This window comes from Globicephala melas, chromosome X (genome assembly GCF_963455315.2).
Source record: "Globicephala melas chromosome X, mGloMel1.2, whole genome shotgun sequence".
Lineage (NCBI taxonomy): Eukaryota > Metazoa > Chordata > Mammalia > Artiodactyla > Delphinidae > Globicephala > Globicephala melas.
Genome location: NC_083335.1, coordinates 80,299,221 through 80,371,309, shown reverse-complemented (window position 1 = coordinate 80,371,309; position 72,089 = coordinate 80,299,221). Strand labels below are relative to the sequence as shown.

General features: G+C 40.2%; 1 protein-coding gene, 1 non-coding gene and 1 pseudogene across 2 annotated transcripts; all 3 read right to left on the bottom strand.

Moving 5' to 3' along the window:
• Window positions 1-16,870: 16,870 nt before the first annotated feature.
• Window positions 16,871-26,632, bottom strand: VCF2 (VCP nuclear cofactor family member 2). The gene is made up of 3 exons (XM_060292044.1): window positions 26,592-26,632; window positions 24,781-24,880; window positions 16,871-17,098 (listed from the first exon to the last, which is right to left on the bottom strand). Exons 1-3 carry the CDS (start codon window positions 26,630-26,632, stop codon window positions 16,871-16,873), a joined length of 369 nt encoding a protein of 122 aa, XP_060148027.1.
• Window positions 26,633-50,551: 23,919 nt separating this feature from the next.
• Window positions 50,552-51,582, bottom strand: LOC115849825 (probable G-protein coupled receptor 160; annotated as a pseudogene).
• Window positions 51,583-62,231: 10,649 nt separating this feature from the next.
• Window positions 62,232-62,422, bottom strand: LOC115849828 (U2 spliceosomal RNA). The gene has a single exon (XR_004038156.1). It is a non-coding gene; the product is annotated as a U2 spliceosomal RNA (small nuclear RNA).
• Window positions 62,423-72,089: the final 9,667 nt, after the last annotated feature.

Sequence of the window (72,089 nt, the reverse complement as noted above, 5' to 3'; positions counted from 1 at the left end):
CAACAAAAAAAAGTCCAGCACCAGATGGCTTCACAGGGGAATTCTACCAAATATTTAGAGAGGATTTAACATCCATACTTCTGAAAGTCTTCAAAAAAATTGCAGAGGGAGGAATACTTGGGCTCATTCTACAAGGCCACCATAACCATGATACCAAAATGAGACAAAGATATCACAAAAAAAGATAATTACAGGCCAATATCACTGATGAACATAGATGAAAAAATCCTCAACAAAATATTAGCAAACCAAGCCCAACAACACATTAAAAGGATCATAAAACATGAACAAGTAGGATTAATCCCAGGGATGAAAGGATTCCTCAATATATGCAAATCAATCAGTGTGGTACATTACATTAACAAACTGAAGAATAAAAACAATACAATCATTTCAGTATATGCAGAAATAACTTTGACAAAATTAAACCCCATTTAAGATAAAAATTCTCCAGAAAGTGGGCATAGAAGGAACATAACTCAACATAATAAAGGCCATATAAGACAAACCCACAGAAAATATCATTCTCAAAAGTGAAAAACTGAGAGCATTTCCTCTAAGATCAGAAAGAAGACAAGGCTGTCCACTCCCTCTCCACTTTTATTCAACATAGATTTGTAAGTTGTAGCCATGGCACTCAGAGAAGAAAAAGAAACAAAAGAATCCAAATTGCAAAAGAAGTAAAACTGTCACTGTTTGCACATGATATGATAGTATACATAGAATATCCTAAATATTCTACCAGAAAATTATTGGAGCTCACAAATGAATTTGGTAAAATTGCAGGAAAAATTGAAAAATTAATGCACAGAAATCTCTTGCATTCCTATACACTGAAATATCATAAAGAGAAATCAAGGAAACAATCCCATTTACCATTGCATCAAAAAGAACAAAATACCTAGGAACAAACCTACCTAAGTAGGAAAAGACCTGTACTCAGAAAAGTATAAGATACAGATGAAAGAAATCAAAGACGGAGGACCCGTCAGATGGCAGAGGAGTAAGATGTGGAGATCACCTTCCTCCCCACAAATACATCAAAAATACATGTACATGTGGAACAACTCCTACAGAACACCTACTAAACACTGACAGAAGACCTCAGACTTCAAAAAGGGCAAGAAACTATCCATGTACCTGACCGTGTGGCTGACAGATTCTTGGTATTCTGGCCGGGTGTCAAGACAGAGACTCTGAGGTGGGAGTGCCAAGTTCAGGACATTGGTCCACCAGACACCTCCTGGCTCCATGTACTATCAAACTGCAAACGCTCTCCTAGATATCTCCATCTCAATGCTAAGACCCAGCTTCACGCAACGACCAGCAAGATACAGTGCTGGACACCCTAGGCCAAACAACTACAAGACAGGAACAAAACCCCACCCATTAGTGGAGAGGCTGCCTAAAACCATAATAAGGCCACAGACACCCCAAAACACGCCACCGCACATGGTCCTGCATACCAGAAAGACAAGATCCAGCCTCATCCACCAGAACACAGACACTAGTCCCCTCCACCAGGAAGTCTACAAAACCGACTGAACAAACCTTAGCCACTGGGGACAGACACAAGAAAAAGTGGGAACTACAAACCTGCAGCATGTGAAACTCAGTAAGTTAAGCAAAATGAGAAGACAGAGAAACACACAGCAGATGAAGGACCAAGGTAAAAACCCACGAGGCCAAAAAAATGTAGAGGAAATGGGCAGTCTCCCTGAAAAAGAATTCAGGGTAACAATAGTAAAGATGACACAAAATATTGAAAATAGAAGGAAGAAAACACAAGAAACATTTAACAAGGACCTATAAGAAATAAAGAGCAAACAAACAATGATGAACAACAAAATAAATGAAATTAAAATATTTCTAGCAGGGACAGAGGAAGATGGCGGAAGAGTAAGACGCGGAGATCACCTTCCTCTCCACAGATACACCAGAAATACATCTACACGTGGAACAACTCCTACAGAACACCTACTGAAGGCTGGCAGAAGATCTCAGACCTCCCAAAAGGCAAGAAACTCCCCACGTAGCTGGGTAGGGCAAAAGGAAAAAAGAATAAACAGAGACAAAAGAATAGGGACGGCACCTGCACCAGTGGGAGGGAGCTGTGAAGGAGGAAAAGTTTCCACACACTAGGAAGCCCCTTCGCGGGTGGAGACTGCGGGAGGCGGAGGGGGGAGCTTCGAAGCCGCGGAGGAGTGCACAGCAACGGGTGCGGAGGGCAAAGCGGGGAGATTCCCGCACAGAGGATCGGTGCCGACCGGCACTCACCAGCCCAAGAGGCTTGTCTGCTCACCCGCCGGGACGGCGGGGCTGCGAGCTGAGGCTCTGAGGCTCGGGTTTCGGTTTCGGACGGAGCGCAGGGAGAGGACTGGGGTTGGCGGCTTGAACATAGCCTGAAGGGGTTAGTGCACCACAGCTAGCCGGGAGGGTGTCCGGGGAAAAGCCTGCACCTGCCGAAGAGGCAAGAGACTTTTTCTTCCCTCTTTGTTTCCTGGTGCGTGAGGAGAGGGGTTTAAGAACGCTGCTTAAAGGAACTCCAGAGACGGGCGCGAGCCGCGGCTAAAAGCGCAAACCCCAGAGACGGGCGCGAGCCGCGGCTGAAAGCGCGGACCCCAGAGACGGGCGCGAGCCGCGGCTGAAAGCGCGGACCCCAGAGACGGGCGCGAGCCGCGGCTGAAAGCGCAGACCCCAGAGACGGGCGCGAGCCGCTGCTGAGGGCGCGGACCCCAGAGACAGGCGCGAGCCGCGGCTGAGGGCGCTGACTCCAGAGACGGGCGCAAGCCGCGGCTGGAGGCGCGGACCCCAGAGGCGGGCGGGAGACGTTGGGGCTGCTGCTGCCGCCACCAAGGGGCCTGTGTGCGAGCGCAGGTCGCTCTCCACTCCCCTCTTCCGCGGAGCCTGTGCAGCCCGCCACTGCCGGGTTCCCGGGATCCGGGGACGACTTCCCCGGGAGAGCGCACGGCGGGCCTCGGGCTGGTGCAGGATCACGCCGGACTTTGCCGCCGCAGGCCCGCCCCGCATTCCGTGCCCCTCCCTCCCCGCCGGCCTCAGTACGCCAGAACCCCCGAATCAGCGGCTCCTTTAACCCTGTCCTGTCTGAGCAAAAAACAGACGCCCTCCAGCGACCTACACGCAGAGGCAGGGCCAAATCCAAAGCTGAGCCCCTGTGAGCTGTGAGAACAAAGAAGAGAAAGGGAAATCTCTCCCAGCAGCCTCAGAAGCAGCGGATTAAAGCTCCACAATCAACTTGATATACCCTGCGTCTGTGGAATACCTGAATAGACAACCAATCATCCCAAATTAAGGAAGTGGACTTATGAACAGACAGAAAATGAACAGAAAATGAACAGAAAATATGAACAGACCAATCACAAGCACTGAAATTGAAACTGTGATTAAAAATCTTCCAACCAACAAAAGCCCAGGACCAGATGGCTTCACAGGCGAATTCTATCAAACATTTAGAGAAGAGCTAACACCTATCCTTCTCAAACTCTTCCAAAATATAGCAGAGGGAGGAACACTCGCAAACTCATTCTACGAGGCCACCATCACCTTGACACCAAAACCAGGCAAGGATGTCACAAAGAAAGAAAACTACAGACCAATATCACTGATGAACATAGATGCAAAAATCCTCAACAAAATACTAGCAAACAGAATCCAACAGCACATTAAAAGGATCATACACCATGATCAAGTGGGGTTTATTCCAGGAATGCAAGGATTATTCAATATACGCAAATCTATCAATGTGATACACCATATTAACAAATTGAAGGAGAAAACCCATATGATCATCTCAATAGATGCAGAGAAAGCTTTTGACAAAATTCAACACCCATTTATGGTAAAAACCCTGCAGAAAGTAGGCATAGAGGAAACTTTCCTCAATATAATAAAGGCCATATACGACAAGCCCACAGCAAACATCATCCTGAATGGTGAAAAACTGAAAGCATTTCCACTAAGATCAGGAACAAGACAAGGGTGCCCACTCTCACCACTCTTATTCAACATAGTTTTGGAAGTTTTAGCCACAGCAATCAGAGAAGAGAAGGAAATAAACGGAATCCAAATCGGAAAAGAAGAAGTAAAGCTGTCACTGTTTGCAGATGACATGATCCTATACATAGAGAATCCTAAAGATGCTACCAGAAAACTACTAGAGCTAATCAATGAATTTGGTAAAGTAGCAGGATACAAAATTAATGCACAGAAATTTCTGGCATTCCTACACTAATGATGAAAAATCTGAAAGTGAAATCAAGAAAACACTCCCATTTACCATTGTAACAAAAAGAATAAAATATCTAGGAATAAACCTACCTAAGGAGACAAAAAACCTGTATGCAGAAAACTATAAGACACTGATGAAAGAAATTAAAGATGATACAAATAGATGGAGACATATACCATGTTCTTGGATTGGAAGAATCAACCTTCTGAAAATGACTCTACTACCCAAAGCAATCTATAGATTCAATGCAATCCCTATCAAACTACCACTGGCATTTTTCACAGAACTAGAACAAAAAATTTCGCAATTTGTATGGAAACACAAAAGACCCCGAATAGCCAAAGCAATCTTGAGAACAAAAAAAGGAACTGGAGGAATCAGGCTCCCTGACTTCAGACTATACTACAAAGCTACAGTTATCAAGACGGTATGGTACTGGCACAAAAACAGAAAGATAGATCAATGGAACAGGATAGAAAGCCCAGAGATAAACCCATGCACATATGGACACCTTATCTTTGATAAAGGAGGAAGGAATGTACAGTGGAGAAAGGACAGCCTCTTCAATAAGTGGTGCTGGGAAAACTGGACAGGTACATGTAAAAGAATGAAATTAGAACACTCCCTAACACCATACACAGAAATAAGCTCAAAATGGATTAAAGACCTAAATATAAGGCCAGAAACTATCAAACTATTAGAGGAAAACATAGGCAGAACACTCTATGACATAAATCACAGTAAGATTCTTTCTGACCCACCCCCTAGAGTAACGGAAATAAAAACAAAAATAAACAAATGGGACCTAATGAAACTTCAAAGCTTTTGCACAGCAAAGGAAACCATAAACAAGACCAAAAGACAAACCTCAGAATGGGAGAAAATATTTGCAAATGAAGCAACCGACAAAGGATTAATCTCCAAAATTTACAAGCAGCTCATGCAGCTCAACAACAAAAAAACAAAAAACCCAATCCAAAAATGGGCAGAAGACCTAAATAGACATTTCTCCAAAGAAGATATACAGACTGCCAACAAACACATGAAAGAATGGTCAACATCATTAATCATTAGAGAAATGCAAATCAAAACTACAATGAGATATCATCTCACACCAGTCAGAATGGTCATCATCAAAAAATCTAGAAACAATAAATGCTGGAGAGGGTGTGGAGAAAAGGGAACCCTCTTGCACTGCTGGTGGGAATGTGAATTGGTTCAGCCACTATGGAGAACAGTATGGAGGTTCCTTAAAAAACTACAAATAGAACTACCATATGACACAGCAATCCCACTACTGGGCATATACCCTGAGAAAACCGAAATTCAAAAAGAGTCATGTACCAAAATGTTCATTGCAGCTCTATTTACAATAGCCCGGAGATGGAAACAACCTAAGTGCCCATCATTGGATGAATGGATAAAGAAGATGTGGCGCATATATACAATGGAATATTACTCAGCCATAAAAAGAAATGAAACTGAGTTATTTGTAGTGAGGTGGATGGACCTAGAGTCTGTCATACAGAGTGAAGTAAGTCAGAAAGAGAAAGACAAATACCATATGCTAACACATATATATGGAATCTAAGAAAAAAAAAGTCATGAATAACCTAGGGGTAAGACATGAATAAAGACACAGACCTACTAGAGAGTGGACTTGAGGGTATGGGGAGGGGGAAGGGTAAGCTGTGACAAAGTGAGAGAGAAGCATGGACATATATACATTACCAAACATAAAATAGATAGCTAGTGGGAAGCAGCCGCATAGCACAGGGAGATCAACTCAGTGCTTTATGACCACCTAGTGGGGTGGGATAGGGTGGGTGGGAGGGAGGGAGGGAGATGCAAGAGGGAAGAGATATGGGAACATATGTATATGCAGAACTGATTCACTTTGTTATAAAGCAGAAATTAACACACCATTGTAAAGCAATTATACTCCAATAAAGATGTAAACAAACAAACAACAAAGTCCTACGGTACAGCACAGGGAACTATATTCAGTATCCTGTGATAAACATAATGGAAAAGAATATGAAAAAATATATGTATGCATAACTTAATCACTTTGCTGTACAGTAGAAATTAACACAACATTGTAAATCAACTATACTTCAATAAAATAAATTAAAAAAATGAAATAAAAAGATTGCTCAACCCAGCAAGGATCTCATTCATATTCACTGGACAAATTAAAATATTTAGAGAGAAGCAAAAGCTAAGAAAAATCAGCACCACTAAAGCGACTTCACAACAAATTCTAAAGGAACTTCTCTATGCAGGAAACACAAGAGAAGGAAAAGAGCTACAATAACAAACCCAAAACAATTAAGAAAATGGTATTAAGAACATACAAATTGATCACTATCTTAAATGTAAATGGATTAAATGCTCCAACCAAAAGACACAGACTGGCTGAACGAATAAAAAAACAGGACCCATATATATGCTGTCTACAAGAGACCCACTTCAGACCTAGGAACACATACAGACTGAAAGTGAGAGGATGGAAAAAAATATTCCATGCAGATGGAAATCAAAAGAAGGGTGGAGTATCAATTCTCATAACAGACAAAAGAGACTTTAAAATAAAGACTATTACAAGAGACAAAAAGGACACTACAAAATGATCAAGGGATCGATCCAAGAAGAAGATATAACAATTGTAAATATTTATGCACCCAACATAGGAGCACCTCAATACATAAGGCAAATGCTAAGAGCCATCAAAGGGGAAACTGACAGTAACACAATCATAATAGTGGACTTTAACACCCCACTTTCACCAATGGACAGATCATCTAAAATGAAAATAAATAAGGAAACACAAGCTTTAAATGATACATTAAAAAAGATGGACTTAATTGATATTTACAGGACATTCCATCCAAAAACAACAGAATACAATTTGTTCTCAAGTGCTCATGGAATATTTTCAAGGATAGATCATATATTGGGTCACAAAGCAAGCCTTGGTAAATTTAAGAATATTTAAATCATATGAAGTATCTTTTCCGACAACAACGCTATGAGAATAGATATCAATTACAGGAAAAGATCTGTAAAAAATACAAACAGATGGAGGCTAAACAATACACTGCTAAATAACCAATGGATCATTGAAGAAATCAAAGTGGAAATCAAAAATTACCGAGAAACAAATGACAAAGAAAATGCGACGACCCAAAACCTGTGGGATGCAGCAAAAGCAGTTCTAAGAGGGAAGCTTACAGCAATACAATTCTACCTCAAGAAACAAGAAACATCTCAAATAAACAACCTAACCATACACCTAAAGCAATTACAGAAAGAGGGACAAAGAAACCCCAAAGTTAGCAGGAGGAAACAACTCATAAAGATCAGATCAGAAATAAATGAAAAAGAAATGAAGGATATAGTAGCAAAGATCTATAAAACTAAAAGCTGGTTCTTTGAGAAAATAAACAAAATTGATAAACTATTAGCCAGACTCATCAAGAAAAAAAGGGAGAAGACTGAAATCAGCAAAATTAAAAATGAAAAAGGAGAAGTAACAACTGACACTGCAGAAATACAAAGGATCATCAGAGATTACTACAAGCAACTCTATGCCAATAAAATGGACAACCTGGAAGAAATGGACAAATTCTTAGAAATGCACAACATTTCGAGACTGAACGAGGAAGAAATAGAAAATATGAACAGACCAATCACAAGCACTGAAATTGAAACAGTGATTAAAAATCTTCCAACAAACAAAAGCCCAGGACCAGATGGCTTCACAGATGAATTCTATCAAACATTTAGAGAAGAGCTAACATGTATCCTTCTCAAACTCTTCCAAAATATAGCAGAGGGAGGAACACTCCCGATCTCATTCGATGAGGCCACCATCACCCTGATACCAAAAGCAGACAAAGATGTCACCACGAAAGAAAACTACAGGCCAATATCACTGCTGAACATAGATGCAATAATCCTCAACAAAATGCTAGCAAACAGAATCCAACAGCACATTAAAAGGAACATACACCATGATCAAGTGGGGTTCATCACAGGAATGCAAGGATTGTCCAATATATGCAAATCAATCAATGTGATACAGCATATTAACAAATTGAAAGAGAAAAACCATATGATAATCTCAATAGATGCAGAAAAAGTTTCAACAAAAATTCAACACCCATTTATCCTAAAAACCCTTGAGAGAGTAAGCATAGAGGGAACTTATCTCAACATAATAAAGGCCATATATGACAAACCCACAGCCAGTATCATTCTCAACAGTGAAAAATTGAAACAATTTCCTCTAAGATCAGCAACAAGATAAGGTTTTCCACACTCACCACTATTATTAAACATAGTTTTGGAAGTTTTAGCCTCAGCAATCAGAGAAGAAAAAGAAATAAAAGGAAACCAAATCAGAAAAGAAGATGTAACGCTCTCACTGTTTGCAGATGACATGATACTATACATAGAGAATTCTAAAGACTCTACAGAAAACGAATAGAGCTAATCAATGAATTTGGTAAAGTAGCAGGATACAAAATTAATGCACAGAAATCTCTTGCACTCCTATACAATAATGATGAAAAATCTGAAAGAGAAATTAAGGAAACACTCACATTTACCACTGCGACAAAAAAAATAAAATACTTAGGAATAAACTTACCTAATGAGACAAAAGACCTGTATGCAGAAAACTGTTAGACACTGATGAAAGGAATTAAAGATGGTACAAACATCTCCAATTAAAGATGGAGAGATATACCATATTCTTGGATTGGAAAACTCAACAATATGAAAATGACTATACTACCTAAAGCAATCTAGAGATTCAGTGCAATCCCTATCAAATTACCAATGGCATTTTTAACAGAACTGGAACAAAAAATTTCACAATTTGTATGGAAACCCTATAGACCCTGAATAGCCAAAGCAATCTTGAGAAAGAAAAAGAGAGCTGCAGGAATCAGGCTCCTGGACTTCAGACAATACTACAAAGCTACAGTAATCAAGACAGTATGGTACTGGCACAAAAACAGAAATATAGATCAATGGAATAGGACGGAAAGCTAGAGATAAACCCACACACATATTGTCACCTTATTTTTGATAAAGGAGGGAAGACTATACAATGGAGAAAAGACAGCCTCTTCAATAAGTGGTGCTGGGGAAACTGGACAGCTACATGTAAAAGAAAGAAATTAGAACACTCCCTAACACCATACACAAAAATAAGCTCAAAATGGATTAAAGACCTAAATGTAAGGCCAGACAGTATAGAAATGTTTTTTGAGAAAAACATAGGCAGAACACTCTAAGACATAAATCACAGCAAGATCCTTTTTGACCCACCCCCTTGAGAAATGGAAATAAAAACAAAAATAAACAAATGGGACCTAATGAAACTTCAAAGCTTTTGCACAGCAAAGGAAACCATAAACAAGACCAAAAGACAACCCTCAGAATGGGAGAAAATATTTGCAAATGAAGCAACCGACAAAGGATTAATCTCCAAAATTTATAAGCAGCTCAATAACAAAAAAACAAACAACCCAATCCAAAAATGGGCAGAAGACCTAAATAGACATTTCTCCAAAGAAGATATACAGACTGCCAACAAACACATGAAAGAATGGTCAACATCATTAATCATTAGAGAAATGCAAATCAAAACTACAATGAGATATCATCTCACACCGGTCAGAATGGCCATCATCAAAAAATCTAGAAACCATAGATGCTGGAGAGGGTGTGGAGAAAAGGGAACACTCTTGCACTGCTGGTGGGAATGTGAATTGGTACATCCACTATGGAGAACAGTATGGAGGTTCCTTAAAAAACTACAAATAGGGCTTCCCTGGTGGCGCAGTGGTTGAGAGTCTGCCTGCCGATGCAGGGGACACGGGTTCATGCCCCGGTCTGGGAAGATCCCACATGCCGCGGAGCTGCTGGGCCCGTGAGCCATGGCCGCTAGCCTGCGCGTCCAGAGCCTGTGCTCCGAAACGGGAGAGGCCACAATGGTGAGAGGCCCGCGTACCGCAAAAAAAAAAAAAAAAACTACAAATAGAACTACCATATGACCCAGCAATCCCGCTACTGGGCATATACCCTGAGAAAACCATAATTCAAAAAGAGTCATGTACCAAAATGTTCATAGCAGCTCTATTTACAATAGCCTGGAGATGGAAACAACCTAAGTGTCCATCATCGGATGAATGGATAAAGAAGATGTGGCACATATATATAATGGAATATTACTCAGCCATAAAAAGAAAGGAAGTTGAGCTATTTTTAATGAGGTGGATGGACCTGGAGTGTATCATACAGAGTGAAGTAAGTCAGAAAGAGAGAGACAGGTACCATATGCTAACACATACATATGGAATTTAAGAAAAAAATATGTCATGAAGAACCTAGGGGTAAGACAGGAATAGAGACACAGATCTACTAGAGAATGGACTTGAGGATATGGGGAGGGGGAAGGGTAAACTGTGACGAATTGAGAGAGTGGCATGGACATATATACACTACCAAGTGTAAGATAGATAGCTAGTGGGAGGCAGCCGCATAGCACAGGGAGATCAGCTCAGTGCTTTGTGACCACCTGGAGGGGTGGGATAGGGAGGGTGCGAGGGAGGGAGACGCAAGCGGGAGGAGATATGGGAACATATGTATATGTATAACTGATTCCCTTTGTTATAAAGCAGAAACTAACACACCATTGTTAAACAATTATACTCCAATAAAGATGTAAAAAAAATAAATAAACAAATGGGACCTAATGTAACTTAAAAGCTTTTGAAGAGCAACGGAAGCCATAAACAAGACAAAAGACAACCCTCAGAATGGGAGGAAATATTTGCAAATGAAGCAACTGACAAAGGATCCATCTCCAAAATTTACGTGCAGCTCATGCAGCTCAGTACCAAAAAAACAAACAACTGAATCCAAAAATGGGAACAAGACCTATATAGACATTTCTCCAAAGAAGATATATAGATTGCCAACAAACACATGAAAGAATCGTCAACATCACTAATCATTAGATAAATGTAAATCAAAACTAGAGAGCGTGGCTTCCCTGGTGGCGCAGTGGTTGAGAGTCTGCCTGCCGATGCAGGAGACACGGGTTCGTGCCCTGGTCCCGGAAGATCCCACATGCCGCGGAGCAGCTGGGCCTGTGAGCCGTGGCCACTGAGCCTGCGCTTCCGGAGCCTGTGCTCCGCAATGGGAGAGGCCACAACAGTGAGAGGCCCGCGTAACGCAAAAAAAAAAAAAAAAAAAAAAAAAAAAAAAAAACTAGAGTGCGGTATCACCTCACAGCAGTCAGAATGGCCATCATCAAAAGTCTACAAACAATAAATGCTGGAGAGGGTGTGGATAAAAGGGAACACTCTTGCACTGTTGGTGTGAACGTAAATTGATACAGCCACTATGGAGAACGGTATGGAGGTTCCTTGAAAAACTAAAACCCTCATACGACCCAGGAATCCCACTCCTTGTCATATACCCTGAGAAACCATAATTCAAAAAAAGTCATGTACCACAATGTTCATTGCAGCTCTATTTACAATATCCAGGACATGAAAGCAACCTAAGTGTCCATTGACAGATGAATGGATAAAGAAGATGTGTCACATATATATAGTGGAATATTTCTCAGCCATAAAAAGAAACGAAATTGAGTTATTTGTAGTGAGGTGGATGGACCTAATGTCTGTCATACCAAGTGAAGTAAGTCAGAAAGAGTAAAACAAATATCGTATATTAACGCATATGTGTGGAATCTAAAAAAACAAAACATGGTTCTGATGATCCTAGGGGCAGGACAGGAATAAAGATGCAGAGGTAGAGAATGGAGTTGAGGACACAGGGAGGGGGAAGGGTAAGCTGTGACGAAGTGAGAGAGTGGCATGGGCATACATACCCTACCAAATGTAAAAAAGATAGCTAGTGGGAAGCAGCTGCATAGCACAGGGAGATCAGCTCGGTGCTTTGTGACCACCTAGAGGGGTGGGATAGGGAGTTTGGGCGGGAGATGCAAGAGGGAGGGCATATGGGGATATATGTATACGTATAGCTGATTCACTTTGTTATACAGGAGAAACTAACACAACATTGTGAAGCAATTATACTCCAAAAAAGATGTTAAAAAAAAAGAAGAAAGTGGAGAAAAATGATGCCAGATAGAAAGGAGTAAGAGTTTAGGAAATCAAATTATTCAACATGTAGGCTCAGATGAATAGCTTATAGTAATCTTTGCTCCTGTCTAATGTGTGGCTAAGTAAATAGCAAACTCTTCCTTGTAGGAAATTACTTAATGATTATTTTATTCCATAGCAATAGCCATGTGGTGTTTAGGATGAACAAGGGTTCTGTGTTAATTAGGGAATAACACAGTTAATTGTCACTTGTCTAACGTGAAAACCACAAGGTAAAACCCAATGCCACCTGCTGGGGACCAAGGAGAGACTGAGGAGAAGCTTCACTTATCCAAGGTCTTGGCTTCTATTAATGGAAGAGGTTCACACTTTATTATCATCCAAGGGAGACTGAGTTGATACATCAATACCCAGGCATATAAGCCTTGTAAACTTAAACTCATCTGGATTTACCAAATGTCACTTATAGGGACAAGTTGCCAACTCAACAGTTTTTTGTTTTTTCAGCTGTCCTGATGCATACATTCCTTCCTGTTTGGCCTATGCCAGGAAATCAATCAGGTTCGAGGCCATGAATTGACAAAGGTGAGATTGCAGGAGGTGCTGAAAGGCTACATGTTCCATATATTAGCTGCCTATGAAAAACTTTCAGAAGAAAAACAGACTAAGGTTGGTGTTGAAACTTTTTCCATCAACACACATGCACACACACACCACCACCACCACATCACATACCACACAACAACACAACTGACTTTTTTCTGGGTTTCAGTGGTCCACTTCAAGAGTTCAAAGTGTTTGAGACAACTTAGCCCATATGTCAGAAGTCAGGCCCTGTAAAAATACCCAATTAGTAGTCATCTCTGACTCATGCTCTAATGGTCAACCTGGTCCTCACTACAAAAGCAGCTCAATAATAGAAGAAAGGTGGCCTGTGTGAAAGTGGGAAAGTTTTGGTTCTCAACCGTGGCACAGTTGTTTGCCCACTATGTGCCTTTCAGCAAATCATTAGCCCCTCTCAGTTTCTTCAGGACCAGAAGTGGTCATGAGGATAACTTGCTGCCAGCCTCCCTCTCTCTGCCTGTGAAATGGAGAACCCACACCACGCCTACCTCAAGGGTTATTGTGAGGAAACCACATAGTGTGTGGCACATAATGGGTTCTTATTTAAGGGCAGTTCCTCTCTCCCCAACCTCCATTCCCACCTCACCTTCTATGAAGCATTCTATTCTCACTTTCTATTCCCATTTCTGTAGTGACATTTCTAAGACAAGGTCCAGTCTCACCTCTTGAGTTAACCTGGCTCCCCTTCTTCAATCTACTAATTTTGGATAAAATCCAGAGAAGTCTCTTCTTTTTTCTGCTATTCTTTGAAAATTCTTCTCCTGCAGAGCAGAGATACCTAGTTTTGAAGGGCTGGGTTCCGTCCCTGCTATTAAGTATTGAGTTTTATTCTAAGACCAAGGGACAAAAAACTGACCTTTTGTTAAGTAGTTAAACTAGCCATATTATTCTACAAAGCCATTGCTTCTGAAACATTAACCTCTAAGTTGTCCAGAGTAGGAAGATGTTTATTATACCCTTTATAACAAGACACCCCTCATAATTAGTGGGGACAGAGAATTAAGTTCAGAAAGAAGGTGCATTTCCAATTATGCAGAATAAGGCTCTGCAACTACTTAATAAACTGCACTACCTCAATGTTGCTCTGACAATCTAGGGCAAAGAAAGTCAGTGAGGCACACAGGACTCCGACTGTCATAGCCTCATGTTCTACACTGTTATCCTAATGCAAGGAGTCCTCTGGTCCAGTAAGCCTTGAAACAGTGAGCCCTGTTAATTGGACAATAACATGATGAGCATTTTAGTTTGCTCTGTTTCTTCTCTCTCGTGTTCTCTTTGGATTGGTGACTGGCTCAACAAACCAGTTCACCTCCTGGAGTGGTGTATTTTACTCCCCAAAGCTGCATAACGTACTACCATTGACGTGAATTCAGTTCATGTAAATGAATTAAAGGATGCATTGGCTGGGCCCTGAAATTTCCTGTCCATGTTATTGATATTCCTTCACTCTATCATGGAGTTTTCATTTCTTCTATTGAGCATAACAAGCACTGCAAAGGCTGGGTCAAACAGAAGTGCCCCCCCAAAGCCCAAGTCCATGCAAACAGCGAGAGGTTCATCCCTGTTCCTCTTCCCCATCTTTCACCAAACGACTCAGTTGGCTCTCCTTTTAAATAGTTGATTGGGCACTGAATGACAAAATGTATTAATATTGGTTTTAAAGGCAGAGCAATATATAAATACAAGATCTTACTAGCTTGAGCTAACCAGTGTTTTAAAAGATGCTCATTCTCTGACACTATCAAGTAGCCTCATAACAGAAATATATTGTAGGTTGCCAAGGTTTAGACAATCTGCAGAAGACAGGGTAGAGATTACATATGGCATTTACTGGGATAAGAGATTTACACTGGCGGCCTTGGACTATGATTTTACTTACATTGAAAAAAATAATGTTTTGTCACGGTGGGAGCTTCATCTCTCATATCATTAAATGGGTGGAGAATGAAAGGAAATTTGCTTTCTCAGGTTTTTCAATGGCACTGCGTTTTTAATATATGCTTTGTTTCCATTCAATGCCACGTATTGAAGCCTGCAGAATTCTTCCTGGGTAATTCTGAATCATGTGTGCACCTGTGGTTTGGGAGTTCAAACAGGTTGTCTTCTTTAATATTTGGTTGTTTGCTTTATGATACAGAGAAAATGATAGCCAAAAAGTAAAAATTCTTCTTGTCAGACACCTGGTTTTACAACTTTGGGGACAGTAGTCATAGAAAAAAATATTCTTACACAAACTGTGCAATTGAGAAAAAAATTGACCCAAATTGACCCATGCCTACTCCATAAGTTTGAGGCCAACGGTGCTGTAACCTTTCCCCATAATACTAAAATTCCACTACCAGTATCTGACCTTAAAATCCAATCCATACTAAAGGAAACAACCATGTAAATGAGGGGCATGCACACACACTTGTGTGTGTGTGTGTGTGTGTGTGTGTGAGATTTTTCTCCTCTTCCTAGGACAGTTTTCCTTTTCAAATATTAGTTCTGTGACTTCATAAAGATCTTATTCTTCTTTTAGTCAATCTGTTATTTTATGCCTTTTCCAAATCTTGACAAATGGCAAAGACCTAGAGCTACCTTTAATTCTCATATCTACTTGTTTCTGCTGTGTGGACTGTCAAATATATTGAGTAGGGAATGATGTGAACATGCAAGAGATTCTTATTAGACACCAGGGCCCTTTCCTTTAAATCTAGTGGCATGTTGTACCTCTGGCACTCGGCAGGGCAGACAGATAACTGGATACATTCTGGCTCCTTGTTAACACAGCTCATCACTGAAGAAGCAGGCATGTCTATGAAATCACTCTTCAAATCTGATTAGCCCTTTAGTATAACTGAAGAACATGGGAGCATATCCATCTCTCTCTAAATAGACACAACTACTGCCTATTTCTTCTAATGGTGCCTCAGCCATTGTTTGTAAGCCACACCAAACTTTGCAGTTTCAATGACAGAAACTGGCCCCCTAGTCTCTGTGAAGGGGTCCCTGAAACATAAAGTGGAGAGTTGTCAAACCAGTTTAACAACTCTTGTTACTTTAGACATTGGGCCAGGTAGCTTATCCTTTCTCAGCATTAACTCTAGACATAATAGGTAGAATTGTAAGTGAGATCACATAAACTACTAATAATTAAACAGGTTTATGTGCAAGACAGAAAGTTTTTATGTACTTATTGACTGACAGAATTGTGCAATGTTTAATACTAAGTCTGAAATGCACACTCCGGAGGATTAATGGTACAGAAGTTATCTGAGTATACAAGAGTCTTAGAAACATTCTTTCTAGAAATACAGAGTGGAGACAGTTACTAGAGAGATTTCACTTATATAGTCTAAATTGGGTCTAATTGGGCCCCTCACAAGTTGAGAGTAATTTCAATAAGACATCTGCCTTCTGAGAGGCAGTATGGCAGTCCAATTCAGTGCAAGACTGAATCAAGCTATCTATACTTTGGAATAAAGTAACACCTTTTTTCATGAAAATGTCATGTTCTTCACTAGCCTATTAATTTTTTTAAACTGAAGATCTTTCATTTTCAAAGGATGTTTTGACTAGAGTTTCTAACCGACAGATTTGGAAACCAATCTGAATTGGACATTCTATGGATTCAACCTGAAGGTGAGTTTGCCTCATAGATTTGACACCCAACCTGAAAAAAATTCTATAAAAATTGTTTCAAAGCCCCCTTTGAAATAGCAAATGTGCAGCAAAACTCCAAGTCAAACAATTGTCCCTCAGCCTGTTGTTTAAAATATAGACTGAAAAGCCAACAGACCCTTTTGTGTGTGTGCAATTGCTTTCATAAACAAATTTTAGGCTGGAATAAGGAGCTCCTAGTTCATCATGCTGGAGATTGTCCTTGCTGCTGTAGGCTGTTGAAGTGTTCCTCCCTTAAGATCTGGTTGATGTGGGAGTAAGAACCTTGGCATAGTACATACTCCTCATATGAGGATTGAGGTGTACTCATGTTGGGTTCAGCAACGATCTGGTTTAAGCTGCTTTCTGGTCCAATTACTCTCTCTGGGGTATTAACACTGCTGCTGCTCCTGTCTTTATCACTGCTTGAAGACTGGAGGATAAAAAACAGAAACAGGATGAGTATTACGCTATTACTATTTTTCGTATTCATCTTGGAGAATAGCAGCATCAACCACTACACTAAGCCTTAATGGTTTAGAAACTAGAGCCACTTAAAATATTTCAATCTATGCTCACAACACAGCAACCCGTAAATTAAGTTGGGATTAACATCCACAATTTTATGGATGAGGAAACTGAGATCCATTGACTTGCCCAATGTCACGTAGCTGGGAAGTGGCAGAGTGAGGATTCAAACACAGGCCTTCTAATTTCAAATCCCTTCACTAATCGGTTGTACCTGCTTGCAGCAGGAGCTTATCCTAATAACGTGCATCAGAAAAGTAAGTTCTCACCCTCCAAGAGAAAGCATCGATCAATGCTACAGAATGTAGTAAAAGTACACCCATAAAGAATAAGATGGATTTTGGGAGCGCACTAAAATAAAACAAATAACTTGTTACATACATACATTTATGCATACATACATACATGCACACGTATATACAAACCAGTGATGATTTCGTACCTATCCCCTGATAGTGGGCATACGTGGTCCTCCTATATCAATGCAAGGCTACACTCAGATCCTGAAAGGCACTTGATATACATTTTACGAAAGTTATATGTTAATTATTGGCATTTTTAAGACTAGTATTTATTGCTGTTCAACAAATATGGATGTGATATGGGGTGTATGTGTGGGTGTTTGCACCTAATATTCTGTTTTTAATTGAACTCTAACATGACTCAGGGTCATTGTCATAATGGAGAAACTACTAAGGATTCCTGAAAACAGTCATTGTCAAGAATTTCCTCCCTTACAGTGTTAGGGTTCTCAAGGGAGAAAGTAATGACAAGGATCCATATCTGAACTACAATATTTAACAATTTTGATATTGCATTTTGGGGGGACATGCTATTATTTTTATTTCATTTACATTTAAACTTCACCAAACACTGAGCTCAAGTATATGCTGGTCCTTTGTTCAGAGTTTTTAAATGGACAGACAACTTTACGGGTGCAATGTATTTAACACTGCACAATATATTCAACAATTAGAGAATCTAGGGGGTGGTATAACTATATACCTTTATACATTTAGTAGCACAAGTAGAGGGACAAGCCCTGCAACTGGAGGAGAAACCCATTCAGGACTGAACAGAGAGGTCCTTGGTTGCTGAGAGAATCTCCCGTTGACTTCAGCTTGAGACAAACCAAGGAGTCTGTCAGGACACAAAAACCACTGAATTCAGGACAAACAGGAGCAACAGGATAGGTACTGAGGGATTGGCTCTTGTCAATTAAGATTGTGGAGGCCAGTCTGAAGCGAGTAGGGCTGGCTGGAGGCAGGAAATGTGGCAACTCAAGTCCAGGATCTGTAGATTAGAACAGCAGTCTAGAGACAGAATGGTTAGTGCTTTCTTCATAAATTCCCAGTTTTCTAAACAAGTTCCTAGGATGCTTTCCTCAAACAGCGGGTATTGCATTTCTTATAATGCAATCTTTACCAAAGGTAACATTAATAAGACTTAAACCAAGAATGGTCATGGCTCATCGGTCATTTGGAGCTTCTCGACATAGACCGCACACCAAACTGCCCACAGGTCCTCATAGACAGCTTATGTCCATCTTTATGCAACTAGAGACATACATTAAAAGAACTGTCCAGGAAAGAATTAGAATGACCCAATGGAAATGAAGGTTGTCACCAACAGCAATCAAACTGACTTCAGGACTTAATGTCAAGGCCAATTTAAAAAATATCCAAAAAGATGATTTTCCTAGCTCAAGGGTAAAAATCTGAAATCTCCAGTGGCATAAAATAGTGAAGTTATGAATATTTAAAAAATAAGTAGGTATTACGTTGGATAAGAAACCCACCACACACACTTTAGTTTCTCTTAGTTGGCTTTCCTGATCATTTTTCATTACAGGTACTGTCTGAAAAACAAGGTAAGAACTATAATTAGTTTCTGGTGAATCAAATTTCATCTCAAATGACAACATATCCATTTTATACTATAGTGTAACACTAGGTGATGCTAGACTATTAAATGGTACATTAAAATTAACAAGCTAGAAAAGATGTCTGTAGAATAATTGTTAAGAAAAAATTGATCTGCCTCCAATTTCTAGTTCATTTAAAGTGTTTTCAAACCCAGTTGTGTAGAGACATAAGTACAAATGTTCATTGTGACACTGCTTATAATATCAGCATTGTTGTTAATAGCTGAAAATCAGAAACAATTAAATGTCCAAAAGCAGGAAAGTGATTAAGTTATAGTGCATCCATTCATACAATGTGATTTTGTCAGCCATTAACAATGATGATATAGTTGTATTTATACTGATATAGAAGGATGTCCCTGACATCATGTTTGTTTATTTATTTAAAATTTGAGACTTTGGATCCTTTTTTATTTTTTATTTATTTTTTATATTTTCACTTTCTAAAGCATTCACAAGAAATGTATTTATTTTGTGGAAAACAACTATTTTATTTCCAAGTAAGTAACCTAGAGAACGCTACTACAAGACCAAGGCACATCTCCTGCTTTTGCATTCAGTTACTTCTGACTTCAAAACAAAGACTTAAGAACTACCATATGACCCAGCAATCCCACTACTGGGCATATACCCTGAGAAAACCGAAATTCAAAAAGAGTCATGTACCAAAATGTTCATTGCAGCTCTATTTACAATAGCCCGGAGATGGAAACAACCTAAGTGCCCATCATCGGATGAATGGATAAAGAAGATGTGGCACATATATACAATGGAATATTACTCAGCCATAAAAAGAAACGAAACTGAGCTATTTGTAATGAGGTGGATAGACCTAGAGTCTGTCATACAGAGTGAAGTAAGTCAGAAAGAAAAAGACAAATACCGTATGCTAACACATATATATGGAATTTAAGAAAAAAAAATGTCATGAAGAACCTAGGGGTAAGGCAGGAATAAAGACGCAGACCTCCTAGAGAACGGACTTGAGGTTATGGGGAGGGGGAAGGGTGAGCTGTGACAGGGCGAGAGAGAGTCATGGACATATACACACTAACAAACTTAGTAAGGTAGATAGCTAGTTGGAAGCAGCCGCATGGCACAGGGAGATTGGCTTGGTGCTTTGTGACAGCCTGGAGGGGTGGGATATGGAGGGTGGGAGGGAGGGAGACGCAAGAGGGAAGAGATATGGGAACATATGTATATGCATAACTGATTCACTTTGTTATAAAGCAGAAACTAACACACCATTGTAAAGCAATTGTACCCCAATAAAGATGTTAAAAAAAAAAACTACAAAAAAATAACCCAAAAAAAACCAAAAAAAAAACAAAGACTTAAAATGGACTGTGGGGCTTCCCTGGTGGCACAGTGGTTGAGAGTCCGCCTGCCGATGCAGGGGACAAGGGTTCGTGCCCCGGTCTGGGAAGATCCCACGTGCCGCGGAGCGGCTGGGCCCGTGAGCCATGGCCGCTGAGCCTGCGCGTCCGGAGCCTGTGCTCCGCAATGGGAGAGGCCACAGCGGTGAGAGGCCCGCGTACCACAAAAAAAAAAAAAAAAAAAGGACTGATGCTGTAAATGAGATTGTCTTTAAACTACTAAAGAACATCTAAAACGTCGTATCCACTAGCATTTTCTAGGCCAGTAGTGCTGATTAGCTAATAAACATAGCCTACGTTATACAACCCTGGGCCTTGTCTCATTTCACCCTTTTGAACATACTTCATACGAGATATCCCACTTAATGAGTCCTATTATTGTCAGAGTTCTTGGGATGAAAAGGTTTCTCCTTGATACCGTATGGTTTTGACACTTGAAACTGCTATCTTACTACAGAAGCTTTTTCCTTACTGCAATTGATTTTAGAAAGAGAGCAAATTCTTTCATCAGAAGAGAAATGAGATTTTAAACGCTTCAGGATTGAGAAAGACCCATAAAATATAAATGCTTTTCACCATCCTCCTGATACCTCAAAGAAACGTCTCATCAGAATGTATTTTCCAGTTACAAAGCTCATTCTTTTTCCTCTGACCATTCGATATAAGCTTAGTGCTGATACCTGTGGAAGACAAATGAGAACAGGCCCATGCTCTGCAAAATTGAAACCCTTGTAAGTTCAAGTACACGGCAAAATAAAATTACATTTATAAAAGACTCTGACCAAGGGTCTCTCACTAAATGACATTTACAAAAGCACTACACAAAAGTCCTAGGGTCTAGGTCTGTGTGAAAAGGCAGGGTTTTAGATTAGTTTGGGCCATAATGAAATCTGCCTGCTTACACTGTAACCAAAGAAGTTTCAGTTGAGTCCAGCAGAGATCTTCCATAGCACATTCTATTTGGAGATAGGCATCAGGACCACCTGTGGGGTTTTTGTTAGTTTGATTCACATGCACATGCCAAGTCCCCATCCTGAGAGGTTATCTCAGGTAGGCACAGGTTGTTCTGATACCCAACCACTATCCAAACAATTACTTGTGTGCCTACTATGTACAAGCAGGTACTTTGCCAGGGATACTTAGGGACTCAACCAACAGCTAATTCCTGAGCCCAATCAAGAACCCATCCTCTTTGAGGATGACAGCGTTAAGCTATTGCAGTGACAGGAATGTAGCAATGAATGCGGACCAGGGAAATAGAAGAGGTTCCTTAAAATGAATGGCATCTGAACTGGGCCTTGGAGGATGGGGAGAATATTAATAGGATGGGTGTGACAAAGGGAGAGAACAACAAGAGCACAAGCAGGGTGAAGAGGAGTCTTCGAGGAGACAAAGCTAGTAATACAATGTGGCTGGGGCCTCCTGGAGAGGAGTTTGTGGGAGACAAAATATGCATGAGAAGGTAGAGCTAGGTTATCAAGGGCCTTGAATGTCATGCTGAGAAGTCTGTCGGAATAGGTACTTGAGCCTAAGAGACATGCTCGGATCTACTTTTAGGAAGAGGATTCTAATGGATGAATGGAGTAGGAGGAGAATGAGAGCACAGAGACCATGGAGGAAATTTCTGCAATACATTTAGCAAGCGGCAATGCAGGCCTGAATTAGGATAGTGGAAATGTAAAGGAAGGCATATATGCGATACACATCAGAAGTAGGATAGCAGGAGTCATGGAGGAAATGACAGAGACATTTAAGTTTACCCCAAGCTCCCAGGACAGGTGGGGTCTGAGGAGCCAAGTTTTAGTGAATAGTTGCATGAAGGGGATGAGAAGTAACAGGCAGTGAAAGCAGATTACAGCTGGGAGGTAAAGGGGGAGACACGATCCACTAACTTGAGAGAAGAATACGGTAGACAGAAAATTAGTTAGGAGAGAGAAAGAGCACCTTATCAGGCTAATGAAAGAACCAGTGAATAAATAGAATCTGAAGAGACGAGGAGGAATATTAATTACAGAGCATCTTCAACAAAAAAGAATGGGAATGCATGTGTATATTTACAACAGAGAATTATGTAATTCTCCTTAACTGTAAAAGCAGATTAAGCTGGTATTAAACTTTTTCATTTATGTGAACCTCAACAACAAAAAATTTTTCACCCCTAGTACATATCCCATACCTAGAATCGTAATATTTTTATTCTAAGGCAGCTGCAGAAACTAAATTAAGCAAGTCCATCCAAGCACTTAAAATATGTGCTCCCAAAGTTCCAACACATTTGAAATGAAAGACTCGTTCATATTTGCTAAAACCAATGAAACACTGTAGAATCTTATGAGCCATAGGATATCAAATCAATTTGGCTGCTGAATTACAATTACTTTCCAAATTAGCAAGGCAAAGGTACTTATGTGTTAACTTCTCTGTGTCAATGGGATAAATAATCTACACTTTTCTGTAGCTCAGTTTCCCTCATAAAATGAAGCTGAACTAGACATTGAGTTCTAAGTTGTTTTCTAAGTCAAAAATTATATTTATAATAGAATCTATATAAGTATAAAACAATTTAAACAACTTCACTTTGTTTCAACTCAGTTAATGGCATTTGAACAAAAGATTGATAAGTAACCATCATCTGTAGAAAAACATGAGTGCGTATGTATCTTCAATTCTTTAAAACAACTTAGATTTTAACATCCAGTTGGAATATAAAACTGCTCAGGATTGCTTGGTATACAACATGAGCAAAGTTTCATAAAATACATGCAACAGATTAGGCCATTTTTGGAAAGGGTTGTCCCTGCATTTTTGAATGTATCTTTTAAATGGAGGATAATTTCAGAAGTTAACATTTTGCCATGGGTTATAAAAACATGACTAACAACCATTATTTTGTTCAATGACAGTTTCATCCGAAATAAGGTCTCCCAAAGCAGTTCTGTGTCTTAGAATGTGTATAATTAAAGGCGATGTGAACACCCAAATCTACAGTCAACCTAAGAGAAAACACTTTTCAAAAATTATGCCAAATGTTCTAGTTGTCTTATGAATTGACACTACTTTAAACAACGACCTGACAAAGAGACAGCTCCTACCAGCTTAAAAAAGGGGGTGGAGTAGATTTTATAGAATTCTAATTTTTAAACATAGGTGGGGCTCCTGGTTCTGTTTCTCTCTCATTCGTCTCACTTCTGATGCTCCCTTGGAATTCTAGCATTGGGATATCAAATCTTTTCCAATTCAGGTACAGAAGAGAAAAAGGCAGAGATAAGTTCACGATAAGCCAATTCTGTTCATATCTACACATTTTTTCACTCTCAATTTCTTGCTACTACTTGGCAATCTGAAATATAAAATGAATGGTCTTGGCAAGTAAGATAGACTAATACAAAAAACATTAGTGTCTTTGTGTTTGCGCTTTCTAGAAGGCTTATATTTATGTATGAGGGCACAGATTTACAGGAAAAGTGGTGATGTAATTTGTAAAGATGTAAGGTTGAACAAAAAAGAGCAGTACTCCTGAACATGCAAAGATATTCAACGAAAAAGGCCAGCATCTAAGAGAGCAAGTTACATGAGTTATACCTAGCTACAATTTACCCATCCAAGTAGCTGCCCAGGATCTGGGACTATCACCACCTGCGTAGAGGTTCCAGGAGGAGGACAGGGATCGATAATCATTTCACTTTTTGCTCACAAAAGGGACAAGTGAGCACTACTTAGTCATTAACTAATAGGATTCATACATAAAGACTTAACAAGGTTCCTTTAATCCTCTCCTAGTAAGCTATACCTCAATTAAAACAATACTATGCTAATGCCACAAGTCATTAAAATTCAAGCTCTTCCATTCAAGCGCCATTAAAGCTTTGCAAAATCACCAGACTCCCCCATCCTCAATTTCATTTTCACTTTTCCTAGACAGAAATCAAGAATCCCCTTCTAGCCAATAACACATCATTATACTCCTGAAAATTTATTCTCCATCTAAAAATAAGGGAGGGGGTTAAGATGATTATTCCCTGCTCCTATGACTGGAGAAAAGTCTAAGACCTAGCTTTTCCTGATTACATTTTCACTAAGTCTTTTTCTGTGCTTCCTTACCACCTTCTGTGAGATACTGCATACCATGGCTAAGGGCTCCAGCTCAAAAGCCACTGCAATCAAGTAAGAATACATTTTTGAAGGTTTCTTGGAATGATACATTTCTTTTAATTGCAGGGCACCAATTGGATAATGTAATTTAGGCAGTGGATGAACTAGAGAGAGGCTATCTGACCATATTCCTACCTCTGCATCCTGAGACTCCTGAAAGACAGGGTGTCTCTTACTCCTTTTGGACTGGGGAGAATGGTGATTGTCCTCTTTATTATGATTCCTTCTTCTTTTCCTGAAAATAAACCACAAGAGAGAGGAGAAAATATCACCCAACAATTGATATTTTGGACACTTAATTTGCGAGCCAGTGGCATACGTATATGTGAAATCTTGTCAGAGAAAATACAAGTCATCATCTGCTACTCCAATAATTTAAAGTCGGAAGCACACATCACCCACACGAAGAAGGAAAATATGAAACAGGAACTCTAGGTTGAAAAGTCAAGCTGTAAATTTCATTTCTAAACATTAGCTTCATAATTTTAAATGATTCTTGGGAATAAAGTAAGAACAGGAAGAATTTAATAGCTACATTTTCAAAATCTACCTCAGTAGGCCCATTGTCTTCATTTCCTGAAGTTACAATTCCAGGTTAAGTGATTTTTAACCCCTTCTACATAACACTTAAGACAGGTGTGGCTGCCTGTGTCTATTTACTGTTAATGCTCCTGTGAAAGTGGTATAGAGACAGACAATGGAGAAACTCTCCAAGTGTGCTGTTAGCCAATTATTGTTGCTGTACCAACTACTATTATGACATAATGGTTACTTCACTAGATTGTCATCATGAGATTGTGACTGATTACTAACTTGAAATACGGCTTCTCAAAAATGTTTTTTTTAACATCTTTATTGGAGTATAATTGCTTTACAATGGTGTATTCGTTTCTGCTTTATAACAATGTGAATCAGTTATACATATACATATGTTCCCATATCTCTTCCCTCTTGCGTCTCCCTCCCTCCTACCCTCCCTATCCCACCCCTCTAGGTGGTCACAAAGCACCGAGCTGATCTCCCTGTGCTATGCGGCTGCTTCTCACTAGCTATCTATTTTATGTTTGGTAGTGTATATATGTCCATGCCACTATCTCACTTTGCCACAGCTTACCCTTCCCCCTCTCCATATCCTCACGGTTGGTAAGATTACATCTTCCGCCCCAATTCCCCTCTCAGTAAGTAATCAGATTGCAGCATTTGACAAAACAGTTCTTGAAGACACCCTATAATTGAACAGACATTTTCCCAAGCCATCTACTTAGAGAGTACTTTTAAGTTTACGGTACCCCTAAGGATGGCTGAGTCTACCCATTTTTATAATTTCATTTCTCTTCAATCTTTCTCCCATCTCTGGGAGACTGAGTACTGATCCCATAAACCAGTGATTTCAAACTCTTTGTTAAAGTAAAAGAAACTCCTTTCTTAACAAAATAAACATGCAAACAAACAAACAAAAAAGCAGCAATAAATAAGAGAAAAAAGAGGAGTCACTGCACTGAGAACACAGGCTCTTTAACCACACCCTCCCCTGGATCCCCCTCCCTGTGCTACCCATTAGCTTAGCCTGACTCTTCTTAAAACTGAGGAAACAGCAGGCCCAAAGAAGCAAAGTGACTCAGAGTAAAATAAAAGGCTGGTAGAGATGGAACTGCAAGGGAAGTTCTCTTGAGCCCTGGCCCAAGGTCCTCCACAAAGCCCTACAAGAGGAAAACTTTAGTAAAGAGCTACACGTCCAATCAAACGATGTCTTTATGATAAGGAACTTGTCAGGATAAATTAATTCAGATAATTTGTGTGCAGTGCTGTTAAGAAAACTTTTTTTTGGTAGAAAATATGTGCTATTTTTTCAGATGTATGAGCATGCCAAGGAACCTTCAGAAATGTTACCTGGACTTGGTAAAAGAAAGACCACTGCAATCAGTTCAGACTTCATTCGTACATACTGCTTATTGTCCAGTGACTGTGTTCTTAATTCCAAAAGCATGTCCGTAATTGGGCCCCTACATTCATATTTAGGACCAGAGAACACATAGTACCAGCCGAAGCGGCCCTGGCGATATTGGCCGAAGAAGCAAAGCGGGATGGTGAGGACCAGAGATGGACCGGTACAGGACACCGTTGCCCAGACAAACCTTCCCGGCACTGCAGCCTTCCTTAGTGCCGCCGCTGGAACCATAGCAACAGGGGCAGGAAGTCCTGGTGCCCCGGAAAGTCGCGAGCCTGGGGGACGGGGCTGCGCGCCGGTGGGCGGGTTCTCGGCCTGCGAGTCTGTGCCCAGTAACGTCAGTGCCGGTTTGCCCGCCCGAGTCCGCTAGAAGTTTCCTCCCGGGCCCTGTTTCGAACTCTCGGCTAAGGGACCTGACCGGTGATATCTGGGTCCCGTCGTCCACTGCCCCAGCCCCCCACGTGCGGGACCGGTACCAATCCCCTGGTCATTCTCCTCCCGCCCACCCCCGGCCTGTAAACGCGCTCGTCCCGTGGCACATTCACCGTGCTCCTGTCAGCCCTCACTCTTCTGATCCGTCCCGGCGACCTCAGTGCCCGCGAGGCTCAGCCGGTCACCCCGGAGCCTCTCCGACCTCAGCGATGTTCTTCTTCTCCCCACACGAGCACCCCCCTGCCCACGGTCATGCCCTGGGTATCAGGAAGACAGCGGCCCTCATGGTGTATAGCATTCCTCCCTCTCATCACCCCCAACACGACGTCCTGTCCTCCAGCTCCCTCGCTCTAGTGCCCCTGCATTGATAGCCCCAACCTCCTGGAAACCGCCAGCTCACCGACCACACATCCTTCCACAACATCCGCCAGGCCCCTCCTTACTCCGCGGACCCAGGGCTGGAAACTGTCCCCCACAAACACACCTCCTGTGCTCCTTGCACCCTCCTCCCTACTCGCCCTCTGCCTTGTATCTGAGCACCTCAGCACTGAGGACGAAACTCTGAAACTTTACGGAATTGTTTTATCTTAAATCCATGACCAGGGGAGAATTGCTTTTCATTTTCACTCTCACCTACAATACTACATTACACACTAGCAACCCTCCTCCATTCTAATGACCACCAGTCTCCCCCCGCCCAATAATTCGTGGAAAAGACAGAAGCAGTCCCGTGGGATTTTTCAAGCTTCCCAATCCCAGTCTGCCTATTTCTACCCTGGTACTCTGCTGCCCCTCTGGAGGAAGTGACCAGATCCCATTTGAGGCTAAGCCCTTCACCTGGATCCCATATCCTTCCTCCTTCTCCAGGAGTGGGCCTTTGCAAAGATCATCCCTTTTTCCTGAATTGTCATGTTCCCCATTTCTTCTGGATCATTCCATCATCTACAAAGTGGGCAGAAGGATGGCTGGAGTTTAGGAATTTAGCCTTCTGGAACTGATCCTGGTTCCTGCTGTGGTGGTGAGACCCCTAGGGCCTTCATTCCCTGTAGTGGGAATGTGGAAATTGGTTGAGTCCAGAGCCAGGGGTTCTACCATGAAGGAAACCTAACCTGTCTGAGGGGCTTAGATGACCCTGCAGCTGAAGCTGTGGAGTTGACACCCTGCACAGGGGTGGGATGGAGGATGCGCCCCAGATTCAGAGGGGTCTGCAGATGCCAGCAGAGTGAGCTGAGGCTGAGTTGGCCAGGGAGCACCAGGACCCGACCAAGAGGAGAGAGACAAAAATGCAAGTTTCATCAGCCCCACCCATGGGCGGTGCAGGTCAGCATCACCAACTGGACCCGGGAGAGGAGAGTCATCCTTCCCTCAGAAACCACCAAGGATACTGTGAGCAGCGTAAGAATTTCATAGACCCCCCCATCCCTTCCCACATCACCCAGGAGATTTGTAAACCATACATACGCCTTCCCCACCTTGGAAAGGAGCAGGGAAGTGGGGTGGAAATCTGAGAGACTGAGCATTTCACCAAAACAGACAGCATTATTTTAAACTAACCATTCACATGATAGCATCAGATTGCACTTACCAGATTAGATATAAATTCAGTGGGGTTTGTTTGTTTGTTTGTTTGTTTGCCACTCCAGAGAGTGGGCACTCATGATAAAGATCAGATCAGATCGGCCAGAGAGAATAAGTTAACCAAAGTCCCCATGCCATCTGAGGAGTGCGAGTGAGTCTGTGATTTCAGCACACCATCCCCACCAAATCCTCCTCTGCCCACCATCTCATCAGTCCATGTTTGAGGAGATTGGGGCATCCTCGCCTCATCCTCCCCTTTAACTGAGGACAATGTTTCACATCCCATAAAGAGACCCCCTCCCAAAAAAAAAAGGGAGCACAGAAGGAAGAACGGACCAGACAGACACACAGAGTGGAGTAACAGATGAGAGTTGTCACTGAGGTGAGCAGGGCCTCCTCCAGGCCATCCTTGCCCTCCATAAGCGATGTCAGGCTCCATTCTCCTTTAACAAACAACACAGGCCCCATTTTCCAAGGCCTGAGGCATGGAGCTTGGCTTCAGAAAATGGTTGTAGCACTGTGTACTGCTGGAGAAAATCACGGAACCACACGTTAGAGCCACTGTGCTTTCATAGTCTTCATTGTCTCCCGAGATCGCAGTGCCGTACAGAATGCTTTCTTGGTGACCCCAGCACTTCCCCCAGTCCCTTCTGAAGGCTCCCAAGATTTCACCTCTCTCCCTAAATTTTCTACCATGCATCTATCTCTTCACTCTTAGCCAAAGCACATTCCCATTCTCTGGTGAGATCCAAGCGTGCGGGGAGGGGAGGGAGAAGTGCCTCAGTGCTGGACAGGAGTGTGGGATTCTGTTGTCTTGGCAACATTCTTCTGCTCATCCTCACTGGATCACTCATCTCAGGCAACAGCCCAGCTGGAAGGGCCAGGACCAATGGGAAATTCTTCTCTCCATCTTGCTCTCTTTCTGTGACCAGAGGCTGAGATAAAACACCGGTGTTGGTTACCAGGGAAACTGAAGCTTAATCCATCTGACTCGAGAGAAAAAGAAACCAACAAAAGAGTGGAAACTAAGGCACAGGATGTGCTGGGGGAGGCCACGCAAAGACATGGAATTGTGATTCTCAATAGATGCGCTTCTCCCAAGTGTCCTGTGCATGCACAAATGTGTACTCATGAGCACCCCCTTCAGCCCGGAGCAGCACAGTGACTGTGGCATAAGGTTCACAAGGGGGAGGCAATGAGGCAGGAATGGAGGCAAAAGCCAAATCTTGAGATAGGAGGAGGAGGCACTACCTATCCTTTGAAACTATTGCCTACCATTTATCTCAATGTTTAAAAAAATAGACTTTATTTCTTTTAGTGGTTTTAGAGTTACAGAAAAATGAGCAAGAAGTACAGATGATTCCCAGATCCTCCCACCCTCACCTCCATATCCAGTTTCCTCTATTAGGAACATCTTGCATTAGTGTGGTACATCTGTTACAAGGGATGAGCCAATGTTGATACCTTATTACTAGCTGAAGTGTATATTTTATATTCGGTTTCACTCTTTGACTTGCACTCTCTGGGTTTTGACAAATGTATAATGTATAATGACATGTATCCACCATCATAGCATCATACAGTATAATTTTACTGACCTAAAAATCCATTGGGCTACTCCTATTCATCCCTGCCTCTTTCTTCCTAAAAACCTCTGACAACCACTGATCTTTTTGCTGTAATTTTGCCTTTTCCTGAAAGTCAGAGTTGCATTGATATGTTGTAAAACCTTTTCAGATTGGTGGTTTTTACATAGTAATATGCACTTATGGGTCATCCATGTATTTCTGTGTCATGATGGCTCGTTTCTGTTTATCACTGAATAGTATATTATTGTATGGCTGTACCACAGTGTCTATCCATTCACTGATTGAAGGACATCTTGGTTGCTTCCAAGCTTTGGCAATTATGACTAAAGCTAGATAAACATTCATGTGCGGGTTCTTGTGTGGACAAAATTTTAAACTCATTTGAGTAAATATCGAGGAGCACAACTTTTGGATCATATGGTAAGTGGATGTTTAATGTTGTAAGAAACTGCCAAACTGTCTTCTAAAGTGGCTGTACCACTTTGCATTGCCACCAGCAATGAATGAGAGTTCCTGTTAACCCACATCTTCAACCACCATTTGATATATTCAGTGTGTTGGATTTAGCCATTCAAATAGGTGTGCAGTGGTATCTCACTGTCGTCTTAATTTGTAGTTCCCTAATGATACATGATATTGAATATCATTTCGTAGGCTTATTTGCCATCTGTACATCTTATATGGTGAGGTGTGTGTTCAGATCTTTTGCCCATTTTAAAATCGTGTTGTTTTCTCATTTTTGAGTTTTAAGAGTTCTTTGTATATTTCGGGATACCAGTCCTTTATTACATATTTTTTACAAATGTTTTCTCCCAGTCTGTGGCTTGTCACTTCATCCTCTGAACAGTGTCCTTCACAGAACAGAAATATTTAATTTTAACAAAGTCCAATTTATCAATTTTTTCTTTTGTGGGTTGTGCTTTTGGTGTTGTTTTAAAAGGTCATTCATTGCCAACCCAAAGTCACCTAGATTTTCTCCTACGTTGTCTTCTAGGAGTTTTATAGATTTGCATTTTACATTTAGGTCTGTGATCCATTTAAAGTTAATTCTTGTGAAAGTTTTTTTTTTTCACAAGATTTTCTTTTTTGGCATGTGGATGCCCACCAAGGCTTATGTTGACGTTGCATTAGGTTCAGAGTCTTATCTAAAATTATTTAGAAAACGCTACACTAAACCAACTTCATCTAAAAGAAAGTGCAGCCCTCTTCCAAACAGCTTAGGAACAGAAAAAGCAAACATATCCTCTCTTCAGATAAATCAGGCTGGAATTTACCTAGTGATAAACCGAATGAGCAAATTGATGGTGAGATGGTTGTTCAATACAGCAGCAGACTTAACCTGTGCTTCCAAAAAAAAAAAAAAAAAAAGAACTGACCCCTAAATTGTACCTTTTTGAACATGGCTTTAGATGTTGCACTTCCTGCTCCAGGATGCGTATGAGTTGAAAAGCAACATTCACGTGGATATGAGGCTCTTAGGTCATGTGGTACTAGGGACTTTCTAGTTATTTGCTCTTGGTCAGTAGGAGGAAGCCCAGTGATTTACCACCTGAAAAGATGTGTAAAAAGCCTGGTTGCATCTGAAATCTTTTGTTTATGAGCTGGAGACAAATATCTCACAGAAAACTCAAAGGAGGCAATGGGCCCAGAAGAGACCACAGAGGACCAGAATTTCAAAATTAGGGAAAAAGTCCTTTCAAAGGGTCCCTCATAGGATGAAGCTTTTTAGTGCCATGTGGACTGTAGTTCAATTCATGGCCTATGGAGGATCTCAAAGCATAGTTTTTGGATGGATAATAGATGGATGGAGTCATGATATCATGCAGGCATGGGTGGATCGCTGGACACTTAAATTCCTAGTTTCTCTGATGAGGTCACAAGGGTGCTTTCCAGTCCCTGTTAATTTACATGTTTTATATTTGCTTTTAGGCTTAAAGTAATAATCATTGGTGTTCACCAGGAAGAAGTTCTCTGTGCCAATCTAGTTGCCCATCAGAAGAATATTGTGATCTGGGTTGAGTGCCTATCAGAGGATGCTACACAAAACCAGTTAATCAATATAATCCGTCATGCATCATGAGAAGTAGAGATACACATCTATAAGCTAATGTATATGCACATGCTCTAGTATCTATGAAGCCAGCGTGACAATTCTATTCATTTCATCCCACAGGGGAACCCCCAGGCACGAGAACTGGTGTCTGAAGTTTCCCAGCTAAGAGCGGGAGCCACAACATGCCAGTGTTCACCATTGTAGGGAAGAATCTCTGATTCCCACTGAGGGGAGAGTGTACCACCTGCCTGCCTCTGAAGGCACTTCTTCTGTCCAATGCCTGGTTTTGGGTTTGGTTTAGTCTTTCACTCAGATTATATCTTTTTTTCCCATGTTTGAGTCACTGCTCCTAGGTTCTGACCTTCAGTGGAATCCAGGAGGGTTTTAGTGAGTTTTAGGACACACTAATTTAAAATAATCCACTCACTATCTTAGTATTTTATAACTTCAAATAGAATCTAGAATCCAAAACTGTATTCAGACCACCAGCTTGACACAACTTACAATTGAGCTTTATCCTCCATAAACTCCCATGAGGAGATTCTGCTTCTGGCTACCATGGAGTAAGCCCAGTACTGCCTATCTCTCCTGCTGATTACAGCTAAAGACTCTAGACAAATACACAAAGCATGTGTGTACCTGAGGAATCAGAAAAGTAGGCAAAATAGATGAACTGTGGTAAAGAATCAAAACATGGAATCCATCCAAATGTATATCTTGAGACCCAGACTTGTCTAACCTACCCGACTTCCCTGTTTGGATGACTCAACATGTCTGAAACAGATCTCTTGCGTTTGTTGTATATTGTTTGTTTTTTACTTATATACATCAGCAAGTCCTCTTGATTCTATATTCAAAATATATCCTGAGGGCAGCTATTACTACCACCATTCTACAAGGAATTCCCATTTTTCCTTTGAATGAAATCCATTCTCCTTAGTGCGGCCTGCCAAACCCTACACTTTCTGGCTTCTGCCTACCTCTCCAACCTCTCCCCTCATTCAGTACAATCTAGTCACACTGGTCTTTAACTGTTCCTTCATCATTCCAGACTTAGTTCCTTCATCATTCCAAACTTGTTTCCTTCATAAGGCTTTTCAATTTTCTGTTTCTCTGATGTGTTATTTTTCTATTGATGCTTTCTAATTTTCCTTTCAGGCTTTGGCTTTCAGCTTGTGCTTTTCTTTGTTTCTCCTGCTTAGAGTTATTTAGTTTCCTTGATCAGTAATTTAATCCTTTTACCAAATTTGGGAATTTTGGGGCCATTTTTTTCAAAAAATCTCTTCTGCCCCTTCTGTTTCTCCTGTCCTTCCTGTATTACAATTGCACATATGTTGGGATGTCTGATATTTTCCAACAGATCTCTGAGGCCTTGTTCATTCTTTAATCTCTGTTCTTCAGATTGAATAATTTCTATTGATCTATCTTCAAGTTTTGTGATTGTTTCTTTTGTTTGTCTGTTTGTTTTATTGAAGTATAGTTGATTTACAATGTTGTGTTAGTTTCAGGTGTACAGCAAAGTGATTGTGATTGTTTCTTTTGCCATCTCAGTTATGCTCCTGAGCAAATCTAGTGTTTGTTTACTTATTCATTTCAGTTATTACACTGTACACCTCTAGAATTTCAATTGTTTTTCTCTCATAGGTTTTTATTTCTTTGCTGATATTACCGATTTTTGACCCAGACCCACAATTGTTTTCCTTGAATTTTTAAACATTTATTTCTTAAATTGGTTTGACATATTTGTAATAACTGCATTGAAGATGCTATCTGCTAAATTCAAAATCTAGTCTCACATAGAGTCAGATTCTATTGACTCATTTATTTTCTTGACAATGGGTTATACCTTCCAGTTTTTTTCACTATTCTAGTTAATTTTCTGAAAGATGAACATTATAGATAATATGTTCTAGTGACTTTGTTTTGTTTTTCTGAACGTTGTTGGCTTTTTTTGTTTTGTATTAATGGATAATTATTGTAACCTCACCTGGGCTCATACTGCTAAAACTGTCTCCCACATCCTGTGTGGGCAGTGATATCTCTACTTGGCAGCCTCCCCTTCACCTGTGTAGTTTTGTATTCAGCCAATCATCCGGGTAGAGTTTATGTTCATACACCTCAATCCTAGGGTTGCCAGATTAACATACCAGATGCCCCATTAAATTTGGGTTTCAGATAAGCAATGAATAATATTTTAATATCTTTAAAATTCAAATTGAACTGAGCATTCTCTATTTTTATTTGCTAAATCTTGCAACCCTACTCAAGCCATAAGGTCACCTCTCTGCCACAGAAGGGGCGTGTGGGTTGAGGAATACATCCAAATGCACAGCAACATCCACCCCTCACAAGCTGTCCCAGACTTTCAATTTTTGCCTGGCTCCCTGTGGTCTCCCACATGCATGCATATTTTAGCAGTCAGAGGGGTGGAGAATTTAACTTCTTGGCCCTTTCATGACTCTTCACTTCCAAGCTCTTCCTGTAAAATTTCTATCTGTCCTGCCAACATCCCCAGATTGAGTCCACCACCTCTATACAGTAAAGGTGTGGATTTTTACCTTCTGAGCTGGAGTGTGAGGATGAGACCACCCCCAGGAAAAAGGCCACAAAGTCACCTTCTTACCCAACACAGTAGCAGTATTTCATAAAGAAACACTTCTCAGGTTATTGTCTGCCAGTGCCATGAAATAGTTGTTTTCAATAATTTTGCCCAGGTTTTTACTTGTGTTCTGTGAGCATGAATTGTACAAACTCCTCACACCACCATTCCTAGAAGGAGAATCTCCACAGGGTCTATTTTTTTTTTTAACATGTTTATTGGGGTATAATTACTTTACAATGGTGTGTTAGTTTCTGCTTTGTAACAAAGTGAATCAGTTATACATATACATATGTTCCCATATCTCTACCCTCTTGGGTCTCCCTCCCTCCCACCCTCCCTATCCCACCCCTCCAGGCTGTCACAGAGCACCGAGCCAATATCCCTGTGCCATGCGGCTGCTTCCCACTAGCTATCTACCTTACTACGTTTGTTAGTGTGTATATGTCCATGACTCTCTCTCACCCCGTCACAGCTCACCCTTCCCCCTCCCCATAACCTCAAGTCCGTTCTCTAGGAGGTCTGCGTCTTTATTCCTGCCTTACCCCTAGGTTCTTCATGACATTTTTTTTTCTTAAATTCCATATATATGTGTTAGCATACGGTATTTGTCTTTTTCTTTCTGACTTACTTCACTGTGTATGACAGACTCTAGGTCTATCCACCTCATTACAAATAGCTCAGTTTCGTTTCTTTTTATGGCTGAGTAATATTCCATTGTATATATGTGCCACATCTTCTTTATCCATTCATCCGATGATGGGCACTTAGGTTGTTTCCATCTCCGGGCTATTGTAAATAGAGCTGCAATGAACATTTTGGTACATGACTCTTTTTGAATTTCGGTTTTCTCAGGGTATATGCCCAGTAGTGGGATTGCTGGGTCATATGGTAGTTCTATTTGTAGTTTTTTAAGGAACCTCCATACTGTTCTCCATAGTGGCTGAACCAATTCACATTCCCACCAGCAGTGCAAGAGGGTTCCCTTTTCTCCACACCCTCTCCAGCATTTATTGTTTCTAGATTTTTTGATGATGGCCATTCTGACTGGTGTGAGATGATATCTCATTGTAGTTTTGATTTGCATTTCTCTAATGATTAATGATGTTGACCATTCTTTCATGTGTTTGTTGGCAGTCTGTATATCTTCTTTGGAGAAATGTCTATTTAGGTCTTCTGCCCATTTTTGGATTGGGTTGTTTTTTTTTTTTGTTGTTGAGCTGCATGAGCTGCTTGTAAATTTTGGAGATTAATCCTTTGTCGGTTGCTTCATTTGCAAATATTTTCTCCCATTCTGAGGGTTGTCTTTTTGTCTTGTTTATGGTTTCCTTTGCTGTGCAAAAGCTTTGAAGTTTCATTAGGTCCCATTTGTTTATTTTTGTTTTTATTTCCATTACTCTAGGAGGTGGGTCAGAAAGAATCTTGTTGTGATTTATGTCATAGAGTGTTCTGCCTATGTTTTCCTCTAAGAGTTTGATAGTTTCTGACCTTATATTTAGGTCTTTAATCCATTTTGAGCTTATTTTTGTGTATGGTGTTAGGGAGTGCACAGGGTCTATTTTTAAAGACAAACAGAAGGCCCAGATAAGTGAGTCAATCGGTGCTACTTGAGTACCTACCATGTGCCTACATCCACTTAACTGGATGTCAGAGGTACATAAGAGTGATTCATTGTAGTCACTATCTTCAATAAGCCTATGGTTGACCTGGGAAGTCGTCTGTAATGACATTGTACATTGCTAAAACAAAGCACAGTTTTTCTGAGCAGAAAGGTTTTGCAGTTGCTTATGAGTGAATGTGGATTTAAAATTACCAAAGTATGGTATATGTGGCCCTAAGCTATTCTGGTTACTGAAAACTGTGATTCTCTCTGTGTGAGATGACCAAAAAAGGTCAAAGTTGTAGCCATGCAACATACTCACAGCTCAATACGGGAGCCTCTCTAGCACCTAGGACCTACACAGGTAATACCTACATTAGAATTTACAGAAAAAAATGGGGTATTCCTTCTATCAGAGCCATCACAAAGATAAATTTGTCTTTGTAATGTAAGCAAATAGTTATGCCCACCATGTTCCAGGGATATCCTAGAAGTGGGAGATGAAAGAAGAATAGATCCTAGTCCTTGGCATTTGGGATCTCACAATCACTTGGGGCAGACAGACATATAAACAGAAAAGCAGTGGAAGTGCAAGAAAGGACACAGGGGAAGGGAACCCTGTAAGAAAACACACACAGAAGTTGTGACCAAAGAAGCAGGAGGAAGACAGAATGAAGTTTCGTTTTGAGTGTGAAAGAGCTCACCTGCACTCATCCAAGGTCACTGAGCACTGAGGTCATGTCCTCGATTATGCTGTTGTAAGCCTGAGTGACATCTACAGCCACTCACTGAAGAGCTAAAGTAACCTGATGGCAGTGTTATATTCATGAAACAAGTATTTATTGAAGCCCAACTCTGTTCATCAGTCATTTTGTATTTAGGTTTATGAAGGGGAAAAAGTGGAGAATACAATGGTATCAGAGTATTCTGGACAAAATATGGGAATACAAGCCATCACCAACCACTACCACCCCCAACCCCATTCTCATGAACATAAATTTAAGCAGAGACTTTCTATGTTCACTCATTTTCAATATATTATTTCTTATGAACAAATTGAACCTATAATAATAGCTATAGTGTTTTGGGTGAGTAGCATATTTCACCATCACTCATCTGCTGGGTACCAGGCTCCAGGCACTGGGTCAGGCAGGATCTGGAGACACAGGGATGATTCTTGCAGGGAAACAGTGTTTGAATAGCTCATAGTCTAGTAAGCAGACAGCCACAAATTAAATAGTTGAAAAATAAATGTGATGAGAACCGTGGCAGGAGTGAGCTAGGGACTCTCAGAACACAGAGAAGAACCATGTAATCCAGGTGGTCGGGAACAGCTTCACAGAGGGAGTAATATAATATTACTACTCATATTTACAGATGAGATAACTGAGGATCAGAGAGGTTAATTCATTCACTCAGCATTATATACCCAGACAGTGATGGAGACAGTTATCCACCTACGCCTGTTTAAATGCAAAGTACTATGAAAATGCACCATGCATTACAAGAATCCTTCCCTCTTTTTAAAAAATATTTATTTATTTATTTTTGGCTGAATTGGGTCTTTGTTGTTGCGTGCGGGCCCTCTCTAGTTGCAGTGAGTGGGGCCACTCTTCATTGTGGTGCGCAGGCTTCTCCTGTTGCTGAGTGTGGGCTCTAGGCACGCAGGCTTCAGTAGTCATGGCACACGGGCTCAGTAGTTGTGTCTCGTGGGCTCTAGAGTGCATGCTCAGTAGTTGTGGCCCGTTGTGGCACACGGGCTTAGTTGCTCTGCGGCATGTGGGATATTCCCGGACCAGGGCTCAAACCCGTGTCCCCTGCATTGGCAGGCGGATTCTTAACCACTGCACCACCAGGGAAGTCCCCTTCCCTCTTATTATTATCCTCTTTTTCAATCCACATTCACCACCTCTACTTCAACTTGGTCCTGCTTTACCTTTGATTCTTGCCTTTCTATTTTTTATTTTGAGATTTTATTGCAACAGTTGTAAATTCACATGCAGTTGGAAGAAGTAATACCGAGAAGATTTTGTAAAACTACAGTACAACGTCACAAATTGATATGGGTGCAGTCCACTGATCTTATTCAAATTTCCCAGTTGTACTCGTTTGTGCATGTGTGTGTGTGTACTTAGTGCTATACAATCTTATTACATGTGTAGGTTTGTGTATCCAACACCACAATAAACATACTAAACTGTTCCTTCATCACAAGGATTCCACCTATGATTCTTTGATAATGACACACATTTCCCCACCCTACCAACCTTAAACCCCTTAACCTGGCAGCTACAAATATGTTCTACATTTCTAAAATTTCGTCATTTCAAAATTGATGCAATAATGAAATCATACAGTATGTAACCTTTGGGGTTGTCTTTTTTTTTTTTCCTTCAGCATAATTCCCTGAAGATTAATCCAAGTTGTTGAGTGTATCAAGAGTTTGCTCTTTTTTATTTCTGAGTAGTACACTGTGAAATAGATGTATCACAGTTTGTTGAACCATTCACCTGTTGAAGGACATCTGGGTTGTTTCTAATTTGGGGCTATTACAAATAACACTGCAATGAACATTTGTATAACAGATTTTTGTGTAAACATAAACTTTTATTTCTCTGGGGTAAATGCCCGAGAATAAAATTGCTAGGACCTCTGGAAATTGCATAATTAGTTTTGAAGAAACAGCCAACCTGTATTGCAGAGTGGCGGTATCATTTTATACTCCTATGGGAAATGTATGAGAACGAGCGATCCAGATTATCCACATCTTTACCAGTGTTTGGATTGACACTCGTTTTTATTTTGGCCAGTCCGATAAGTGTGTAGGGCTATCTCCTTGTCATTTTCATTTGCTTTTCTTGTGGCTAACGGTGTGTAATATATTTTCGTGTGTGTGTGTGTGTGTGTGTGTTTTGCCATTTTATATCCTCTACAGTGAAATAGCCATTCATATCTTTTGTCTATTTTCTATTTGGTTTATTTTTTAACTTCGTTTTTTAAAGAATTCTTATGTATTCTAAATACTAATCCTTCTTCAAATATGTGGCTTGCAAATATTTTCTCCCAGTCTGTAGCTTGTATTTTCGTCATATTCCCATGAGTTTTCTCAGAGCAAAAGGCTTTAATTTTGATGAGGTTAAATTTCTCATTTTTCCCTTTATGTATCAGGCTTTTGGTGTCAAGCCTAAGAACTCTTTTCCTAGACCTAGACCTCAAAGATTTTTCTATGTATTTGAAATATTTTTATTGTTTTACTTTTATATCCATAATCTATTTTGAATTAACTTTTATATAATGTGGGAAGTTTAGGTCGAGATTCATTTCTTGAGCCTATGGACGTCTGATTGCTCTAGAATCATTTATTGAAAAGGCTATCTTTCTTCCATTGGATTCCTTTTGTACCCTTCTCAAAATTCAATTCAGTGTATTTGTGTGGTTCCATTTCTGGACTCTCTATCTATTCCACTCAAATGTGTATCTATCCCTTAGCAAGTATCACACTGTCTGGATTACTGTAGTTAAAAAGTAAGTCTTGGGCTTCCCTGGTGGTGCAGTGGTTGAGAGGCCGCCCGCTGATACAGGGGACGCAGGTTCGTGCCCCAGTCTGGGAAGACCCCACATGCCATGGAGCGGCTGGGCCGGTGAGCCATGGCTGCTAAGCCTGTGCGTCTGGAGCCTATGCTCCGCAACAGGAGAGGCAACAACAGTGAAAGGCCCGCGTAACGCAAAACAAAAACAAAAACAAAAACAAAACAAACAACAAAAAAACAGTGAGTCTTAATATAACGCCTACTTTACATTTTTTTACATCTTTATTGGAGTATAATTGCTTTACAATGGTTTGTTAGTTTCAGTTTTTATAACAAACTGAATCAGATATACATATACATATGTTCCCATATCTCTTCCCTCTTGCATCTCCCTGCCTCCCACCCTCCCTATCCCACCACTCCAGGCGGTCACAAAGCACCGAGCTGATCTCCCTGTGCTATGCGGCTGCTTCCCAGCAGCTATCTACCTTACGTTTGGTAGTGTATATATGTCCATGACTCTCTCTCGCTATGTCACAGTTTACCCTTCCCGCTCCCCAAATACTCAAGTCCATTCTCTAGTAGGTCTTGTTTTTATTCCTGTCTTACCCCTAGGATCTTTGTGACATTTTTTTCTTCAATTCCATATATATGTGTTATCGTACAGTATTTGTCTTTCTCTTTCTGACTTACTTCACTCTGTATGACAGACTTTAGGTCTATCCACCTTATTACATATAGTTCAATTTCATTTCTTTTTATGGCTGAGTAATATTCCATTGTATATATGTGCCACATCTTCTTTATCCATTCATCTGATGATGGGCACTTAGGATGTTTCCATCTCCAGGCTATTGTAAATAGGGCCGCAATGAACATTTTGGTACATGACTCTTTTTGAATTATGGTTTTCTCATGGTATATGCCCAGTAGTGGGACTGCTGGGTCATATGGTAGTTCTATTTGTAGTTTTTTAAGGAACCTCCATACTGCTCTCCATAGTCGCTATACCAATTCACACTCCCACCAGCAGTGCAAGAGTGTTCCCTTTTCCCCACACCCTCTCCAGCATTTATTGTTTCTAGATTTTTTGATGATGGCCATTCTGACTGGTGTGAGATGATATATCACTGTAGTTTTGATTTTCATTTCTCTAATGATTAATGATGTTGAGCATTCTTTCATGTGTTTGTTGGCAGTCTGTATATCTTTTTTGGAGAAATGTCCCATTTTTGGATTGGGTTGTTTGTTTTATTGTTATTGAGCTGCATGAGCTGCTTATAAAATATGAAGATTAATACGTTGTCAGTTTCTTCATTTGCAAATATTTTCTCCCATTCTGAGGGTTGTCTTTTGGTCTTGTTTATGGTTTCCTTTGCTGTGCAAAAGCTTTGAAGGTTCATTAGGACCAATTTGTTTATTTTTGTTTTTATTTCCATTTTTCTAGGAGGTGGGTCAAAAAGGATCTTGCTGTGATTTATATCATAGAGTGTTCTACCTATGTTTTCCTCTAAGAGTGTGATAGTTTCTGGCCTTATATTTAGGTCTTTAATCCATTTTAAGCTTATTTTTGTGTATGGTGTTAGGGAGTGGTCTAATCTCCTACTTTTACATGTACCTGTCCAGTTTTCCCAGCACCACTTATTGAAGAGGCTGTCCTTTCTCCACTGTACATTCCTGCCTCCTTTATCAAAGATAAGGTGATCATATGTGCGTGGGTTTATCTCTGGGCTTTCTATCCTGTTCCATTGATCTATCGTTCTGTTTTTGTGCCAGTACCATACTGTCTTGATTACTATAGCTTTGTAGTATAGTCTGAAGTCAGGGAGCCTAATTCCTCCAGCTCCGTTTTTCGTTCTCAAGATTGCTTTGGCTATTCGGGGTCTTTTGTGTTTCCATACAAATTGTGAAATTTTTTGCTCTAGTTCTGTGAAAAATGCCAGTGGTAGTTTGATAGGGATTGCATTGAATCTGTAGATTGCTTCGTGTAGTAGAGTCACTTTCACAATGTTGATTCTTCCAATCCAAGAACATGATATATCTCTCCATTTATTTGTATCATCATTAATTTCTTTCATCAGTGTCTTATAATTTTCTGCATACAGGTGTTTTGTCTCCTTAGGTAGGTTTATACATAGATAGTTTATTCTTTTTGTTGCAGTAGTAAATGGGAATGTTTTCTTGATTTCACTTTCAGATTTCTCATCATTAGTGTATAGGAATGCCAGAGATTTCTGTGCATTGATTTTATATCCTTCAAATTTACCGAATTCATTGATTATCTCTAGTAATTTCCTCGTAGCATCCTTAGGATTCTTTATGTATAGTATCATGTCATCTGCAAACAGTGACAGCTTTACTTCCTCTTTTCCGATTTGGACTCTTTTTATTTCCTTTTCTTCTCTCATTTCTGTGGCTAAAACTTCCAAAACTATGTTGAATAAGAGTAGTGAGAGTTGGCAACCTTGTCTTGTTCCTGATATTAGTGGAAATTCTCTCATTTTTTCAACATTGAGAATGATGTTGGGTGTTGATTTGTCATACATGGCCTTTATTATGTTAAGGAAAGTTCCCTCTATGCCTACTTTCTGCAGGGTTTTTATCATAAATGGGTGTTGAATTTTGTCAAAAGCTTTCTCTGCATCTATTGGATGATCATATGGATTTTCTCCTTCAATTTGTTAATATGGTTTATCACATTGATTGATTTGTGTATATTAAAGAATCCTTGCATTCCTGGAATAAACCCCACTTGATCATGGTGTATGATTCTTTTAATGTGCTGTTGGATTCTGTTTCCTAGTATTTTGTTGAGAATTTTTGCATCTGTGTTCATCAGTGATATTGGCCTGTAGTTTTCTTTCTTTGTGACATCCTTGTCTGACTTTGGTATCAAGGTGATGTTGGCCTTGTAGAATGAATTTGGGAGTGTTCCTCCCTCTGCTATATTTTGGAAGAGTTTGAGAAGGATAGGTGTTAGCTCTTCTCTAAATGTTTGATAGAATTTGCCTGTGAAGCCATCTGGTCCTGGCCTTTTGTTTATTGGAAGATTTTTAACCACAATTTCAATTTCAGTGCTTGTGATTTGTCTCTTCGTATTTTCTATTTCTTCCTGATTCAGTCTTGGCAGGTTGTGCATTTCTAAGAATTTGTCCATTTCTTCCACGTTGTCCATTTTATTGGAATAGAGTTGTTTGTAGTAATCTCTCATAATCTTTTGTATTTCTGCAGTGTTCTCCTTTTTCATTTCTAATTCTATTGATTTGAGTCTTCTCCCTTTTTTTCCTGAGGATACTGGCTAATGGTTTATCTGTTTTGTTTGTCTTCTCAAAGAACCAGGTTTTAGTTTTATTGATCTTTGCTATCATTTCCTTCATTTCTTTTTCATTTATTTCTGATCGGATTTTTATGATTTCTTTCCTTCTGCTAACTTTGTCATTTTTTTGTTCTTCTTTCTCTAATTGCTTTCGGTGCAAGTTTAGGTTGTTTATTCGAGATGTTTCCTGTTTCTTAAGGTGGGCTTGTATTGTTATAAAGTTCCCTCTTAGAACTGCTTTGGCTGCATCCCATAGGTATTGGGTCGTCCTGTCTCCATTGTCATTTGTTTCTAGGTATTTTTTAAATTTCCTCTTTGATTTCTTCAGTGATAACTTCGTTATTAAGTAGTGTATTGTCTAGCCTCCATGTGTTTGTATTTTTTACAGATCTGTTCCTGTAATTGATATCTATTCTCATAGCATTGTGGTTGAAATAGGTACTTGATACAATTTCAATCTTCTTAAATTTACCAAGGCTTGATTTGTGACCCAAGATACGATCTATCCTGGAGAATGTTCCATGAGCACTTGAGAAAAATGTGTATTCTGTTGTTTTTGGATGGAATGTCTTATAAACATCAATTAAGTCCATCTTGTTTAATGTATCATTTAAAGCTTGTGTTTCCTTATTTATTTTCATTTTGAATGATCTGTCCATGGGTGAAAGTGGGGTGTTAAAGTCCCCTACTATGAATGTGTTATTGTTGATTGCCCCTTTTATGGCTGTTAGTATTTGCCTTATGTATTGAGGTGCTCCAAAGTTGGGTGCATAAATATTTACAATTGTTATATCTTCTTCTTGGATTGATCCCTTGATCATTATGTAGTGTCCTTCTTTGTCGCTTCTAATACTCTTTATTTTAAAGTTTATTTTATCTGATATGAGAATTGCTACTCCAGCTTTCTTTTGGTTTCCATTTGCATGGAATATCTTTTTCCATCCCCTTACATTCAGTCTGTATGTGTCTCTAGGTTGGAATTGGGTCTCTTGTAGACAGCATATATATGGGTCTTGTTTTTGTATCCATTCAGCCAATCTGTGTGTTTTGGTGGGAGCATTTAGTCCATTTACATTTAAGGTAATTATCGATATGTAGTTTCCTATTCCCATATTCTTAATTGTTTTGGGTTCATTATGGTTGGTCTTTTCCTTCTCTTGTGTTTCTTGCCTAGAGAAGTTCCTTTAGCATTTGTTGTAAAGCTGGATTTGTGGTGCTGAGCTCTCTCAGCTTTTGCTTGTCTGTAAAGGTTTTAATTTCTCCATCAAATCTGAATGAGATCCTTGCTGGGTAGAGTCATCTTGGTTGCAGGTTTTTGTCCTTCATCACTTTAAATATGTCCTGCCCGTCTCTTCTGGCTTTCAGTGTTTCTGCTGAAAGATCAGCGGTTTACCTTATGGGGATTCCCTTGTGTGTTATTTGCTGTTTTTCCCTTGCTGCTTTTAATATGTTTTCTTTGTATTTAATTTTTGACAGTTTGATTAATATGTGTCTTGGTGTATTTCACCTTGGATTTATCCTGTATGAGACTCTTTGTTCTTCCTGGACTTGATTAACTATTTCCTTTCCTATGTTAGGGAAGTTTTCAAGTATAATCTCTTCAAATAATTTCTCAGTCTCTTTCTTTTTCTCTTTTTCTTCTGGAAAACCTATAATTCGTATGTTGGTGCATTTAATGTTGTCCCAGAAGTCTCTGAGACTGTCCTCAGTTCTTTTCATTCTTTTTTCTTTATTCTGCTCTGCAGTAGTTATTTCCACTATTTTATCCTCCAGGTGACTTATCCGTTCTTCTGCCTCAGTTATTCTGCTATTGATCCCATCTAGAGTATTTTTAGTTTTATTTATTGTGTTGTTCATCATTTCTTGTTTCATCTTTAGTTCTTCTAGGTCCTTGTTAAATGTTTCTTGCATTTTGTCTCTTCTATTTCCAAGATTTTGGACCATCTTTACTATCATTATTCTGAGTTTTTTTCAGGTAGACTGCCTATTTCTTCTTCATTTGTTAGGTCTGGTGGGTTTTTATCTTGCTCGTTCAACAGCTGTGTGTTTTTCTGTCCTCTCATTTTGCTTATCTAACTGTGTTTGGGGTCTGCTTTTTGCAGGCTGCAGTTTCGTAGTTCCCAATGTTTTTGCTGTCTGTCCTCAGTGGCTAAAGTTGGTTCAGTGGGTAGTGTAGGCTTCCTGTTGGAGGGGACTAGTTCCTGTGTTCTGGTGGATGAGGCTGAATCTTGTCTTTCTCGTGGGAATGTGACATCTGTTGGTGTGTTTTGGGGTGTCTGTGGACTTATTATGATTTTAGGCAGCCTCTCTGCTAATGGGTGTGGTTGTGTTCCTGTCTTTCTAGTTGTTTGGCATAGGGTGTCCAGCAATGTAGCTTGCTGGTCGTTGAGTGAAGCTGGGTGTTTGTGTTGAGATGGAGATCTCTGGGAGATTTTCGCCATTTGATATTATGTGTAGCTGGGAGGTCTCTTGTTGACCAGTGTCCTGAAGTTGGCTCTCCCACCTCAGATGCACAGCACTGACTCCTGGCTGCAGCACCAAGAGCGTTTCTTCCACACGGCTCAGAATAAAAGTGAGAAAAAGTGGTAAGAAGAATTAGTAGAAGCAGAAAGAAAGGAAGAAAGAAAGAAAGAAAGAAGGAAAGAAAGGAGGGAGGGGGGAGAGAGGGAGGGAGGGAGGATGGAAGGAAGGAGGAAAAAAGAAGATAAAGGAAAATAAAATAAAGTAAGATAAAATAAAGTTATTAAAATAAAAAAATAATTTTTAAGAAAAGAAAATTAAGAAACGAAAACAAAACCACAAAAAACGGATGGATAGAACCCTAGGACAAATGATGGAAGCAAAGCTATATAGACAAAATCTCACACAGAAGCATACACATACACACTCACAAAAAGAGGAAAAGGTGAAAAAATCATAAATCTTGCTCTCAAAGTCCACCTCCTCAATTTTGGATGATTCGTTGTCTACAGGATGGAAAGAAGGAAAGAAAGAAAGAAAGAAAGAAAGAAGATAAAGTAAAATAAAATAAAATAATTAAAATGAAAAATAATTATTAAGAAAAAAGAGTTAAAAATAAAACCAAAGAAAAGCAGACGGATAGAAGCCTAGGACAAATGGTGGAAGCAAAGCTATACAGACAAAATCTCACACAGAAGCATACACATACACACTCACAAAAATAGGAAAATGGGAAAAAATCATAAATCTTGCTCTTAAAGTCCACCTCCTCAATTTGGGATGATTCGTTGTCTATTCATGTATTCCACAGATGCAGGGTACATCAAGTTGATTGTGGAGCTTTAATCCACTGCTTCTGAGGCTGCTGGGAGAGATTTCCCTTTCTCTTCTTTGTTCTCACAGCTCCCGGGGCTCAGCTTTGAATTTGGCCCCGCCTCTGCATGTGGTCAGCGGAGGGCCTCTGTTCTTCACTCAGACAGGACCTGGTTAAAGGAGCAGTTGCTTCGGGGACTCTGGCTCTCTTAGGCCCCGGGGAGGGAGGGGCACGGTGTGCGGGGCGAGCCTGTGCCAGCAGAGGCCAGCGTGACGTTGCACCAGCCTGAGCTGCGCCGTGCGTTCTCCCGGAGAAGTTGTCCCTGGATCCCGGCACCCTGGTGGTCGCGGGCTGCACAGGCTCCCTGGAAGGGGAGTGTGGATAGTTACCTGTGCTCACGCACAGGATTCTTGGTGGCAGCAGCAACAGCCTTAGCATCTTATGCCCGTCTCTGGGGTCCGTGCTTTTAGCCGCAGCTGGTGCCCTTCTCTGGAGCTCCTTTAAACAGCGCTCTTAATCCCCTCTCCCGGCACACCCGGAAACAAAGAGGGAAGAAAAAGTCTCTTGCCTCTTCGGGAGGTCCAGACTTTTCCCCAGACTCCCTGCTGGCTAGCCATGGTGCACTAACCCCCTGCAGGCTGTGTTAACGCCGCCAACCTCAGTCCTCTCCCTGTGATCAGACCGAAGCCCGATCTTCAGCTCCCGGCCCCGCCTGCCCTGGCTGTTGAGCAGACAAGCCTCTCGGGCTGGTGAGTGCCGGTCGGCACCGATCCTCTGTGAGAGAGTCTCTCTGCTTTGCCCTCTGCACCCATGTTGCTGTGCTCTCCTCTGCGGCTCCGAAGCTCTGCTCTCCGGCAACCGCAGTCTCCGCCTGCGAACGGGCTTCCTAGTGTGTGGAAACCTTTCCTCCTTCACAGCTGCCTCCCACTGGTGCAGGTCCCGTCTCCATCCTTTTGTCGCTGTTTATTCCCCTTTCTTTTGCCCTACCCAGGTACGTGGGGAGTCTCCTGCCTTTTCGGAAGTCTGAGGTCTTCTGCCAGCATTCAGTAGGTGCTCTGTAGGAGTTGTTCCACGAGTAGATGTATTTCTGGTGTATCTGCGGGGAGGAAGGTGATCTCCACGTCTTACTCTTCCACCACCTTCCTGGAAGCCTCCACCTACTTTATTCTTAATCAAGATTATTTTAGCTGTCCTTGGGCCTCTGAATTTCCATATAAATTTCAGAATAGATTTATCTATATCTACAAAACATCCTTCCTGGAATTTTGATAGGAATAATATTAAGCCTATAAGTCTGTTTGGAGAGCCTTGACCTCTTTTCTAGTATTACCTTCCAATCCATGAACCCAGTAGGTCTCTCTGTTTAGGTCTTCTTTGGTGTCATTTGTCAATATGTTATGATTGCCATCATGTGGATCCTGCATATGTTTTTTCAAGTGTATAGGAAAGTGTTTCTTTTTTTTTGGAGTGATTTTAAATGGTAATATGTGTTTAATTTTGGTTTTCTTTAATCATTTTTAGCATATAGAAATGCAATTATATTTTAACCTTGATAAAAATGTTTATTTAAGGTCATATTTTAAAGATGGCAGTGAAAACCTGAAAGTGAAATCAAGAAAACTTTCCCATTTACCATTGCAACAAAAACAATAAAATCTCTAGGAATAAACCTACCTAAGGAGACAAAAGACCTGTATGCAGAAAATTATAAGATACTGATGAAAGAAATTAAAGATGATACAAATAGATGGAGAGATACACCATGTTCTTGGATTGGAAGAATCAACATTGTGAAAATGACTCTACTACACAAAGCAATCTACAGATTCAATGCAATCCCTATCAAACTACCACTGGCATTTTTCACAGAACTAGAACAAAAAATTTCACAATTTGTATGGAAACACAAAAGACCCCGAATAGCCAAAGCAATCTTGAGAACGAAAAACGGAGCTGGAGGAATTAGGCTCCCTGACTTCAGACTATACTACAAAGCTATAGTAATCAAGACAGTATGGTACTGGCACAAAAACAGAAAGATAGATCAATGGAACAGGATAGAAAGCCCAGAGATAAACCCACACACATATGGTCACCTTATCTTTGATAAAGGAGGAAGGAATGTACAGTGGAGAAAGGACAGCCTCTTCAATAAGTGGTGCTGGGAAAACTGGACAGGTACATGTGAAAGTATGAGATTAGACCACTCCCTAACACCATACTCAAAAATAAGCTCAAAATGGGTTAAAGACCTAAATGTAAGGCCAGACACTTTCAAACTCTTAGAGGAAAACATAGGCAGAACACTCTATGCCATAAATCACAACAAGATCCTTTTTGACCCACCTCCTTAGAGAAATGAAATAAAAAACAAAAATAAACAAATGGACCTAATGAACCTTCAAAGCTTTTGCACAGCAAAGGAAACCATAAACAAGACCAAAAGACAACTCTCAGAATGGGAGAAAATATTTGCAAATGAAGCAACTGACAAAGGATTTATCTGCAAAATTTACAAGGAGCTCATGCAGCTCATTAACAAAAAATCAAACAGCTCAATCCAAAAATGGGCAGAAGACCTAAATAGACATTTCTCCAAAGAAGATATACAGACTGCCAACAAACACATGAAAGAATGCTCAACATCATTAATCATTAGAGAAATGAAAATCAAAACTACAAGGAGATATCATCTCACACCAGTCAGAGTGGCCATCATCAAAAAATCTAGAAACAATAAATGGTGGAGAGGGTATGGAGAAAAGGAACACTCTTGCACTGCTGGTGGGAATGTGAATTGGTACAGCCACTATGGAGAACAGTATGGAGGTTCCTTAAAAAACTGCAGACAGAACTATCATATGACCCAGCAATCCCACTACCGGACATATACCCTGAGAAAACCATAATTCAAAAAGAATCATGTACCAAAATGTTCATTGCAGCTCTATTTACAATAGCCTGGAGATGGAAACAACCTAAGTGCCCATCATTGGATGAATGGGTAAAGAAGATGTGGCACATATGTACAATGGAATATTACTCAGCCATAAAAAGAAACGAAATTGAGGTATTTGTAATGAGGTGGATGGACCTAGAGTCTGTCATACAGAGTGAAGTAAGTTAGAAAGAGAGAGACAAATACCGTATGCTAACACATATATATGGAATTTAAGAAAAAAAATGTCATGAAGAACCTAGGGTTAAGACAGGAATAAAGACACGAATAAAGACACAGACCTACTAGAGAATGGACTTGAGTATTTGGGGAGCGGGAAGGGTAAACTGTGACATAGAGAGAGAGAGGCATGGACATATATACACTACCAAACGTAAGGTAGATAGCTAGTGGGAAGCAGCCGCATAGCACAGGGAGATCAGCTCGGTGCTTTGTGACCACCTGGAGTGGTGGGATAGGGAGGGTGGGAGGGAGGGAGCTGCAAGAGGGAAGAGATATGGGAACATATGTATATGTATAACTGATTCACTTTGTTATAAAGCAGAAACTAACACACCATTGTAAAGCAATTATACTCCAATAAGGATGTAAAGAAAATAATAATAAATAAACAACAATGGCAGTGAATCTCAGATTTACAGAACAGTTTGCAACCAGCAGTGTGTTTGGTAACAGAAACATCAACATGGCCAAAAGGTTAATTCTTTTCACTTTAGTGTTAATAACAAACTATTATTTGTAATATAAAGTGTTACTGAGCAGGTATAAACACTGGAATTATATTTTTCTGCTTTTAAAATCACTATTTAATAAATAATATAGCCCCTAAAGGTAAATTCTGAAAAGTTTTGAAAATTAGGGGATAGGAAGCTTCAGTTCCATTTTTTCACGTCTCAGTCATCATTCTTTCCTGTTTGTAAAAGTATGATTCTTATTTTAGTTGTAAGTTTTGATTAGTTTTAACATGACAACATATTAACAAATTAATTTTTCCCAGCTTTATTGAAATATGAACAACATCTAATAAATTATTTTGGTGTAGGCTTTTCCGTTTGCTCAATATTATGAACTGTAAGTGGAATGAAGCAGCATTTCCAGTTGATAAGTGGATCTACAGGTAATGCAGTATCTCCCAAATTAAGCTTGTGACAATCAAACCAATAAACTGCAGTATTGAGAAAACTATTGAGAAAATACAACCAGGGAATGTTCATCTCAGTGTAGGCTGGAATGTGTACTTTAAGTAAAAGGATGGTTACTTGAAGTAGTGCAAATGGCAACCGGGTACCAAGAAAACAGATACTAGCTTGGTCAGGAATACTTGTTTAGAGTTCACACTGTAACTAGCAGAATGAAAGGGAAAATATAGGATAGTCTCATTCATAGAGGAAGTTATCCTAATAGCCTGTACCAAGGTAATGACTTCTGACCAAGAGGTTATAAAAGCCACAGATAAAATCATCACCATGCAAAATGACAGACAGTAACTGAACACTGAAGTAGAAAGGACATTGAAAAGAATCAACATTCTGTGCCTTCAGGCTTTGATAGATAGCTGCATCTCCCAAAAGATAAGCAAGGACTGAAATATAAATTCAAATTACTGTGAAGAAATAAAATCATTTTTTGACGATTAAATGGAAGCTTGGCAGTTTTGGAGAGATTCAGGTAATAATTTGTACAAACTCTCAGGAAAACTGTATAATAGAAAAAGCCATAAGTAAAGGAAATAATTTGACTAAATAGGCAGATGTTGTATTTAGTAAACCTAATGCCTAAATGTACAAGACTCCATGAAGTAGGATAGCGTGGAAATGTTTACCAAAAATAAAAGATGAATGCTAGTGAGATGCAAGAGAAAAGAAAATAAAACAAACAAACAAAAAAACCCTGTAAAATTCTGTTATGTGTTTTTTTTTCTTCTCATTCCTAGCTGGAAGATATTTAATAATATGTTCCCAACTATAAACAAGAATAGCAAACAGCTGACATCTAGGGGCTGGTTGGTTTGATTGAAGTGGCAGTGAAAAGAGCAGTCCTCTAAAGAAAAAGTAGTCATGTTTTCTAAATTTCAAAAGGCCTGCTGAAATACATATGATAAAACACTGCTTTATTTTATTTTCCATCCTTTGCTTTCTCCAGTGGGTCTTTCTGATGATGTTTATGTTTTATTTCAGCTTTACTGCCTTCAATTACCTTACTTTTGATTTCATTTTGCTACACCACAATGCCCAGAGAATAAGTTCCAAGTCACTTGCACAAGTGTGGAGGAAGGCAGTGCATACTTTTCCCAGCAGGCCATCTCCACCTGGTTGCATCCCCCTGAATGCAGAGGAATGGCCCTGCAGCCACCTCTGGACACCACCCCAGACATAGCTGCTCTGGCTGGTGCTGGGCTTCTCAGGTGCTGGGGGCCCAACCAGATGTGCCATGAGCTCACTGCCCCAGCACCAGCAGCACTGGACCCCAGGTGGCTGCCCCAGGGAGGGGCAGGAACCCCTCACACCCTCTTGGCTCTGTCCCGTCCACCCTGTGCAGTGCCCTGGAGCAGAGGCAAAGGTGTGGGGCAGGGAGCAGTGCCACTGGGACCACTTACAATCCTGTCCAAGTTCTAGGGGTTCTGAGGGCTCTTGACCAGGAAGTGCAGGCCTAGGCTCCAAGCCACAATTGACTTTTGAGTGCTGATTTTGTATCCACAGACCTGATTTAACTCAATTTTTGTTTTTGCTTTTTGTTTTGGGGGTTTGTGGGTGCTTGGGAGTGTTTTTTTGTTTAGGTTCTTTTTTGTAGTTTTCTTGCTATTTTCTATGTAGACAATGTCATGTGCAGATATGGGCAGTTTTATTTCTTCATTTCCCATCTATATGTTTTTCATTTCTTTTTCTTACCTTACTTATTTTAGGGGCTAGAACTTCCTTTTTTTGAATAAGAGTGGAGAGGTTGGTCATCCTGTCCTTGTTCCCAAACTTAGTGGTAACCATTCAGTCTCTCACTATTAAGTATGAAGTTAGCTGTAGGGTTTTTGTCGACGTTCTTTACCAAGCTTAGGTAATTCATCACTATCCCTAATGTTCTGAAAATTTGTTATCATGAATTGGTGTTGGACTTTGTCAATAATCTTCTCTATTCCTGGATGTAATCATATTATTTTTGTTCTTTAGCCTTTGTGGACTACATTAATTGATTTTTGAATGTTGAAACAACCTTGCAAACCTGGAAAAACTCTCACTTGGTCATGATGTATAATTTTTTTATACAGTGTTAGATTTGGCTTGCTAATATTTTGTTAACAATTTTTGTGCTTATATTCATGACGGATTTGTTACATAATGGCTTTTTTGGTATTGTCTTTGTCTGGTTTTGGTGTCAGGTTAATATTGGCCTCATCAAATGAGTTGGGAAGATTTTCCTCCTTTTAATTTTTGACAGAGGTTGTGTGGATTGGTGTGACTTCTTTAACTGATTCATATAATTTTCTATTTAAATCATCTGGGCCCAGAAATTTTTTTTGGAAGTTTTTTTTAAATTAAAAATTCAAGTTCTTGAATAGTTTTAGTGCTATTCAGATGTCTATTTAATCTTATTTGAGTTTTGATCCTTTTTGGTTTTCGCGGAATTGGTCCTTTTCTTCTAAATTGTTGAGTTTATGAGCATATTCATAATATTCCCATATTATACTTTGTGATAGCTGCAGACTCTGGAACCATATCCTCTGTTTAACTCCTGGCACTGGTGATTTGTGTCATCTCTCTGGTATTTTTGTCAGTCTTGCTAGAGGGTTGTCAATTTCAGTGACAGTTTTGAAAAAATAACAATTTCTTTGATAGTCTCTGTTGTTTTCCTATTTTCAATTTGATTTCCATTCTGGTGTTTATTATTTCCGTTCTTGTGATTTCTTTTGGTTTATTTTTCTCTTTTTTCCTAGTTTCTTGGGATAGAAACGTTTACTTGAGACCTTTTCTCTTTTCTAATATAAGCATTTAGTGCTATAAATTTCCCTGTCATCACTGTTCCAGCGACTTCATTTTTATTCTGTTCCATGTATATTTTATTTCCTTTGTGATCTCCTTCTTGACCCATGGACTATTTATAAATATGTTGTTTCATTTCAATGTGTTCTGAGATTTTTCCTCTTGTCTTTCTATTATTGATTTCCCATTTTGTTCCATTATGGTCAGAGAACACTGTATGAATGATATCATTTCTTTTCAACTTTTTAAGGTTTGTTTCATGGCCCAGGATAAAGGTCTATGTTGGTGACTATTCTGCGGGAACTTGAAAAAAATGTATTCTGCCTGTTATTGACTGGAGTGTTCTATATATGTCAATTAGATCGTGTTTTAGTTGACTGTTTTTTCAGATCTACTATATTACTTTTGATATTCTATTTATCAACAGTTGTTTTATCAGTTGCTCAGAGGACTTTGATTTGTCTAATTCTCCCTTGATGACTCTTCTCTCTTTTCTCCTCTTGGGGAAGCTGTTCAGGTAGACAGCAGGTCTGGATGGTACCAGGGCTGAGGGTCAATTTGCTAGGACAAATTAATTAATACCTACTTAGCTTCAATAGTGTACAAAATACAGCTCCTATACAGCTCTTTCCATTATTTCTTCAAATATTCTTTCTGCCACTTTCTCTCTCTCCTCCTTCTGGGATTTAGCATGCATTGGTGCTAAAGATGGTGCACCATAGTTCTCTTGGTCTCTTTTCATTTTGCTTCATTATTTTCTCCTTCTGATAGTCAGAATGGATGATCTCAAGTGCCTGGCCTTCAAATTTACTGATTCTTCTGTGATTTTAAATCTGCTGTTGAAAACCTCTATTGAATTTTTAAAAATAATTCTTTCACCTCTTTTTACTTTTCTTAATGTGGCCACAAGAACGTTTAAAATTACCTATGTGGCTCCTGTTATATGTTCCTGTGTGTGTGTGGTGTGCATGTTTATTTATTTTTAAGAGCAATTTTAGTTTCACAGCAAAATTAAGAGAAATGTACAGAAATTTCCCAATTACTCTCTGCCTCTACATATGCATAGCTTCCTGCATTATCAACATCCCTCACCAGAGTGGTACATCTGTTACTGTTGGTGAACTCACATTGTCACATCCATCATAAGCACCCAACGTCCATAGTTTATATGAGGATTCACTCGGTACTGTGCATTCTATGGGTTTGGAAGAATGTATAAATGACATGTATCCATCATTATAGAACCATATAGAGTGTTTTCACTGCCCTAAAATTCCTCTGTGCTCCACCTATTCATGCCTCCCCACCTGAAACCCTAGCAGTCACTGATCTTCTTATTGTCTCCATAGTTTTGCCTTTTCCAAAATATCATGAAGCTGGAATCTTACAGGTGTGTAGTTTTTTCAGGTGGGTTTCTTTCACTTAGTAATATGCATTTAAGGTTCCTCATTGTCTTCTCATGGCTTGACAGTTCATTTCTTTTAAGCACTGAATAATATTCCATTGTCTGGATGTACCACAGTTTATGTTTCCATTATACCTACTGAAGGTTGAACTTGAAGGTTGCCTCCAAATTTTGGCAAACATGAATAAAGCTGCTATGAACATACATGTGCATGATTTTTTTGTGGACATAAATTTTTAAATTCTTTGGGTAAATACCAAGGGGTGTGATTCCTGGATAATATGTTAGAGTGTGTTTAGTTTCATAAGAGATTGCCAAACTCTCTTCAAAAGTTGGCTATACCATTTGTATTTCCACCAGCAATGAATGAGAGGTCCCATTGCTGTACATTCTCACCAGCATTTGTTCTTGTCAGTATTCCAGATTTTGTCCATTCTAATAGGTGTGTAGTGGTATTTCATTGTTTTAATTGGAATTTTCCTGATAACATATGATGTGGAGCATCTCTTCCTACCTTTATTTTCCATCTGCATATCTTCTGAGGTGAGATGTCTGTGAAGGTCTTTGGCCCATTTTTTTGAGTTTTTTGGGTTTTTATTGTTGGGTTTTAAGTGTTTGTATATTTTGGATAACAGTCCTTTATCAGATATGCTTTTGTAAATATATTCTTTCAGTCCATGGTTTGTGTTATCATTCTCCTGATAGTGTCTATTGCAGAGAAGATATTTTACATTTTAATTAGGTCCAACTTATCAATTTTTTTTAATGGATTGTGCCTTTGCTGTTGTATCTAAAAAGTCACCGCCATATCCAAAGTCTTCTAAACTTTTTTTCTTACGTTATCTTCTGTGAGTTTTACAGTTTTACATTTAGGCCTACAATCTATTTTAGTTAATTTCTGTGATGTAGTGAATTTTTCATTTGTTATCTGACATTCCAGCTCCAGAATTTTATTGGTTCCTTTTCACAGTTTCAATCTATTTATTATAATTTTCTATTTTGTGAGACATTGTTCTTCTGATTTCCTTTAATTCTTTATTTATAGTTTCCTTTATCTTTTTGAGCATATTTAAAGAAGGTATTTAAATGTCTTTTCTAGTAATTCCAATATCTGTTCTTCCTCAGGGACCGTTTCCACTAATTATTTATTTTGTAAATGGTACTGTGGACAAAGAATGTCACTTGCCATATCAGTAAGCAAAGGGTGTTGCAGCCATCAAGCCATCAGCCACTGCAGATGAACCCCACCCTGAAGGTGTACCCTGAGGGAATTCAGGATGGAGAAAACAGGATACTGCCCCTAGACAGTTAAGGTGTACATCAAAGGAATGATTTCAATGAGCCCCAACTCTTGCATCTTCCCATACATAGAAAAGTGCCTAATTCATTAACTTGAGATGTCTAGTTTTTCCTTCCAACTACCTAGTGGTTTTTGGCAGAAACTCCTATATATCCCGGCTCCTTCCTTACCTTGCTGGAGTAGTCTCTGATTGCTGAGAGGCTGTCTCCCAGGCTTAAGTCCTCATTATGTCTGCCTAATAAAACATATTTCTCAACTGTTAGCTTGTGCAATTTTTTTCAGTTGACAGTACATAGGTTCTTATCTCTTCTCATGCTTTGAAATTTTTGTTGAAAACTATATTTGGAATGTTATAAAGAGGCAACTCTGGAAATGAGATTCTCCTCCCTTTCTTGAGTTTATTGTTGTTTGTATTTTTAGGGACTTTTAAAAATTATTTTTGAGAGACTCTCTCCTTTGCCATATGTGGTCATTGATGACTCTATCTCATTACCTTTGTTCATTAGCTTTTATTAGTTCATTTATTTGTTCATTAGCTTTTATTTCATTAGCCAGCGTTTTCACAGAGAACCCTTTAAGTGTCTGGATATAAAAAAAACAACTCAGTCTTTTCAGGTAGCCTATGTGTGTGCATTTGGGCACAACTTCAACACATCTAGGCAGATTACAGCTATGCGTTGTAATCTTCATTTCTTGTTTATACACACACACACACACACACACACACACACTGCACATACGTAAAAAGAGAGAGAGAGAGAAGAATTTAGTATAAGGAATTGAAGCATATAACTTGTAAGACAGAACAGCAGGCTTAAAATTCAGGTGAAAGATGATTTTACAGTCTTGAGTCTGAAATCTGCAGGAAAGGCCATCAGGTAGGAAACTCAGGCAGGATTTCTATGTAGCAGACTTGAGGAAGAAAAAAAGCTTGTTCAGGAAACCTTAGACTTTGCCCTTAGAGCTTCGCCTTGGCTGATGCCCACCCAAATAATGAAGAGTAATCTGCTTTACTCCAAGTCTACTAACTGTAAATATTAATCACATCTAAAAATATCTTCACAGCAACATCCAGACTGGTGTTTGGCCAAACAACTGGGTACCATAGCCAGGCATGTTGACAAAAAATATTAACTATCACAATTTCCATGTAAATGTTTTTGAGGAACACTGTCCCCAAAGTCACTTCTCTGACATGAGAGAGATCTGAATTAGATGAAAAAAAGGTAAGTCCTTTGCAATAGACCTTCAGGGAGCCACCAGACATTTCCAAATGGACAATCACAATTCTTTGAGGGCAAGGATCTGCTGCTCTCACCAGCACCAGGAAACCACACTGGGAACATGGGTTGACATCAAACCCGGGAGGTGGGGTGGGACAAAGGTAAGTTAAAATGTCACAATGCACTCCTACCAGGTTTTAGTCACCTTTTTCTTGTTTAAGCATTTGATTGGTTGCTATAAACCTTTGATTATTTTCCAGACATCTGAAAAGTTGATTTTGACGTTGATTTTACCAGTGCTTTTGTAGAGGGATGGTCCTTTGGAACTCCCTACGCTGACATTTTTGTTGCTGTCACTACTATCAAGATGCATTTTAAGGAAAATTTAAGAAAAAAAGAACGTGTTTAAAAGAAGAAAGCTTATCCCCCATAGAATGCAGTGTATTTTTCACCATTAGTCGACCACAGTCTGGAAACTTTTACAGTAGTGGACCTACTCATAACCATAGTACTGACTAGAATTAATATGATTTGTTGAGCATTTTACTCTGTGCAACTGATGCCCAAATTGCCTCACATGTGTGATCTCCTTGGATCCACACAGACAGTGTAGCAATATGTTCCATTTAACCTAAGAACAGAAGAGGCAGATCATATAGTAACATTCCCTATTTTATTGAATAAGAAACTGAGGATTAGCCACTGACACAATATCAAAAGGAGAAAATCTAGCAAAATTAGGTTTGTCACTCAATTTGGGACAAGTCAACTTCTTGACCCTTCAGTTTCTTCATTGTAAAATGGGAACAAGAATATCTACATTCTAGGAAAGTTCTGAAGGTATAGTGGTATAACATATGTTCAATTGCTAGCAGACATGTGCTCAACTAATGTTTAGACTAATATTTAAACTAACAATGATAATGAGGATTAGGGCTGCTATGTTCTCAGCCTCCACTATGAAAGTCCAGCACTAAATAGCTAATTTCATTAAATAGACTGCCAACTTGCACTGACTGTACAGGAGAAATAACAAGTCATTTCATGTTGTCATTTATCAGAATATTGCAATATGGACCTAACCTCAAAGGAAATTTATGTTTGGAAATTAATATTCAGGCATTGAGATGTAACACAAGGCCCAAAGAGTTGCAATACTGTTGCTTAATTTGGTTTACAAATTAAGTTTGGTTTACAAACTGATTCTCAGTTTACAATTTACTGTAAAAAGGCATCATAAGAAATCATTGGAGAAAATCTGAAAACCAAAAGCAAATACTTTGAAAAGACTGACAAACCTCTATCCAGGCTAGCTAAGAAAAAAAAGAGGATGTAAGTTGCTAATATAAGAAATGAAAGAGAAGAGATCACTACAGATCCCATAGGCACTGAAAGGGTAACAGTATATAATGAACAACTCTATGCCCACAAACTTGATAACCCTGACCAATTCCTAAAAAGACACAATTATCCAATACTCCCACAGGAAGAAATACACAATCTGAATAGGCTTCTGTTTATTAAAGGAGTTGAATTAATGATTAATACCTTCCAAAGCAGAAAACCACAGGCCAAGATGGGTTGGCCATTGAATTCTAACAAATATTTGAAGAAGGAATTATACCAGTTCTGTAAAAGCTACTCCAAGAGATAGAACAAGGTAGAATACTTCCTAACTCATTCTATGAGGCCAGCCTTTTCCTAGTACCAAGCCCAGGCAAAAACATTATAAGAAAAATACACATCAATATCTTTCATTAACACAAATGCAAAATCCTCAATAAAATAATAGTAAATCAAATACTATAATTTATAAGAACAGTGCATATATCATGAACATGTGAGATTTTGAATTTACCAAGAGAAAAGTGACTCATTCCCTACAAGAGAAACTCCATAAGACTGGGTTTCTCAGTAGAAACCTTGTAGGTCAGGAGAGAGAATGATGTGTTCAAAATGCTGAAAGAAAAAAAAAGCCTACCAAGAATACTTTACTCAGCAAAGCTGTCCTTTGCATATAAAGGAGAGATAAAACTTTGCCAGCCAAACAAAAAATGAGGTAATTAATCACCACTAAACCTGCCTTTACAAGAAATCCTAAAGGGAGTCTTCAAGCTGAACCAAAATGATGCTAATTAGTAACATGTAAACCTGTAAAAGTATAAAACTCACTGGTAAATGTAAGCCTATAATCAAACTCAAAATACTCCAAAACTGTAATGGCAGTGTGTAAATCACATTTAACTTGAGTGTAAAGGTTAAAAGACACACACACAGAAATAAATTAAAAATAACTTTAGCTAAATAATTTGATAATGGATACACTAAGTAAAACAATATAAATCATGACATCAAAAACATAAACGTGATGGTAAAGTAAAAGTATAGAGTTTTTGTATGCAATCAACATTAAATTGTTATTGCCACACAGCTCACAGTGCCATGTTGGCAGGGGTGTGTGGAATGACTCTGTTTCAGAAAAGAGAAGACAAGATGGTGGAGTAGAAGATCTTGAGTTCACCTCCTCCCACGAGAACATCAAAATCACAACAAACTGCTGAACAATCAAAACTAAAGAAGACTGGAACCTACTGAAGACAAAGAAGAAATCACAGTGAGATGGTAGGAGGGGTGTACTCACAATATAATCAAATTTCATACCCCCTGGTGGGTGACCCAGAAACTGGAGAATAATTATATCACAGAAATTCTCCCATGGGAGTGTGAGTTCTGAACCCCATGTCATGCTCCCCAGGCTGGGGGTCTGGCTACAGGATGAGGAGCCCTAAGAGCATTTGACTTTGAAGGCCACCAGGTCTTGTTTGCAGGAGCTCCAGAAGAGTGGGGGAAACAGAGACTCCAATATTGGAGGATGAACGCAAGGTCTCATTTGCACCGGGACCCAGGGCAAAAGCAGTGACTTTGCAGGAGCCTGGGCCAGACCTACATGCTGGTCTTGAATTTATTCAGGTATGCAAGACTGGTTCAAAATTTGAAAATCAATTGATGTAATCTATCCTATCAACAGTCTGAAGAAGATAATTGCATGAATATATATGAATATATATATATATATGCAGAAATTGGATTGAACAAAATCCAATGCCCATTCAGCAAAGTAGGAACATGGGAACTTCCTCAATTTGACAAGTTCATATACAAAAACCTACCGTTAATGTCACATTCAGCAAGATGGTGGAATACCATCCTTTCTACCATCCTCTTCCCACAGAGGTACAGATTTTCATAATCTCCCCAGCATAAGAGTACCTTTGTGGAAGTCCTGGAGTCCAGAGAAGTTCCAGCACACCAATTGAGCAAAAAAAATCCAAGAATAGACACACTGAAGAGGGTAAGAAGCACAGTTTCACCTGACCCACATCACCCCTCCCCCAAGGCAGCACAGCTCAGTGCCAAGAGAGATCCCCTCAACACAATTTCTCTCACAACGGAGAGTGAAAACATAGTGAACTCATGGCTTCCCCAGCAAGAAGTCCACTTCTTTTTGCCCCACCCAGAATACTGAGGTAGGTGGAAGAGTTTGGGTGCAGGGAAAAGAAGTGGGGACTCACAACAACCAGGGCTCAGAATTCAATAATGGGCCATAGATCCTATTGTCAGCTTCACAGACTGCAACAGGAGGCACACCCATGAGTCACTTGGTGTGCCTCACCTTCAGAACACTCTCTCCCCCAACTGGCCCACAGGAATTCCCAAAACACAGCTCTATTCAGCCTCCTCTGTGGCTGGCTCCCATTGCTTGACCCCACAGATGGCAAGTGTGATCCTCTGCAGACAGCTTGAGAAAACATGCCAATGGCCATCTCAACTCTGCAGAATTGGGAGAAGGCACACAAACTTGAGCATTTCAGGGAACTGCACTATGGTAAACAAACAGGAGGCTCTCAGCACCTTGCCTGGTATTGTGGGATCAAGAGAGACATAAAATCTTAGGAATTCCCTCCTCCTAAGAGGGAACAAGGAGTGCAGAGTTGGTGTATCCATAGAAATGGTCTGCAAGTGCCTCAAAATCCATAGCTGGGCTGACTGGTGAAGGTGTTCCTCTCCTATAGCCAGTCAGTAAGAACTGTAGGAGGTGTCTACATCTTCAAATGTGAAAACAGCAACACAGAATTTCAATGTTAATGGAAAATCAAGAAAGCATGATACTATTGAAGGAACATAATAATATTCCAATAACTGACCACAAAGAAATGAAGAGCTATGAATTGTCTGACAAAAATTCAAAATAGTTGTTTTAAGGAAGCTGGTGAGCTACAAGAGAACACAGATAACTCAGCAAAATCAGGAAAACCATACATGAACAAAATTAGAATTTCAATAAAGAAATAGAAATAATGAAAAAGAACCAAAGAGAAATTCTAGAGCTGAAGAAAGCATCGAATAAAGAAAAATTCCATAGAGAACACCAAAAACAGACTTCATCATGCAGAAGAAAAATCTGTGAACTCAAAGACAGGTCATTTGAAATTATCATGTCAGAGAACAACAAAGAGTGAAAGGATCAAAGATAGCCTACAGGATTCATCAGACACCATGAGGGAACTAATATACAGATTATGAGAGTCCCAGAAGAAGAGAGCAAGAAAGAGATGTAAAGCTTACTTAAAGAAATAATGGCTGAAAACATTCCAAATCTTGAAAGAGCTATTTATGGATATCCAGGAACATGAAGGTCAAAGGTGCCCAAAGAGGATCAACCCAAATTGAATTTCACCAAGACACATTACAATCAAACTGTAAATAATCAAAGACAAAGAGAATTTTTTTTTTTTTGGTCCCCGTGAGGGGAAGTGCACCATTCCTGGAGATACTGCAATACCAGGTCGATGCGTGAAGCGGACAGAGCAAGCTCCTATTCCGACTCCCAGCTCCAAAAATCCATTTAATATATTGTCCTCGGATAGAGGACGTATCAGATATTAAACTGATAAGAACAGATACTACACTTGATCTTAGCCAAAAGGCCGAGAAGCAATGACAAAGAGAATTTTGAATTCACCAAGAGAAAAGTGATTCATTCCATACAAGAGAAACTCCATAAGATTCTAGATTTCTCAGTAGAAACCTTGCAGTTCAGGAGAGAGTGAGATGATATGTTCAAAATGCTGAAAGAAAAATAAAAAAAGCCTACCAAGAATACTTTATCCAGTAAAGCTGTCTTTTGGAAATAAAGAAGAGATAAAACTGCCAGCCAAACAAAAAGTGAGGTAATTAATCATGACTAAACCTGACTTTACAAGAAATGCTACAGGAAGTTCTTCAAGCTGAACCAAAATGATGCTAATTAGTAACATGTAAACCTATAAAAGTATAAAACTAAAAGTATAAAACTCACTGGTAAATGTAAGTATATAGTCAAACTCAAAATACTACAAAACTTTAATGGTGGTGTGTAAATCACATTTAACTAGAGTGTAAAGGTTAAAAAAACAAAAGAATTAAAAATAACTATGCCGGGAGGACCTTCAAGATGGTGGAAGGGGGCTTCCCTGGTGGCGCACGGGTTGAGAGTCTGCCTGTAGGGGACACGGGTTCGTGCTCCGGTCCGGGAAGATCCCACATGCTGCGGAGCGGCTAGGTCTGTGAGCCATGGCTGCTGAGCCTGCGCGTCCGGAGTCTGTGATCTGCAACGGGAGAGGCCAAAACAGTGAGAGGCCCGTGTACTGTAAAAAAAAAAAAGATGGTGGAGGAGTAAGACGTGGAGATCACCTTCCTCCCCACAGATACATCAAAAATACATCTACATGTGGAACAACTCCTACAGAACACCTCCTGAACACTGTCAGAAGATCTCAGACTTCCCAAAAGGCAAGAAACTCACCCCCACTGTACCTGGGTAGGGCAAAAGAAAAAAGAAAACACAGAGACAAAAGAATGCGGACTGGACCTGCCCCTCTGGGAAGGAGCTGTGATGGAGGAAAAGTTTCCACAAACTAGGAAGCCCCTTCACTGGCAGAGACAGGGGGATGGGCGGGGGGGAAGCTTCGGAGCCACAGAGGAGAGCGCAGCAACAGGGGTGCAGAGGGCAAAGTGGAGAGATTCCTGCACAGAGGATCAGTGCCGAACAGCACTCACCAGCCTGAGAAGCTTGTCTGCTCAGCCACTGGGGTGGGTGGGGGCTGGGAGCTGAGGCTTGGGCTTCGGAGGTCAAATCCCAGGGAAAGGACTGGAGTTGGCTGTGTGAACACAGCCTGGAGGGGGCTAGTGCACCACAGCCAACTGGGAGGGAGTTCAGGAAAAAGTTTGGAACTGCCTAACAGTTAAGAGACCATTGTTTCGGGGTGCATGAGGAGAGGAGATTAAGAACACCATGTAAATGAGCTTCAGAGATGGGCTTGAGCCACGGCTATCAGCATGGACACCAGAGACGGGCATGAAGTGCTAAGGCTGCTGCTACAGCCACCAAGAATCCTGTGTGCAATCATAGGTCACTATCCACACCTCCCTCCCTGGAGCCTCTGCAACCCACCACTGCCAGGGTCCCATGATCCATGGACAACTTCTCCGGGAGAACACTCGGCCTGCCTCAGGCTGTTGCAATGGCACACTGGCCTCTGCCCTCACAGGCTCACTCCACATTCCGTACCCCTCCCTCCCCGCAGCCTGAGTGAGCCAGAGCCCACTAATCAGCCGCTTCTTTAGGGTTAGGCAGTCTACTTGAAAAAGAATTCAGAGTAATGATAGTAAAAATGATCCAAAATCTTGGATTTTTCTTTGTATTTAATTTTTGATAGTTTAATTAATATGTGTCTTAGTGTGTTTCTCCCTGAATTTTTCCTGTAGGAATGGGACTCTCTGTGCTTCCTGGACTTGGTTGACTGTTTCCTTTCCCATGTTAGGGAAGTTTTCAACTATAATCTCTTCAAATATTTTTCAGTACCTTTCCTTTTCTCTTCTTCTTCTGGGACCCCTATAGTTCGAATGTTGGTGTGTTTAATGTTGTCCCAGAGGTCTCTGAGACTGTCCTCAATTCTTTTCATTCTTATTTCTTTATTCTGCTCTGCAGTAGTTATTTCCACCATTGTATCTTCCATGTCACTTATTTGTTCTTCTGCCTCAGTTATTCTCCTATTGATTCCTTCTAGTGTATTTTCCATTTCAGTTTTGTGTTCTCCATCACTGATTGTTTGTTCTTTAGTTCTTCTAGGTCTTTGTTAAATATTTCTTGTATCTTCTCAATCTGTGCCTCCATTCTATTTTCGAGGTCTTGGTTCATCTTTATTATGATTACTCTGAATTCTTTTTCAGGTAGATTGCCTATTTCCTCTTCATTTATTTGGTCTTGTGGGGTTTTACCTTGCTCCTTCTTCTGTAATCTATTTCTCTGTCATCTCATTTTGTCTAACCTACTGTTAAGGTCTCCTTTCCTTAGGCTTCAGTGTCTGTAGTTTCTCTTGCTTTTGTTGTCTGCTCCCAGTCAGTGAGGTTGGTCCAAGGGCTTGTGTAGGCTTCCTAGTGGGAGGGACTGGTGCCTGTGCTTGGGGGTGTGGAGCTGAGTGTTTTCCCTATGAAAGGCAGGGCCACATCAGGTGGTGTGTTTTGGGGTGTCTGTGATCTTAGTATGACTTTAGGTAGCCTGTCTGATGATGGGTGAGGCTGTGTTCCTGTCTTGCTGGTTGCTTGGTGTGAGGTGTCCAGCACTGGAGCCTGCAGGCTGTTGTGTGGGGCTGCATCTTGGTGTTGATATGGATACCTCCGGAAGTATGCACACTGATTAATATTCCCTGGGCCCAGGTATTCTCTGGCGGTCCAGTGTCCTGGACTTGGCACTTCCACCCCAGAGGCCCAGGCCTGACCCCTGGATGGGGAACCAAGTGCCCACAAGCTGCCCAATGATAAAAGAAAGAACAGAAAAGAAACCCAAGGCAAAGAGCAAAAACAACAGCAAACAGCAGCAACAACACAACACACACACACAGAATAAAATAAAATAAATTTAAAAAAACAAGAGAACAAACAAAAGAATTCAAACATGAGAACAGTCAATAAGGCCTTAACGAACAAAACTTAAAAAATGAAAAATAAAACAAAAACAGACAGCAAACAAAAAACAAGAAAAGTGAAGAAAACAAAATATACACATATAAACAATCAAAAAAACTAAAGAAAAAATAAAATGAAAAAACAAAGAACAAAACAAGGAAACAAGTAAAGTAAAAATAGAATATATATATATATATTTAAAAAATAAAAATAAATGATAAAAAATAATAAAAGGAACAACACCAACAACTGAACAAAATGAAACAAACAAAACTGAATAATAGAATTAAGAATATTTTTCTGGGCCCTCCTCTGTCAGTGTCATTGCTCCCTCAGTGAGCCACAGCCAATCCCTACCTTCCCAGGAGGACCTCCAATAACCTAGGTAGGTCCCTGGACCTGCTGTGGGCACTGTGGGGCCAGCTCAGACTCTGACCTGGCTTGACTCCCACATGTATGTTACCTAAAACTCCAGTGCTATGAAGGCTAGATCGGTCTCAACTGTGGGAACACTCATTGTCTATTCAGGTATTCCACAGAGGCTGGATTTACCAAGTCAATCTTGGGGATTTAATCCATGGCTTGTGCAGCTGCATGGAAAGACTTCCATTCCTCTTCCTTAGTCGCATGGCCCCTGGGGCTCAATTCTCGTTTTGGCCTCACCTCTGCATGTGTGCCACCCTCAGGAATCTGTTCCTTGCCCAGGTGTGAGTGGGTGAAAGCAGTGGCTGCTTGGGGCACACTTACTCAGGCCAGGGAGGGGTATGGCGGACACAATTGGGGTGTTCATGAGTTGCCTGCAGCAGCGGGGACCAGCAGGCAGTTGCAACAGTCTGGGGCATGCTCACTCTGGTGGGAGTGCCTGGCAGTGCCTGCAGAGGTAGGAGCTGGCATGTGGGGGCAGTGGTGGCCCTGCCCCCCTCACACCTCTCAACAATGGTGCCCCACTTTCCAGGCAGTGCATGCTTCCTCTAGGGGCATTCCCAGCTGCGCATCCCCTCACTCCTGTCCCCACTGCTATATCCGTGCAGCTTACAGCACTCCTCTGCCCAGATCCATTCTCCCAACCCCACGCTTTAGCACTCAGCCCAGCCAGCATCAGCAGACTCTCATCCCAGGCAGGGGAGCCCAGGGCTGATGCCCAAGGAGGCTTTGGGATGGGCAGCACTCAGGCCTCTGGAGCCCACATGGGCAGAGGAGACCCTGGCCCGAGGGATGGGTGTGCCTGCTCAGATAGGAGCCCTTCCCAATGCCCATGGAGGCTGAAGAAGCCGGCAGGTGGTGAAAGGGGTTATAATGGTAGTTCTGCCCCTTGTACGCCACTCAAAAATGACACCTTGCTTTTATGGTGTCCCAGGTTTTTTCTGCAGACTTTCCTGGTTGTGCAGCTCCTTACTCTTGTCCCTTCAGGCTATCTTTTCACACCCAACAGCTGTCCCCTCCCTGGGTCCGTGCTCCAAACCCCAATTTCCTGCACCCAGCCTCCCTTTGCAACAGGTGACTCACGACTCAAGCTGGAATGTGCAGAGCTGCAGTGTAGACCATGCAGTTCTTAATTTTTCCTGCCTTCTACAGACTGTCCACTGCATTCTCCTTTGATCCCCTGAAGGTCCTTTTCTGTCCCAGCTGATTTCCCCACCATGAGAGAGTTTTTCTGAATATGAGGACCTCCCCTCACCTTCAGCTTCCCACCAGGGTTGCTGGTCCCTCTTTTGATTCCTCTTTTCTTTTTTTCTTCTTTCTTTCATCCTAGACAGTTGTGAGGGGATGTTTCTTGTCCTCTTAGGTGTCCAAAGTCTTCCGCTAATGTTCAGCAGGTGCTCTATGAGAACTGTTACGTTTGTAGTTGTATCCTTGATATACTTGTGAAGAGCGACGAATTCCACATCCTCCTATTCCACCATCTTGACTCCTCCCCTCTCTTGTTTCTTGATGTAGGCATTTATCAGTATAAATTCCCCTTTTATAACAGCTTTTGTAGAAACACATGGGTTTTGATGTGCTTCAATTTTAGTTTCAAGATATTTCTTGATCTCGCTTTTAATTTCTTCTTTGACCCATCAATTGCTGCTGAGCATGTTGTTGTTTTTGTTGTTGTTTTTAACATCTTTATTGGAGTATAATTGCTTTACAGTATTGTGTTTGTGCTGTATAACAAAGTGAATCAGCTATACATATACATATATCCCCATATCCCCTCCCTCTTGCATCTCCCTCCCACCCTCCCTATCCCACCCCTCTAGGTGGTCACAAAGCAACAAGCTGATCTCCCTGCGCTATGCAGCTGCTTCCCACTAGCTATCTATTTTACATTTGGTAGTGTATATATGTCCACTGAGCATGTTGTTTAATTCCCAACTATCTGTTAATTTTCCAGCTTTCCTCCTGCTATTGATTTCTAATTTCATACCATTGTAGTCAGAAAATATACTAGCTATAATTTCAATCTTTTTTAAAATTTGGTAAGACTTGTCTTCTGACATATTATATAATTTATCCTGGAGAATGTTCTGTGTGTGCTTAAGAATATTCTGCTGCTCTTGGATGGAATATTCTGTACATGTCTGTTAGTTCCATTTATTCTATAGTATGGTTCAAATCCAATGTTTCCTTATTTATTTTCTGTACAGATGTCCTATCTGTTGTTGAAAGTGGGGCATTGATGTCTCCTACTATTATTGTATTGCTGTCTATTTCTCTTTTCAGAACTGTTAGTATTTGCTTAATATATGTAGATTCATATATATTTACAATTGTTATATCTTCTTTCTTATTTATTTTATTTTATTTTTTATTGGAGTATAGTTGCTTTACAATGTTGTGTTAATTTCTACTGTACAGCAAAGTGAATCAGTTATACGTATACAAATATCCACTCTTTTTAAGATTTCCTTCCTATTTAGGTCACCACAGATCATTGAGTAGAGTTCCTTGTGCTATACAGTAGGTTCTCATTAGTTATCTATTTTATACATAGTAGCGTATATATGTCAATCCCAATCTCCCAATTTGTCCCACCCTCCCTTCCCCCCTTGGTAACCATAAGTTTGTTCTCTACATCTGTGACTCTATTTCTGCATTGCAAATAAGTTCATCTGCACTATTTTTCTAGATTCCACATATAAGCTATATTATACAATATTTGTTTTTCTCTTTCTTAATTACTTCATTCTGTATGACAATCTCTAGGTCCATCCACATCTCTGCAAATGGCACTATTTCATTCCTTTTTATGTCTGAGTAATATTCCCTTGTATATATGTACCACATTTTCTTTACCCATTCCTCTGTCAATGGACATTTAGGTTGCTTCCATGTCCTGGCTATTGTAAATAGTGCTGCAATGAACATCAGGGTTCATGCATCCTTTACAATCGTTATATCTTCTTGACCCCTTTATCATTACATAATTACCATATTTGCCTTCTGTTACTATTTTTTGCTTAAAGACTATTTTTTCTGATATACATATAGCTACCCCTCCTCTCTTTTGGTTTCCACTTGCATGGAATATCTTTTGTCATCTCTTTACTTTGAGCCTATGTGTGTCCTTAAAGTTGAAGTGAGTCTCCATAGGCATCATATAGTTGGGTCCTATTTTTTCATCCATACAACCACACTTTGCCATTTTATTAGAGAATTCAATCCATTTACATTTAGAGTAATTCTTAATAGGTAAACGATAGGTAAAGACTGACTAATGCCATCTTATTAATTGTTTTCTGGCTGTTTTGTAGCTTGATTGTTCTTTTCTTCCTTTCTTGCTGTCTACCATTGAGGATTGATAATTTTCCAAAGTGATATTGTTTGATTCCCCTCTTTCTATCTTTTTTGTAACTGCTTTGCAGTTAACAAGGAGGCTTACATAAATCTTCTTATATATATAACATTCTATTTTACACTGATAACAATTTAACTTTGATTGCATGCAAAAACTATATACTTTAATCCCCTTTCCTTTTATACTTTTTATGTCACTATTTTAATCTTTTTTTATTGTGTATCCATTAACAAATTGTTGAAGCTATAGCTATTTTGGGTACTTTTGTTTTTTAACCTTTATGCTAGAGTTAACTAGTTAACACATCACCATATTACAGTATCAAGCTGTTTCGAGTCTAATTATATGTTCACTTTTGCCAATGTGTTGCTTATTTTCTTATGTTTTCATGTTAGTAATTAGCATTCTTTTGTTTCAACTTCAAGAATTCCTTTCAGCATTTCTTGTAAGGCAGCTTTAGTGGTGATGAAATCCCTCAGCTTTTGCCCGGGAAACTCTTTATCTCTCTTTCAGTTTTGAAGGACAACTTTGCTGGCTAAAGTATTCTTGGTTGGCAGTTTCTTTTAGCACTTTGAGTATATCATCCCACTCTCTCCTAACCTGTAAGTTCATTGCTGAGAAATCCACTGATAGCCTTATGGGTGTTCCCTCGTTGTAGAAAATTTTTTTCCTGTTGCTTGTAAAATTCTCTCTTTGTCTTTAAACAATTTTATTATTATGTATCTTGGAGAACATTGTTTTGGATTGAAATTTTGAGGTGACCTATTAGCTTCATGAACCTGAATAACTATATCCCTTCCCAGGTTTGTGAAGTTCTCAGCCATTATTTTTTTAAATAAGCTTTCAGCCATTTCTCCATCCCTTCTTCTGGGACTCCAGTTAAGTATAATATTTCTTTTGATGGTATTTCATAATTTCCATAGGCTTTCTTCATTCGTTTTCATTCATTATTATTTTTTTTTTTTGCTTCTCTGATTGGATAATTTCAATTGATCTGCCTTCTAGCTCACTGATTCTCTCTTCTGTTTGTTAAAGTGTGCTGTTGGAGTTCTCTGTTGTATTCTTCCATTCAGTGATTGTATTTAGCTCCAAAATTTCTGTTTGGTTATTTTTTTATGCATTCTATCTCTTTATTGAACTTCTCCTTTCATTGTTGCACTGTTTCCCTGACATCATTAAATTGTTTATCTGTGTTCTCTTGTAGCTTTCTGAGCATCTGTAGAAAAATTATTTTGAATTCTTTGTTGAACACTTCCTTGAGCTCTATTTCTCTGGGGACAGTTGCTGGTGGTTTACTGTATTCCTTTGGTAGAGATGTATTTTCCTGATTTTTTTCTCATGATTCCTGTAGCCTTGACTATGTATCTGCACACTTGAAGGAGTAGTCAACTCTTCTAGACTTTATGGACTGACTTCAGTAACAGAAGCATTTCACCTATGAATAGAGGCACACTGTATCATGCTGTGACCTGGTTCTAGTGGTCCAGGGCGTCAAGTATGGGGGCTTGTGGTGGCACTGCGTCTGGGAAGCATGATGTCTCTTCAGTTTAGGCCAATTTTGTCCACAGCACTGACAACTATGTGGTCCTTGGTGAGCACAGCACAGTGTGGGGGGGTATGCAGTGGATGCAAGGACTGTTGGACTCCTTAGTGGCACCTCTAGATCTAGCAGCTAGGGACCAGGGCAGTCAGTGTTGCTGGTCAGAGTCAGTGGTGTGCACACACTCAGCTGCAGAGGCTAGCTGCAGACACCTGTGCCTGCACACTTTTTCCTTAAGCATGTGTGCTTCAGTGGAGGCTGATAGTGGGAGTTGGGCTAGGGACATGCAGGTACACAGCTAGAAGGGCTAGCTATGGGTAGGTGTGATGTTGCCAGCCAGTGATTAATCCAGGCCCACAAACAGCTGCAGGGGCTGTGGCATTCCATGTGATCACCTGTGGCTCCAACTCTCCCTGCCCATCTTACCCCGGGCATGTGTACTGCAGTGGAAGCTGATGGCTGATGACAGGATCCAGGCTGGAAGCATGCAGACACACAGTTGAAGAGGTTAACTATGGGTGGGTGTGGTAGTGCTGGACAGTGACAGAAGACAGGGCCTGATCTGGGCTCAGAAGTTGCTCCAGGAGCCCTGGCTTTTGGTGTGCCCACTGTGGCTGCACGATCTTCCTCAGGGTATGAAAGCTACAGTGGAGGCATAAGGCTAGATCCATGTGGATGTGCAGATGGAGGCCCCAAGCAGAAGCACGGTGGTGAAAGTCACCCAGGGTGCTTAGGCTGGCATTTTGCACTCATGCAGATGCAGAGGCTCAACATGGCTATGTGTGTGGCTCCTGGGCTCTGGCAGTAGCATGGAAGGACTCAGGCAGCTGGCAACTTATACTTGCATAGCTTCAGGATCCTGGATAGCTGTTGGTATGGTTCCTGGGCTCTGACAGGGGTGGGAGGAGGAAAGGAGTGGGAAGGAACTCAGATGGCTGGCATCAGCAAATGCAAATACCTGTGGAGTGAAAGCTGGTGAAATATGCAGGCAATCCACAGCAACTGTGTTGGCTGTTGGTTTCCTCAGTGGTGAAATTTGCTGAATTCGTCTGCAGAGCAGGTCTTTGTGAACTATGATTGCTCCTGCTGTATGTCTGCTAATAATAGCCTCTGCTTTTCTTCCTTTTTCCTAGCTGGCTGTATACATTTCAGCTTTGCTGGTCTAGGTGGGGTGAAACCAAAGTGGGAACTTTCTGCAATGCCTCAAGAGGCTGGATAAGCTGTTTGCTCACCCCTACTCTTCCTTTCCTAGAGAGAGGAACTCTTTCTTGGTGGAAGTTCTTTCTTGGTGCTGAACAATGCTGCTTTGGGAGATGGGATGTTGCAGATAGAATGAAGT

Excerpts from the sequence above, each read along its gene's own strand:
- VCF2 (XM_060292044.1), bottom strand. The coding sequence starts at position 26,632 with ATGCTTTTGGAATTAAGAACACAGTCACTGGACAATAAGCA. Across the intron at positions 24,881-26,591 it reads CAGTCACTGGACAATAAGCA|GAAAAGAAGAAGGAATCATA; the intron begins GTATGTACGAAT and ends GTTTATTTTCAG. Across the intron at positions 17,099-24,780 it reads AGGAGTCTCAGGATGCAGAG|TCTTCAAGCAGTGATAAAGA; the intron begins GTAGGAATATGG and ends TTTATCCTCCAG.